This window comes from Sorex araneus, chromosome 1 (genome assembly GCF_027595985.1).
Source record: "Sorex araneus isolate mSorAra2 chromosome 1, mSorAra2.pri, whole genome shotgun sequence".
NCBI classification, from domain to species: Eukaryota; Metazoa; Chordata; class Mammalia; order Eulipotyphla; family Soricidae; genus Sorex; species Sorex araneus.
This window is the reverse complement of record NC_073302.1, coordinates 3,410,466-3,478,796: the sequence shown is the minus strand read 5'-3', so window position 1 is coordinate 3,478,796 and position 68,331 is coordinate 3,410,466. Positions and strand designations below refer to the sequence as shown.

General features: G+C 62.1%; 2 protein-coding genes across 14 annotated transcripts in view; one reads left to right on the top strand and one right to left on the bottom strand.

Moving 5' to 3' along the window:
- Positions 1-23,840, bottom strand: part of FNBP1 (formin binding protein 1) — a 127,028-nt gene extending 103,188 nt beyond the window's left edge. For 12 of the 13 annotated variants that reach the window (XM_055130491.1, XM_055130514.1, XM_055130533.1 and 9 more), the window contains exon 1: positions 23,566-23,734. In XM_055130491.1, coding sequence (XP_054986466.1) covers positions 23,566-23,589 — 24 coding nt within the window. In that variant the 5' untranslated portion in view covers positions 23,590-23,734. Of the gene's footprint in view, positions 1-23,565 lie in introns of all 13 variants that reach the window. The other variant, XM_055130578.1, reaches the window with a different exon arrangement.
- A 14,905-nt stretch (positions 23,841-38,745) lies between these two features.
- On the top strand, positions 38,746-63,788 carry GPR107 (G protein-coupled receptor 107). The gene is made up of 18 exons (XM_055145348.1): positions 38,746-39,070; positions 43,763-43,888; positions 44,418-44,468; positions 44,548-44,621; positions 46,103-46,224; positions 49,863-49,900; positions 50,437-50,487; positions 53,658-53,768; positions 53,902-54,035; positions 54,410-54,485; positions 55,657-55,730; positions 55,817-55,934; positions 56,631-56,761; positions 56,988-57,031; positions 60,645-60,694; positions 61,699-61,782; positions 62,002-62,123; positions 62,562-63,788. The coding sequence occupies exons 1-18, from the start codon at positions 38,930-38,932 to the stop codon at positions 62,656-62,658; spliced, it is 1,644 nt and encodes a 547-aa protein (XP_055001323.1). The 5' UTR covers positions 38,746-38,929; the 3' UTR covers positions 62,659-63,788.
- The last annotated feature ends 4,543 nt before the right edge of the window (positions 63,789-68,331 follow it).

The window sequence follows — 68,331 nt, the reverse complement described above, 5'->3', positions numbered from 1 at the left end:
ACCTGTGGACCCGCTGGCTCTGGGCATTCTGTGGGACCCCCCCCAACACGTGGCTCTGGCTGTCACGTGGCCTCACGCTCGCTCGTGGTGGAGCCCGGGCAGGGGACGGGACTTTGCTCCCGGTGTCCTGACCCCCCCCACCCCCCCCACCGCCTCGCAGAGGACCGGGCCCGCCCCCATTCCCGCTGTACTGTCACTCGGACCCTCATTCTCCTTATTGCGAAGGAGGAAACGGCGGGACCACACGGCAACTCTTCCCGGTTTGGTTTCTGCATTATTGTTTGGGGCCACACCCCGCCGTGCTCTGGGGCCACTCGCGGCGTGCTGGGCACTGGACCCGGAGTGCCGGCCGGCCGGGCCCGAGCTCTGCCCTCTGAGCCGCGTCCTGCTCTCGCGTTGACCGTTTCGGGGGAACTGCTCCCCGCGCAGCTCTCCAGAGCGGCTGAATCATTTTCCCCTTTTTTTTTTCTTTTCTGAGGGGGGACATTCCCGGCGACGCTCAGGGCTCACTCCTGGCTCTGTGCTCAGGGGTTGCTCCCGGAGGGGCTCAGGGGGCCCCATGGGTGCCGGGGATCAAACCGGGGTCGGCCGCGTGCAAGGCAAGCACCGTCCCCGCCGTGCTGTCTCGCTGAGTCCTTAGGCTGAAATGCACTGGGGGGCCGGAGAGGCAGGTCAGCAGGGAGGGTGCCTGCCTGGCACGCAGCTGACCCAGTTTAGTCCCCACCACCCTGCAGGATCCCCAAGCCCCCCCGGACTTAGTCCTGACACAGAGGCAGGAGTAAGCCCTGAGCACTGCCAGGTGCAGCCAAAAACAGAGACAAAAATACAATTTTATTTTGGTTTCCGGGGCGCCCTGAGAGGGGCTGGGGGCCAGCTCCGGGTTACTGCTCAGGGCGGCTCTCCACAGTGCTCCAGGGACCGCGTGGTGCCAGGGGCTGAACCCGGGCCCCCCCCCCCACCCGCCTGCCAGGCACGGGGCCCTTGTGGCAAATTTTTTTTTTTTTTTTTTTTTTTTGCTTTTTGGGTCACACCCGGCGATGCACAGGGGTTACTCCTGGCTCTGCACTCAGGAATTACCCCTGGCGGTGCTCAGGGGACCATATGGGATGCCGGGGATCGAACCCGGGTCGGCCGCGTGCAAGGCAAATGCCCTACCCGCTGTGCTATCGCTCCAGCCCCAGCCTTGTGGCAAATATTAATTTCCACGGGCCGGACCTGGTACTGCCCTGCGGGACGGCGGCCTGGCGCTGCCCCGGGGCCACACTCCCGAGGTGCCCGGCTCCCGCACCGGGACAAGCTCATTCCTAGCAACGCGCCGGCTCTTGGGCCACGTTATCCGGAGCCGGGCCGGGCAGGAGGGGCTGCCCAGAGGGAGAGGCCACACGCAGCGCGGGCCGGGCACTGCAGTCTCGGCCGGCTGCGCTGCCAAACTCGGTGTTCTGGAGAGGCGAGAAGCGACTCCTCCTTCCCCGGGCCGCCAGGGGCACCCCCTTCCCGAGAGGAAGTCGCCGCGCCACTGGGCACCCCAACGGCTGGCCGCAGGCAGGCCCTGTGGCGCCCGCGGATGGTGAATGAGGATTGGGTCGGGCTGGGTCTGCAGAGCCGGGATGGAACCCGGGGCCCAAGCCCGCGGCTCTGTATTTGGGGGCATCCCGTGCTCGGTGCTCACACCTGGGGGTGCTGGGCGGCCATACGTGATGCCAAGAACTGAACTGGGGTCAGCGGGATGCCAGGCCAGCACCTCACCCCTAAACCGTGTCTCTAGCCTCGACGTGCTTTTATTGGGGGGAGGGTTAGACCGGGGTTGGCCCTGTGGGAGCCAGAGCCCTGCTGAGGGTCCTACACTGCTCTGGGCCCTGTTCTTGCTGTGTTTCTTGGGGTGCCCTTGGCCGCGCAAAGGCTTCCTCCTGGCCCTGCCCTCAGGGGTCACTCCTGGCGGGTGAGGGGTGACCCTATGAGGCGCTGGGGATTGAACCCGGGGCCGCCTCTAGCTAAGGTCGCCAGCAAGCCCTGCCCACTGTACTCACCCTCCGGCTCGATACACTATTCTTAGCAGGAAAATACGAGGAAAACCATCTCCCCGACTAAAAATGCATTCATTTCTTTTAGTCATTTCTAAATGGGGTCCCTCTCTGGGTGGTGCTCGGGCCACTGTCCGCAGTGCTCAGGGGACGTACCAGGAAGAGCGGGGACGGGAACCCGGAGTTCCTGCATGCAAGGCTGCGCCCCGGGCCCTTGGCGCCATCGCTCGGGCCCCCACACAAGCCTGGATCCACCTGGCCCTGGATTTTACGCCGTTACTCCGGAAGCATCTGTGGTCAGGTTAAGGCGGAGGCAGGTGGGGCTGGAGGCATAGCACAGCGGGGAGGGCGTTTGCCCTGCACACGGCCGACCCGGGTTCGATTCCCAGCATCCCATAGGGTCCCCCCCGAGCACCGCCAGGGGTGATTCCTGAGTGCAGAGCCAGGAGTGACCCCTGAGCATCTCCGGGTGTGACCCAAAAAGCAAAAATTAAATAAATAAATAATTTAAAAAGACGGAGGCAGGTAAGAAAAGAAGCAACACCCAAGATGTTGTACGTGACGAAACCGCGCACAGCCAAGGCTGGACCTGTCACATTAGCACTGTGGTTACAGGTGACAGCGCAGGCTCTCTGCAAGAATGCAAGGGGCGCAGCTGACAGCGGCGGCCCCGGGGTGAGGACAGAGTGGGGAGAACGAGCCGTGCAAACAAGGAGTGCGGATGTACAGAAACAAACCAGAAATAAATCGTGTGGGATTTTTTTTTTGAGGGGGGGGTGGCAGGAGGGTACCTGGGGACTCTGGTGGTGGGAAACGTTCACTGGTGGAGGGACAGTGCTGGGACACCGTGTGACTGAAACCCAGCCTGAGCGACTCTCTAGCTGCGTATCGCACGGGGATTCAATTCAAAAATAAATATATGACTTTTGTTTCCCTCTTTGGGTCATAGCCAGTGATGCTCAGGGGTCACTCCTGGCTCTGCACTCAGGAATTACTCCTGGTGGGGCTGGGGGGGGGACCCTATGGGATGCTGGGAATCGAACCCGGGTCAGCCGTGTGCAAGGCAAACGCCCTCCCCGCTGTTCTATCGCTCCGGCCCCAAATCTCTGAATTTTTAAAACATAAACCAATTGTGTCTGGAAGTCCTGACGCTGCCCCGTGCTTCTTTCACAGCGGCCAACACCCCCCCACCCTGGCCCGGAGTTCACCATCCAAGGGCACAACCCCAAAACAAAGTCCAGACAGGAAGGGACAGGAAGGGGAAAGAGGCAGGACGGAGCCGGGCCAGGCCATTCCCGGCCGAGGGCAAGGCCGGGCCAGCACGCGGCTGCGCTGGACGCGGGGGGCGGCTGCGCTGGGCGCGGGGGCGGGCTGCACTGGACGCGGGGGGGGGGGGGGCTGCACTGGACGCGGGGGGGGGGGCGGCTGCGCTGGACGCGGGAGCGGGCTGTCACCGTCAGTCTCAGCCACGCTGAGCCGCCCCCCTCGTGTTCAGGGCCAGCTGCAGCCCCCGGGAAGGCCCTTCAGCCTGGGTATCACGCACTTCCCGCCCCCCCTCCGTCAGCAAACCCCCAGGTCCCCGCAGTCCCCGAGGCCCTGGTGGACAGGGCCTGGTGGCCACGACAAGGCCGCCCCGGTTAACAGGGCGGCGCCCTGCACTAAGGTGATACCCTGGTGCCCCGGGTGAGTCGGGGCAGAGGGGAAGCGGGGGGGGGGGGGGAGGGAGGGGACGGGGGGGAGGGGGCTCCTGCCCCTCCACCAAGTATCTCGACACTCTCATGGCTTCTTCTGCAGACTCCTGCACGCCGATGCGTAAGGGAGCCGGGGAGACGGGGGAACAGGTGGAGGGGGACGACTCCGTGCCACATGAGGTCCCCACCCGCCGTCCCAGCCCCGTTAGTCAAAAAGGGTTTTGCGGGGCTGGAGCGATAGCACAGCGGGGAGGGCGTTTGCCTTGCACGCAGCCGATGTGTGTTCGATTCCCGGCATCCCATTGGTCCCCCGAGCACCGCCAGGAGTAATTCCTGAGTGCAGAGCCAGGAGTAACCCCTGAGCATTGCCCCCCCCAAAAAAAAAACAGGGCCGGAAGAATAGTACAGCGGGGAGGGCATTTGCCTTGCACACAGCCAATGTGGGTTCGATCCCCGGCATCCCATATGGTCCCCCAAGCACTGCCAGAAGCAATTCCTGAGTGCAAAGCCAGGAGTAACCCCTGAGCATCACTGGGTGTGACCAAAAAAGAAAAAAGAAAAAGGGTTTTGCGGGGCTGGAGCGATAGCACAGCGGGGAGGGCATTTGCTTTGCACGCGGCCAACCCGGGTCCGAATCCCAGTATCCCATATGGTCCCCTGAGCACCGCCAGGAGTGATTCCTGAGTGCAGAGCCAGGAGTAACCCCTATGCATTGCTGGTGTGACCCAAAAAGCAAAAAAAAAAAAAAAAAAAAAAGGAGTTTTGCTCCCTCTTGGGGGCCACACAAGGCCATGGCCAGGAGTAACCGGGCTCCTGCGTGCGAGGGCTGCCCCCGCCCTTGGCGCCATCTCCCTGGCCCCGGACAAGCATTTTTTCGGAGCAAAACAGTCCCCGATATTTCTGCCCATGGAGCCACACCCAAGGCACGGACATCGGCAAAGCCGCGTGACCCTGGGCCCGTGCCACCGTGTGGATGACCGGACCTTCTGCAAAGCCATCGACATCACTGGCATCTCTTGGTGTGCACCTGCGGGAACCAGACGCAAGATTTCAGCACCCAGGGGCCAGGGCGACGGTGCAGCAGGGAAGGTGTTTGCCTTGCACGAGGCGGACCCGGGTTTGATCCCCGGCATCCCATATGCTCCCCTGAGCACTGCCAGGAGTGATTCCTGAGCAGGAAATAACCCCTGAGCATGGCTGGGTGTGACCCCAACACACACACACACACACACACACACACACACACACTCAAGACACGGACACCTCCTAGGACAGCTCTGCCCGTGGGTCCTGGGGCTGGGGCTCCTTTAGAAGGACAGCGGCCGACTGACCCAGGTCACGGGCTCTCGGGGTTAACCCCTCGGTCCCCGATACAATCCCCCTGACCAGGAGGTGCAAGTTCAGTTTCTCTGGGACAGGGACGGAGTCGAGAGGAAAACGCGCTGCCCCTCTGGGGGCCTGGACCCAGGGCCCTCTACCTCCCCGCTGGCCAGCACCCCTGTCCCAAGCCTGCGACGCCGGCACGGTGGTCACCCCATTTTACAGAGAGGAACCCAGGTCAGATGACTTGCCCGAGCCTCAGCTCTGGCTGCAGATGCGACTGTAGCCCGGGTCACGCGGACCACCCCAGAGCCAGGCAGGAAGGCAGGAGGAGACACTTCAGCGGGGGGGCAGCTCTGAGACGCGGAGGGAAGGGCGTGGGGCGGGGGGGCTGGACACCAGCTCCCGAGGCCTCCCCCCGAGCTGCAGCTCCCCACAAAGGCACAGGGCGTCTCTCCTCACTACTCACCACTACTCCAGCAACGTTGGGCTCAGGTGGGTTTCAGAGCGAGAACCGGCCAGGCATCGTGGGCAAGAGGGACAGAGAGACAGTACAGTGGGCAGGGCACCTGCCTTGCACACAGCAGACCCAGGTTCGATTCCCGGCATCCTGAGCACTGCCAGCAGTGATTCTTGAGCACAGAGCCAGGAGAAACCCCCGAGCATCGCCGGGTGTGGACCAAAAGCTATTTTAAAAAGGGCCAGAGCGACAGCACAGCGGGGAGGGCGTTTGCCTTGCACGCGGCCGACCCGAGTTCAATCCCCAGCATCCCACAGGGTCCCCCGAGCACCGCCAGGAGTGATTCCTGAGCGCAGAGCCAGGAGGAAGCCCTGGGCACCGCCAAGGTGTGGCCCCAAAACCAAACCCAAACAACACAGACACACCCTCTTCAGAGCGAAACATCTTGTGCCAAGACGCCTTAGAGCAGGCTCAGTTTAAAGCAGCTTTTTCCTCTAATAAATCTGGAGGCCTGGGCTCCTGTTCCTCCGTTTCCTGTTCCGTCATCTTCGGAGGCAGCCGGTGAAGACCTTGAGCCGTTTCCCAACTCTCCTGCTTCCCATCCAAGGGGACGCTCAGAGCGACAGCCCCTTCTCTTCCTAGGGACATACATTTTCTGGTTGTCCTGTTTGCTTGGGGGCCACTCAGCAGTGTCCAAGGCTGACTCCCGGCTCTGCATTCAGGAATCGCTCCTGGTGGTGCTCAGAAGACACAACCCTCTGGGATGCCAGGAATCGAACCTGGGTCGGCCGCGTGCAAGGCAAACGCCCTCCCCGCTCTACCATCGTCCCGGGCCCTTGTTTTGTGCTTAAACTACGGCTAAAAGGATACCTGCCCAGTCCGTGGGTTAAACACAACATCAGGGCCCCACGGAGGGTCCCCGAGCCCAGGCCGGAGTAAGCCCCTTACTGCCCAGCCTGATGGCCCCTGCATTCCCCACGCAGCCTGGCTCCCCAACACCACGGACAAGCCCCCCACCGCCCAGCAAGCCCCCAAACACCAGAACAAAGGGACTGCAACCGTCAGGTGAGAGGCTGGACAGACCCTTCCTGATCACGACCCAAAGCCCAAAGCCCGTCACTGACTAAATATTTTTTTCCTCCCTTTATAAATAAGTTTGTATTCGTTTGGCTTAGAATATTCCAAACAGTCCATGCCTGTTACAGTGAAAACCAAGTTTCAGATAATCCTGCTTCCAGATAAGGTGGCCAGTCTAGGGACAACACACGACGACAGCAAGCGTGGGGGGGGGGCTGGGAGGGGGCCAGAGCCATAGGACAGCAGGTGGGGCGTTGGCCTTGCACTCGGCCGGCCCAGGATCAAGCCCCAGTGTCCTGCAGGGTCCCCTGACTACCACCAGGAGTGATTCCTGAGCACAGAGCCAGGAGTGACCCCTGAGCATCGTCGGGTGTGGCCCAAAAAGCCAAAAAGAAGAAAGGAAAGAAAGAGTTGGGTGGTGGGTGCAAAGTCAAGAGAGAGGGCGCGGGCGACAGCACGGCAGGAGTACCTGGCTGACCCAGGTTCGATCCCGGCATCCCACAGGGTCCCCCGAGCACCGCCAGGAGTAGTTCCTGAGCACAGAGCCAGGAGTCAGCCCTGAGCACTGTTGGCTGTGGCCCCCAAACCAAAACAAAATGACAAAATAAAAAGGTGGCATCCTCATCCGGACAAGTGGTATTGTGAGGGGCACAGTACAGGCCACTGCCGGCCCCTCGGCGGGCAGCCCCGGGGCTGTGCAGCACCTGGGACCGGCCCTGGGGCGCCCAGCAGGCCGGGCACCGCAGACTCACCCTGATTCACTGAGGGGGCGGGGGTCACGCCCGAGCGCTGGCAGCTCCCCGCCCGCTGTGGCAATAGATGGAGCACAATTCAAAACAGTAATTTCTTTTTGACTCTAGCTCACTGCCATTCCCCTCGGCCCCAAAGGACGTCAGGCCGTGAGCAGGCGGCCGGTGGGCCCTGGCCAGGCGGGGACGTGACTCAAGGGCCCTGCACGTCCTCCCCGGCCTGAGGCCCCGCTCCAACCCCAGGCGCGTCACACAGGGGCACGGCTCAGGGGTGGAGCACTCGCCCTGCAGGTGAGGCCCTGGGTGCGATTCTCCACACCACACACACACACACACACACACACACACACACACACACACGCACTTACGCACACATACATACACGTGCATGCACTCACACATGCACAAACACATACACCAAATACACACGCATACACACGTACACACATGCACATACGCACACGTGTATATACACATACACGCACACACACATGCACAATTATGTACATTGGCTGAATGCATGAAATCCGCCTGAAGAACAGGTTAAAAGTTAGAGGGGCTGGAGCGACAGCACAGCGGGGAGGGCGTTTGCCTTGCACGCGGCCAACCCGGGTTCGATTCCCAGCATCCCATATAGTCCCCTGAGCACTGCCAGGAGTCATTCCTGAGTGCAGAGCCAGGAGTAACCCCTGTGCATCACGGGGTCGAAGTCAAAACAAACAAACAAACTCAGAGTGACAGGACAGCACGCTGGGGTCTTGCTTGCACGTGGCTGACCCAGATCCGATCCCAAGGGCTCCCTGAACCCTCCAAGAGCACAGACCCATGAGTCAGCCTCAGCACTGCCGGGTGTGGCCCAAACACCAAATAAATAAAAACAAGTGACCTCTGAAAGCTGGAGCGGTCAGGGGTAAGTCTGGAGGCACGTCCGCACGCGGCCGACACCAGCTCGACTCCCGGCACCCCGAGAACAGAGCCGGGAACAAGCCCCGCACAGCCCGGAGGGTGGCCCAAGCCCCCCAAAGGAAGATGCCACGGCGGAGGCCTCTCTGCCACCCTCCCCCGCCCTCGCTACAGACCGACGCCCCTGGCAGAGGCACACGGTGCCGCCTCCCGGCCCCTCCGGCCGGGGCGTCCGCGGCAAGCCTGGTTTCACGCTCTCTAAGAAACCTCGCCCAGCTCAGCCTTGCGCGGGGATCAGCCTCCGGGGGCGAGTGTCAGCCCTGGGGGCTGAGGGTCCGGCTCCACTTCCCACAGTGGCTCCTGCTCCCCAGCCCCCTCCGGCCCCAGGGACCCCCGACACCACCCCCCGCCCCCCGGTCTAGCCCCTCTCGCACCAGCTCGGGCTGGCGGCAGCTTTGCTGGGAGTTGGCGGAAAGTCCTAGAAGCTGTCAGACCGTTTCTCCCAGGAGTCAGAGCAGGCCCCGCCCCCGGGGGCTGGCCCACCGGCCCGGATGCCTTAGCCGCACGTTCCCGCTGCCCTGGCAATTCAGGGCACCCTGGCTCCACTACGCACCCCTGCACCCCTCCCCGCACCCCCTCCCCGGGCTCCTTCCCGACCTTCTCACGACCCCGCGGTCAAGCCTGAGCGGAGACCAGCTCGGGGCCACCCCAGGCATCCTGGACTGCTCAAGGTCAGCCCGCGACCTTGGCCAGGGCCGGCTCAGAGCAGGCGTCTCCAGCCCGGCACGAATCGGGAAACGTCCACAGAGCCCCGGGCACGGTAGAAAAAACATGCACCAAGGTAGCCACCTCCCCTGCCCGGACCAAGTAATTCAGGAAACTCATTTCAAACCAAAGCTGGGTGCTCCGGAGAGCCGGAGAGCCGGTACCGGGAGGTCCGAAAGCACTTCTCGCCTTTCACATAAAAAAAAAAAAAAGATTCAATCCCTGACACCCCACAGGGTCCCCGGCACCGCCGGGAGTGATTTCTGAATGCAGAGTCAGGAGTGAGCCCTGAGCACCGCTGGGTGTGCCCCACCCCTGCAAAAAAAAAAAAATCAAATTAAGCCAGTAGGTATAGCCAGGTTTTAGAGGAAATAATGTGATTTCAATAAAAAATTTTACAATGGTAATAGCCAGAGAAAACTATTTCCTCCCCAGGGATAAGAGTAGAATTATACCAAGGCAACGGCTAGGACGGCAGGCGCGAGGCTGGCCCGGTACGGCCAACCCGGGTTTGAGCCTTGCCAGCAGAGATCGGAATGCAGAGCCAGGAGGTGCCCTGAGCACCCCCGGGGGGGCCCTCCCAACACTTGGGTGGGGGGGAGTGTGATTAGTACTCCAGAGCGCAGTTTATATTTAAAAGCAGGGTGGTGGAGAGACAGTCCAGCCTGCCCTGTGCGTAGCTGGCCTGGGTGCGAGCCACGGCACCCCAGATGGTTGCCTGAGCCCCACTGGGAGTGGTTATTGAGCACTGAGCCAGGAGGGAGCCCTGAGCACCACTGGGTGTGGCCCAAAAACAAAATAAAGTGAGGGGGAGATTTACAGCAGTGAGGGCATGTGCTTCCGTGAGGCCCTGGGTTCAAGTGTCGCTGGGTGAGTCCAGGAGGCTACAGGACCCCAACACTGCTCGGTGCTCCCAGCACTGTATCCTGCAGCCCTTGCAGTGGTCGGCCGAGAAGAGCTTGGCGGGGGGCCCCCCCGCCTCCTGAGGACCCCTCGAGGGACTCCCCCCAGAAAAGAATAGATGAGGAGAGACGGCCCACCCGGGCTGAACACCGGCTCTGCAGTGCAGAAGAACCTGGCTTGATCCCCGGCCCTGCGTGGACCCCCAAAACCCACCCAGGGGTGATCCCCAAGCAACCCGCCAGGAGTAGCCCCAGAGCACCCCTGGGTGTGACCCCCAGTAGCCCCGCAGTCCGGATTCCCCTTCGCAGCATTCCCCTCCTGTCATTTATCCTCTCGTCCATGGAAACAGCTGAAGGCGAAGGGTGGGACTCCCCGCAGGGAGAAGCAGGAAGGACAGAAGGACAGACGCCCCCGGACAGAGCGTGGTCCTCTCCGGGTGCCTCAGAGGCCCCTGGGAGCGGACGGCTCGTCCCGTCCTGCCACCACGCAGCCCTGGGAGAGTGGCCGGGTGACACCCGATGTTCTAGAAAGCAAACCCGAACCCGTGTCTGGGGAAGGGCGGGGAGCGGCGGGGGGCGGGGGGCGGGGAGCAGTGTGTGTGGGGGGGGCTCGCGGGCTGCCAGGAGAGAACTGCAGGCACTTGTGTCAGGGAAACGCTCGCCCGAGTCCTCCCTACCTGGGGCTTCCTGAGAATCAACCCTAAAAGGGTCCCGCTGGGCCAGAGACAGAGTGTAGGTCGGCCCCGGGTTCGATCCCTGAGCACAGAGCTAGGAGTAAGGTGAGAATCCCTGAGCACTTCTGGGTGTGGCCCTGAAACTAAAAAAAAAAAAAAAAAGGCTGTGGGGTGAGTGGGGTGAAAGCAGAGCAGACACGGCTGGGATCCCCCCCCACCCGCTCCCCGAAGCCCACCAGGAGTGACTCCCTGAGCTGAGTCAGGAGTAAGCCCTGAGCACTGCTGGGTGTGGCCCCCCAAAGCAAAATAAACGATGAAGTGTTTGCTGGGGACAGAGGGCCCCGCTGCCACTCCCAGCTCTGCCCAGCGGGGCGCAGGGGCCCTGTGGGGCGGGGGTCAGCCCCAGGCCCCCCCGTGCAGCTCCGGAATCTCAGCCTCCAGGAAGCGGAGATCAAGACCCAACTTCCGGGGTGCTGGTCAGCTTATTAAATTAGGCATTTAAATCCCCGGCTAATGGGGGCCGGAGCCATAGCACAGCAGGTAGGGCATTTGCCTTGCACGTGGCCGACCCGGGTTCGATCCCCGGCATCCCATATGGTCCCCCAAGCACTGCCAGGAGTAATTCCTGAGTGAGAGTAACCCCTGAGCATCTCTGGGTGTGACCCAAAAAGCAAAAAAAAAAAAAATCCCCGGCTAAGGGGCCAGAGACACGGCATCGCGGGTGCAGCCTCACGTCCTGAGACCCGGGTTCAAGTCCCAGGCCCTCCTTAAGGCCCTCTGAGACGGTTCAGCTCCCTCTGAGGGGCCGGCTGGGGGAGCAGGCCTGGGCAGAGCCAGGAATAGCCCTGAGCACCACCGGGTGTGGCTCCAAACAAAATCCCTTAATAATAATGATGCATCAGGGCCTAACACGTCGGTTCTCTTTTATTCGCTTTTTTTTTTTTGGTCTTGTTTTGGGGCCACACCTGGTGGTGCTCAGGGCTGACTCCTGGCTCTGCATCAGGAATGACTCCTGACGGTGCTCAGGGGACCACAAGGGATGCCGGGGATCGAACCCGGGTCACCTGGGTGCCAGGCCAGCACCCTCCCCGCTGGACTATCCTCCTGGCCTGCTGCAGGTTTCTTAAGGGGGGGGGGGGTAGTTCCATGCATGTTTCCTTAGGAGAACACAAGGCCCTGGAGAAACAGCAAGAGCAGACTGGGCTGGAGACACACGGGTAAGGGCCGACCACCAGCACCCCCGAGCACTGCCAGGGGTGAGCCCTGAGCACAGAGCCAGACTACAGCCTATGGCCCCCAAATTCCCTCTCTCCCCCGTCCCTCCCCCACCCTGTCTCCCTCCCCCTCCCCCTCCCTCCTTCTGTCTCCATCCCTGCCCCCTCTCTCTCCCTTTCTCTCTCCTCTCTCCACCCCCTCCCTCTCTGTCACTCCTGTCCGTGCTCAGGGCTCACCCCTGGGCAGTGCTGGGAGGGGGGGGACGCTCTGCAGAGCCAGGGTTCGAACCCAGGTGAGGTGGTGTGACGCCAGGCAAGCACCTTGCGGTCTGGCCCCGGTGTGACTCTACGGAAATCTTCCTCCCCAGGGGCTGGAGGGACACCAATGGGCTGGGAGCCTCAGCACCACGTGACCGAGCACCCCCAGGGGAGCCCCAGCCTGGCACAGCCCAAGCACTGTGTGTGCCCAAACGCAAACAGAAAACTCTCCCCGCCGACTAGAATGGGTGTCCCACTTTTTTTAATTTGTTTGTTTTGGGAACCACACCCTGCGGTGCTACTCCCGGCGGCCTCAGGGGACCAGATGGGACGCCGGGGATCTAACCAGGGCTGGGCACGGCGAGGCCAGCGGCCCCCACTGAACTCACCCGGCCCCCCAACTCTCCGTGAAAGCACACTGTCACTAACCCGATGCCACAGCTCGGATAGGACCAGGTTATCATTTTCACGAGTTTCATCTTTTTTTTTTTTTTAATTCTGGTTAGAGTAATAAACTTGGTGCCACATCCGGCGGTGCTCAGGGCTTTCCTGATCGCGCCTGACAGTGCTCAGGGTGCCAGGGATCAAACTCGGGCGGGCCTCGGGCCAGGCTAGCTCACCACCCTGTCACCCAGCCCCCGAGTCGCATCTCTCCTGGGTGGGAGAGCGTCAAATCTATTTCCGGCATTTGAACAACTGAGACTGTTGACCTTCAGAGGAGTCTAACAGGGCATTTCACACACAGGAGACGGGCGTGGGGTCAGAGGCTGGAGGTCTGGCGCACTGGGGGGACGCGGCTGGCACACAGCAGGCCCGGCCAGTCCTGGTACCACACACGTTCTCCTGAGCACAGAGCCAGGAGCCAGCCTGGGAACCACCAGCTCTGGCCCCCCCAAACAAACAAACAAATAAAAAGAATGATGTGCGGGGCTGGAGCCATAGCACAGCGGGGAGGGCGTTTGCCTAGAACGCCACTGACCTGGGTTCGATTCCCAGCATCCCATAGGGTCCCCTGAGCACCGCCAGGAGTAACTCCTGAGTGCAGAGCCAGGAGTAACCCCTGTGCATTGCCGGGTGTGACCCCCCCCCCAAAAAAAAAGAATGATGTGAACCGGGCCTCACTGGAAGACGGTCATCAGCCAATTTAGAAATTCCCTTCCTCCCATCTGCTCCTCGAATATGACAGTCGCTAGGGGCCCTTGGTGTCTGCTCTTTTGTTTTTGCTCTTTTTTTGGGGTCACACCCAGAGATGCTCAGGGGTTCCTCCTGGCTCTGCACTCAGGAATCACTCCTGGTGGTGCTCAGGGGACCCTATGGGGTGCCGGGGATCGAACCCAGGTCGACCGCGTGCAAGGCAGGCGCCCTCCCCGCTGTGCTATGGCTCCAGCCCCATCTGACACATCGTTAGGCATCAGCACGACTGTCTCTCGGGCACCGGAGACAGGCCCCTCCTTAGGAGCACTCCTTTCAGGGGGGGGGGCTGCCCACCAACATTCTAAAATCTAATTAGATTAATTTCCCGGGACACTCGCAATGTCCTCCTGGTGGCTTGCAATTTTTCAGTGTCAAAATGCAGCCTTCTCCCTGCGCGTGGGCGGGGTTGGCCAAACAGGCATGAGTAATCCCTGCAGGAAACACAATATTAGTTCTAGCGAGGAAGTGGCTGGGGCTCGAACCACGCTTCAAAGAGGCCCTTTCCAGATGCCACCGGGCCGGGGAGCGAGGCCGCGGTCACCCGCAGAACCAGGCCCTTTGGAAAACCCCTGCGTCAGGGTGTGAAATCGGCGTTGCCTGCCCAACAGCTGGCTGGGCCCCCGTCAAGCTTCTGGCTCTGGGGCTGGAGTCGCAGGGCGCAGGGGAAGGCACTTCTCTTACCTAAGGCCAAGCCGAGCTGAGCCCCCAGTAGCATCGAGCACAGAGCCAGGAGTCTGCCCCGATGAGCACAGTGCCAGGAGTGAGCCCTGAGCACCACCGGATGTGGCCAAAGACACGAAAGGCTAGATAGCCGAGGTATCAGGTAAAGCAACAAACGGATGCGTCTGAGTATCTACCACGAAATCTCCTGGGCGCCCCTGTCTGTACCAGGAAAAACGGGGCTGGAGAGATAGTGCCATGGGCGGGGCGCTTGCCCTGGGGCCAGCCCTGCCCAGCTACCACCTCTGGGCAGCCCCCAGGAACCCACCCCCACCCCAGTCCCGCCAGGGCTGACTTCTGCGTGCAGGGCCGGGAGTAAGCCCTGAGCACCGCTGTTGTGGATGAAAAAAGCAAAATAAAATAAATATCAAGAAAAGTGTAAACACGTTTGAGGGGTTCAGTTCCACGCACAGAGAAGTGTTCTAAAACACGGATGCCCAGCCGGCAGGGGCCACGTGAACTTACACGCCAAGAAAGGAAGGTGCAAAGCCAACTTTAAAGGCGAAAACGGGGGGCGGGGAGGGGGACAGAGGAAGGGGGCTGGAGCAATAGCACAGCGGGGAGGGCGTTTGCCTTGCACGTGGCCAACCTGGGTTCGATTCCCAACATCCCATAGGGTCCCCTGAGCACCGCCAGGGGTTATTCCTGAGTGCATGAGCCAGGAGTGACCCCTGTGCATCGCCGGGTGTGACCCAAAGAGAGAAAAAAAAAGGCGAAAATGGGGGCTGAAGAGAAAGCAGGAGTGAAGGCGCCTGGCTTGCACGGGGCTGGCCCAGGTTCCACCCCTGTTACTTCATAAAGTCCCCCAGGCCCTACGCGGGCCCCTGGAGAGGCATCAGCACGGCGCCCCTCCCCCACCCCAACACTGACTGAAACTGCAAGAATCCCTGAGCACTGCTGAGGGGAGCAGAGAACAAAAACTATTTTAAAAGAGGGGGGGCCGGGGCCAGACCGTCCAGCGGGGAGGCGCCTGCCTTGCGCTGGAGAACCCTGGTTCAATGCCACGATCAAGCAAAGGCGAGGGGAAGGCTCTACCTTCTCGGTCTGGTGTGGAATTAAAACACCCTAAGACGGAGCATCTTAAATGGTGAGTCACGCTCCAGAGCTGAATGAATGCGGGGATTCTGGGTGGTTTCTAAACGTTTCAGGGACAGAGAGACAGCTCAAAAGTCTGAGCACGAAGTCAGAAAGATAGCACAGCGGGTAGGGCGTTTGCCTTGCACGCGGTAGACCTGGGTTCGATTCCCAGCATCCCATATGGTCCCCTGAGCACCGCCAGGAGTAATTCCTGAGTGCAGAGCCAGGAGTAACCCCTGTGCAACGCCGGGTGTGACCCAAAAAGAAAAAAAAGAAAAAAAAAAAGTCTGAGCACAGGGCCAGGGCGAAAGCACAGCGGGGAGGGCGTTTGCCATGTACGCGGCCGACCCGGGTTCAATTCCCAGCATCCCATAGGGTCTCCCGAGCACCACCAGGAGTGATTCCTGAGTGCAGAGCCAGGAGTAACCCCTAAGCATCGCCAGGTGTGACCCAAAAAGAAAAAAAAAAGTTTGAGCTCATGCTTTGTGTGCAGGGAGCCCAAGTTTGACCCCAACACCACACCACTGATCCCCTGAGCACCACCTAGAGCAGTCTCTGAGCACTGGCCTAGGAGCAGCTGCCAAGCACAAGGTGTGGCCCCCAAATCAAATAAATGTATGCATTTGAATCAAAAAAGTTTCTATTGTATACCTATTTGGGGGAGGAACAGAGGCCAAACCTGGGAGTGTACAGGCGCTGCTCCTGGTTCAGTGCTCCTAACAGTGCTCAGGAGTCCTGCAGTGCCAGGGATAGAACCCAGGCCTCCCATATGCAAAGAATGTGTGCTCCCGCCCCGCTCTCTCTCTGGCCCTGTGTACCTATTCTATATGACTATATAGCTGGGGTCATAGGAAAATGTCTTGGGCACCGGGTGGAGACATAGTGCAGCGAGGTTGTGCCTTGCATGCAGCTGAGCAGGACTTAATCCCGGGCACTGCAAGTGGTCCCCAAGCACTGCCAGGAGAGACCCCTGGGCACAGAGCCAGATGCTAAACGTGATGCTAAACCCTGAGCCTCACTGGGTTGGTCCAAAATCAAAATAAAGGAAAAGAAGAAGGAAAGAAAATGTTCTGAGGTAGAGTCACGAGTGGTCGTGGTGGGCAGGACACTACGAATGGGTCAGTGCTGGCCCGCCGTGCCTGAAACTGTCAGAAACAGCTCAGAGACCGTCTGACTCACAGCGATTCAATTAAAATACATGCATATTTTTTAATTTATATATATATTTATGTATATATATGGTTTTTTTTTTTCAAAGAATTGTTAGTGGGGAAGTTTAGGAAGTCCTGCTGTAAGGAACAGTCTGGAGGCTGGAGAGACAGTCCAGTGGGGAGGGCGTCGGCCTTGCACACAGACCCGGGTTCGATCCCCGGCACCCCGTGTGGTTCTCCGAGCCCTCCAGGAGTGAGCTCCGAACACTGCCAGGTGTGGCCTAAAAACCAAAGAAAAGAAAAGAAATACTTTGCAGGGGGCAGCGAGAGAGCACGGTGGGCACAGCCTTCTCGCACGTGGCCAACCTGGGTTTGGCTGCCAGCACCCCACAGGGGCCCAAGCCCCGGCAGGACTGATCCCTGAGCACACACCCAGGAGCCAAGCTGCTTGAGCACTGTTGGGTGTGCACCCCCCAAAGAAAAGTAAAAAAAAAAAACCAGAAAAACCACAGGCAGTTCCCACCGCCGGCTTCTGCAGATGTTAGGTGAGGAGCGTTACTTAGGGGTCTCTGCACGCTGGCATTTGGGGGCCCCTGCATCTCCTGGCACCAGGTAAAGAAAGAGAGCGAGCTCGGAGACAAAAGGAGCCTGGCTCTGAGTCATCTTTAACTACAAAGAGAAGGACAATTACGAGCACGGTTAATCTTTCCAATGGGCTTATTTACTCTCCCCTGGCCAGCCAGCTAATAAAAAGTTGAAGGGACAGTTTGACTTGTCCCTTCCTCCCGATAAATAGGTAAGGAAAACAGTCAAATGTAAGCAATTTTTTTTTTTAATTTTTGGTTCACACCCAGCAGTGTGCAGGAACTAGTCCCGGATCGACGCTCCTGGCAGTTCTCGGGGGACCATATGGGGCGCTGGGGATCCGGCCCAAGTATCCTGCAGGGCAAGTGTCCTCCCTGCTGTCCCATCCCTCTGCCCCCCCAATGTAAGCGATTCTTGCCTTGTCATCCCCCCAAAGGCCAGTTACCATTTCGCCCAGTCCACGCAACTTTTGTTTGTTTGTTCAACTTTGGGCGCTCAGTAGCGATCAGGAATTACTCCCAGCTCTGAGCTGAGGGGTCACGCTGGGGACCAGGAGGTGCCAAACCGCCGCCTACATGCCAAACGGCACTCAGCCCGCCACGCTATCTCCCTGGCCCAGGCTTCCTTTTTTCTTTTTCTTTCGTTTTCTGTTTTTTTGGGTTTTTTTTTTTTTTTTTTTTTTTTTTTTTTTGCTTTTGGCTTTTGGCAGGAGCAACCCCAGGGATGCTCAGGGATTACTCCTGCCTCTGCATTCAGGAACTACTCCTAGTGGTGCTGGGGGGTTGGGGGAGGACCATATGGGATATGGGACGCCAGGGATCGAACCCGGGTGGGTTGCATGCAAAGCAACGCCCTCCCCGCTGTCCTGTCGCTCTAGTCTCAGACTTTTCTTTTTCTTTTTTTTTTTTTTAAGTATTGAGTAAATGCATTTGGAATCCTCTGACAAAGAAACTTAAATCTCGGGACCTGAGAGAAAGGACAGCAGGAAGACGCTCGCCTTGTGCAAGGCCGACCCAGGTTGGATCTCCAGGACCCCATACGGCTCCCGAGTCCCACCAGGACCAAAGACTCCCTGAGTGCAGAGCCAGGAGTCAGCCTGAGCATCCCTGACGGTGAACAAAAAAGATAAAGGGGGAAAAAAGGAAAGAAACATAATCTTTCTGCTTTGGGGCACACGCAGCAGTAAACTCAGGGCCTACTCCTGACTGCTCAGGAACCAGCCCGGGGGGTGCTCAGGGGACCGTGTGGATGCCGGGGATCGGACTGGGGTGGCCTGTACCAGGCGTGCCCCGAGCCCTGGCTGTTTCTCCAGCCCCATAAATCTCCCTCCTGACCGCTGTCGGTCATGAGCCTGATCCCCTTCTCCTGAAACGAGGAAACGTTCCTCAGGAGACAAGGTGCCTTCTCACAGACACAGGTTGGTCTCTTGTGTTCAACCAATCTTTGAAGTTGGGGGGTCGGAGGACTGTGAGGCCCCTGGGACAAGGGTGGAGGAGTGGGGCGGAAAGCCCAATGCTCGGAACCCATCACTGACAGTACTGTAGGTCACTGTAAGTCACAGAACCTGCTTTTAAGTTTTAAAGTTGATAAAGATTTTTGGAGCACAAAGCAACGGCACGGGGGTGGGGGGAGGGGGTTTGCCTTGCAAATGCTCAGGCCCATCGCTGGCGCCCAGAGGGTCCCCTGAGTGTACCAGGAGTGATCCCTGAGCACAGAGCTGGGAGTCAGCCCTGAGCACCGCTGGGTGTGGCACAAGAATAAAAGAAAATAAAGATACGAAGAGCTGCGTGGAGACGTTTTATTTTCGTTTGGGGGCCACAGCGGGTGGTACTCGGGCTTGCTCCTGGCTCTGAGCCCAGGGCTTCCTCTGGGCAGGGCACGGACGGGAGACGGTGCCGGGAATTGAACCCGGGTCAACTGTGCACAAGGCGAGCACCTGATCTGCTGTTACCTGATCTGCTCAGCCCTGGAAACATTGTATTAAATCAAGTAACTTTTTAAAAATCCTTTAAGGGCTGGAGAGACAGGACAGCGGGCCGGGCTGGGGATCTCGTCCCTGTAGCCCTGAGCCCGGCCGCCCAGGAGCAATTCCTGAGGCAGGACTAGGAGGAAGCCCAGAGCACAGCAGAGTGTGAACCCCCCCCAAACAAAACAAAAATAAACAAATAAAATAATTCTCGAGGAAGCCAGAAGGACAGTACAGGGGCTAGGACATTTGCCTTGCTCACAACGGAGCCAGGTTTAATCCCAGACTCCCCATACAGGGCCCCACCAGGAAGGACCCCTGAGCACAGAGCCGGGAGTAAGCCCTGAGCATCACTGAGTACATGGGACCCAACAGCCAGAAACACCAACCAACAAGCAAAGCCAGTCCTTTAGGGCCCCTGATTGGCGCTCGGTGCCCGGGGAGGTGCCGAGCGCCCGGCCCCAGCCCGAGCACCAAGAGCAAATCCCGACCAAATCAGAGCCAAGGCAGGCGGTGATACGTGGCTGTGAGCTTCGGACATGAAAATAGAAGGCTCTGATTCAAATATAAACAAGTTCCGTAGCAATACTACAAGTATGCGACAGTTGTGCTGAGTCCATTTTGATATAACTTCCTTGATGCTTCCTGATTGCTAAGAGATCTTAGAATATGAACACTTACCCCTGCAGAGGTGCTGGGGGCGAGGGGGCAGAGGAGGGAGGGGGAACGGGGGAGAGAGAAAGAGAGAGAGAGGAGGGGGGTTGGGGGAGGGATTTCACGCCTCTCACAACAGGATGTGGTTTCAGAGGTCTTTCATATAAACTGCAGGTTAGAAAGCTAGAGGGTTTTTTTTTTAATTTTTTTCTTTAATTTTTTGGGGTCACATCCAGCGATGCTCAGGGGTGACTCCTGCCTCTGCACTCAGGAATCACTCCTGGCGGTGCTGGGGGACCCTATGGGATGCCGGGGATCAAACCCGGGACGGCCGCGTGCAAGGCAAACGCTCTACCCGCTGTGCTATCGCTCTGCCCGAGTTTTTTCTTTTTTTAATGGGGGTGTGGGGGTGTGGTGCTTGGGGGACTAAATGTGGTGCTGGGATCAAATTCAGGGTTCCTGCCTGTACCCCAGGATTTTGAAGCCATAAAATCTATAGGTTTTTTTTAAAAAAAAAGAAACATTTTCTTTATTTTTTTATGTTTTTTTCTTTTTGGGCCACACCTGGCGATGCACAGGGGTTACTCCTGGCTTTGCACTCAAGAATTACCCCTGGCCGTGCTCAGGGGACCATATGGGACGCTGGGATTTGAACCCGGGTCGGCCGCATGCAAGGCAAACGCCCTACCCGCTGTGCTATCTCTCCAGCCCCTATAGGTTTTTTTTTTCCTTTTTGGGTCACATCCAGCAATGCTCAGGGGTTACTCCTGGCTCTGCACTCAGAAATTACTCCTGGCAGTGCTCAGGGGACCCTATGGGATGCCGGGGATTGAACCCGGGTCGACCGCGTGCAAGGCAAACGCCCTACCCGCTGTGCTATCCATTGGCCCCTAAAATCTATAGTTTTAATTTTATTTTGTTTGGAGTCATACCCAGGGGTGCACTCAGGAATGACTTACTGGTGGTCCTCAGGGGACCCTATGGGATGCCGGGGATCGAATGTGGGTTGCCAGGCAAGAGCCCTCCCCGCCAAAAACTGTAGTTTTCAACTTTCTGGATTGGACCTAAGTCCAAAAAACACCGTGTCCGTCTCGGTGGTGTCCGGGAGTGCCTAGGAGAGCCGAGAGGGCCCCCCTAACAGACACGGCGCGGCTCCCAAACCAGAGCACGGCTCTGCCAAGCCGGGCTGGAGCACCCCGTCATTACCTCATTACCCCCGTGCACGGCCCCAAACCCATTGCGAGAGCAAACCCTCCATCAGCAGCCCAGCCGCTGCCACCACACACCCAGCCCACCGCAGCCCCGGGGCCACCGCGAGCACGTGGCACAGGGGCACGACCCTCTGCTCCTCTGCTTAAGGAAATGCACGAGGGGCTGGAGCGATGGCACAGCAGGGAGGGCATCTGCCTTGCCCGCGGCCGACCCGGGTCTGATTCCCAGCAACCCATAGGGTCCCCCGAGCACTGCCACGAGTAATTCCCGACTGCAGTAGCCAGGAGTCACCCCTGTGCATCACCGGGTGTGACCCCAAAAGCAAAACAAAAAAGAAAAGAAAATGCACACGGGAGAATTGTCTGCCATAGAGGCAGGGGAGGGGTGGGAAGGGGGAGATACTGGGGACATGGGTGGTGGAAGATGCTCACGGGTGGGGGAATGGGCTCGATCCCTGTGTGGCTGAAACTCCAACATGAAAGCTTCGTGACTGTATCTCACAGTGATTCAATAAAAAAAAAAGAAAAAAAGAAAAAAGAAAAGGGGCTGAAGTGATAGCACAGCGGGGAGGGCGTTTGCCTTGCATGCAGCCGACCCGGGTTCGATTCCCAGCATCCCATAGGGTCCCCTGAGCACCGCCAGGGGTAATTCCTGAGTGCAGAGCCAGGAGTAACCCCTGAGCATCGCTGGGTGTGACCCAAAAAGAAAAAAAAAAAAAAAAAGAAGGAAAGAAAAGAAAGAAAACGCCCGCAGGAGAGGCAGTACAGAGGGGAAGGAACACAGCCGAGCAGGTTCGATCCCAGCACTCGGCCAGAGACATGGGCAGAGCAGGGCCAGCCCTGAGCACCGCCAGCTGTGGCCCCCAAACAAACCCCCCCAACAGGAAGAGTTGCGGGTCCGGAGCTGGCTCAGGGGCACAGCCTACGCCCTCTGGGTGTGAGGTCCCGGCTCCCACCCGCACCACCATCAAGGGAAAGAAAAATCACGTACCGGGAGTCGGAGCATAGTGCAGCAGGGAGGGCGCTTGCTTCGCTCGGCCTGACCCGGGTTCGATTCCCGCCAGCTCCTACAGTTCCCCTCAAGCCCGCCAGGACTGATTCCTGAGCACAGAGTCAGGAGGAACCCCTGAGCACTGCTGGGCGTGGCCTGAAAACCACGCCCCCCTGGGAATCGTCCCTCTGAGGAGAAGCCACCGACAGGCAAAGGTCGGGCTGCGGTGACCTGCTCAATGCTTTTAGTTTTCGGGTGTTTTTTTTTGGGGGGGGAACGATTCACACTCCACAGTGCTCAGGGGTTACTCCCCGCCTGCACTAGGTTCACTCCAGGCGGGGCTCGGGGGACCATACGGGATGCGGGGATGGAACCTGGGTGGGCCGCGAGCAAGCCAGCGCCACCCCCCCCCTCCCCGGCACCACTCACTCCTGCTCGCATCCTAAGAGGCAAACAATGCCCGGGAGTCTCTGCGCCCCTCCCTGGGAGATCCACTCCCACAGCTGCAGTCCAGGGCGCTGCCCACAAGGCCCGTAGCCGGGCACCGCCCGCCCCTGCCATACCCGACACCCCCGCCCCAACCATCCCGAGTCCCACAGCACTTTGCAGCCTCCAGTTCCAGTTCTGGGGGGGCGGGCTACTCCCCCTCTCTGCTTCCCTCCTCCTGACACCCCCCCATGCACAGAACACGGGCAGTGGGAATTATTTTCGGGGCTCCCTTTGGATAAGCACCGTCCACTGCCTCTTAATGTCACTGTTTCGCTTGAGCAACCCAGCGTGTTTGACCTCAAAGGGGTGGGGGGGGTGGGGGGCAGGGAGCCCAAATTTCTATCCTCTTGGTCAAAACGAACTTCCAGTTTGCGACCCCATCCCGGATACGCCCACCAGCCTGGGGAGAAAACCAAGAGGACTCACCCTAGCGAGAGGGCAAGAGCTCTGCAGAATTAGATGTGTGCAAATATTGTTTTAAACCCATCTGGTGGCTGTTTTGCTTCTAATGCACGGGAGTGAGCAGGAGCCAGAGGAACTGGGAAGTCCCATTTCGGAGTATTCATACGATTATCTTCATTGAAGGGAGCGGGCACTCAGCGCCCGGGCAATGGTTATGTAAAAAAACAATTAACGCCAAAAAAGCAAATGAAGGCAAGGCTGGCGGTGCCTCCACAGCGGCTGTAACCTTGTTTTCTTTTGACCTGAGACTTGTGGGCCTCGGCTCAGAGGGCAATACCCCCCCAGCCCCCAACACCGCCACAAAATCGCTTCCCTCTACACCCTTTAGCAGGCGCAATTCCAATTCCCAACCGCGGTTCCAGTTCACGGCCAGCTGCCCTCGGGGATCGGGCGCGATGACCCGGGCTCGGCCCACTCCCCGCCTCGGGACACTGCACTGTCCATGGAGGGCCCGGGAGTCCGGCGCCCCCCGCAGTCCCCGCCTCTGCTCCCAGGCAAGCGCGGTTCGCCCCGGAGCTCCGAGACCACCCGGTCCCCTTGGCGCTGGCGGGCGCGTGTGCGCCCCGGGGCTAGGTGGGACCCCGGCCTTGCCCGTGCCCAGGGGCTCCCTCGGCGCGGGGGAGAGGATCCTGGGCCCGCGGAGGCCTCTCCCCGGGGGGCTCGGGGGAGGGGGTCCCCGCGCTGGTCCCCGCCAGGCCCCACGCCGCAGTCCCCGGCCCCATCCCGGAGCCGAGCCGCACCGCGACCGACGTCCAGCGCGCGCCCCTGGCCGCCCCGGCGCAGTCCCCGCCGCTAGGGGGAAGACACCACTTCTCGCCCCTGCACCCCAAAACTCAGGCCGGGGCCGCGGCCCCCCGAGGCCGCCCCGCCCCCGGGATGAGCCGGGCGGCAGCTCCGCGGGGACCGCCGCGCTCGGGCGCCCCGGGAGCAGCGCGGCCCCGGAAACGCGGGCGCCCGCGACCTCGCCGGCCCCGGCCCCCACGCGCGGCCCCGAGGGCGGAGGCTGGCGCCGGGCCCGGCCCCCCACTCACCCAGAGCTCCGTGCCCCAGCTCATGGTGCAGGGGGCGGGAGCGGGGCGCGCCGCGCGCCGGGCGCGGCTCTCCGCTCCCCTCGCCGGCGAGCCCCCGGCGCCTCGAGCTCCCCGCGATCGAGGAAAGCCGCCTCCTCCGGCTCGCCGCCCGGCGCCCGGGGTCTCGGGGCTCCCCCGCGATCCTCCTCCGGGTCGCAGCTCCGCAAAATGGCCCGAGGAAGCAGCAGCCGCGGCCGCCGCAGCGCCGCCCGCCCCACACCCGGGAGCCAGGGGCGGGGCCGGGGGCGGGCCTGGGGCGGAGCCTGACGGGGGCGGGACCGGGCGGGGCCTGGCGGGGCGGGGCGGGGGCTGCTGGGGGTGGGGCCGGGGCGGAGCCTATCGGGGCTGGGCGGGATTGCGGGGCGGGGCTTCCTGGGGGCGGGGTCTGCCTGACAGTTCGCGCATGCGCACGAGCAGGCCCCGCCCCCAGGCCCACCCTCCCTCTGGCCTCGCTCGGCCGGGTCCGCCTGGAGCGGGTTTCGGGTCAGACCGTGGCGTGGAGGCTGGAGCTCGCGGGGTCCCGGCGCTGGGGTCTCCGTGCCTGCCCGATCTTTCCCCCCTGATGAGCAAACATCCCTCCAGCCCCGCGGGTCCCTGGCGGCCGTTCCCGGTGCGGTTTCCCCCGGAGCCCCGCCGCCCGGTCCCGCACAGGTCGGGGGGACCTCGAGCCACCGCGACAAGAGCGGGAGGAATCCTGGGCGTCTCGCGGCTTTTCCTTTCAGCTGCCTTTATTTATTTATTGGTTTGGGGCCACCCACGGCGATGCTCAGGGATCACTCCTGGAGGGGCTCAGGGAGCCTGGGGGATGCCAGGGATCGAACTCGGGTCGGCCGCGTGCAAGGCAAGAACTAGCGTCTGAGCTCAGCAATCACGTAGCATCTGATGTGGGGGAAATCGAGCCTCTGGGTCACCGGGAAGGCGTCGGGTAGGCAGGGTCGCCTCCACTCGGAATGCCCGGGAAAAGTGTCCCCTGTCCCTGTCCCTTGGCCTCTCAGCCCCCACTTGCCACTTGGACCCACCCACCGCTTGGCCCGGAGCACTGCGAGCCTGGCCCGGGAAGGATAAACCGAGAGCCCCATTTCCCGCGATCCAGATCGTGAGTTCCTAAGGTCTACGTGATGGAGAGTTGTGTTGGGTTCTAATTTTCCTCTCAACCTTGCGGCCCTTTCTCCCCAACTTCTCTTTCTCCCCAGCTGCGGCCTCTCCCCGCCGTTTCGGGGTCACTGGACTCTGCAGCCAGGTCCCACTGTATTTGCTTGGTTTTTGGGGCCACAACCAGCTATGCTCAGGACTCACTCCCCGCAGACACAGGGGACCATATGTAGTACTGGGGATGGAACCTGGGTCGTCAGCCTTGTGCTGGGGGTGCTATCTCTCCAGCTCCCAGGCCCCCTTTACAAACAGTCTGTGAGGATGCATCTTCTTCCTGCTGCTGTAGACCTTGAGCTTCTCCTGCTCACCATGAAAGGGTGCAACTGGACTAATGCACAAACGCTTTGCTGGCCGACGGACCTGCCCATCCCCGGCCAGTGTCTCCTACCACCCTGTTCACCCTCACACAACAGGACCCACCTGGGGGCTCCCCAGCTATGCAAAGAGCAGCCCCTGAGGACCCCCAGTATGTGGCTAAAACTCCCCACTACCACCATCACACAGAAGAAATTTTTCTTTTTGGGTCACACCCAGCGATGCTCAGGGGTTACTCCTGGCTTTGCACTCAGGAATTACTCCTGGCGGTGCTTGGGGGACCCTATTGGATGCCGGGGATCGAACCCGGGTCAGCCAAGTACAAGGCAAACGCCTTACCCGCTGTGCTATCACTCCGGCCCCCCAGAAGAAATTAAAAAAAAAAATAGGCAAGGGCTATAAAGACGGCACAGTGGACAAGCCATACACACAGGCCCGGGTTCCATCCCTGGCACCACATACGGTTTCCCAAATCCCTCCCAGAATGGTCCCTGAGCACAGAGCAAGGAGTAAACCCTGAGCACTGCTTGGTATGCCCCCCTCCAAAACAATAAATAAACGCAGTCAGATCGATCTACATCAGGTAGGGCGCTTGCCTTGCACACAGCCAACGGGTGTTGGATCCCCAGCACCTCATATGGTCCCCTGAGCATGTCCAGGAATGATTCCGGAGCACAGAGCCCTGAACAGTGCTGGTGTGGCAATAATAATAATAATAATAATAATAATAATGAAGAAAGCCTTGGGGCCTGAGCAATAGTACAGAACTGAGCACTTGCCTTGCCTGGTTCTGATTCAGGGTCCCCCAAGCCCACTCAAGAGTTACCCTGAGCACAGAATGGAGCCCCTGAGCACCTCCAGGGTGTGGCTAAAAGGAAAACAAACACCCCACAGCTTGGTAAATAAGTCTCCAAGCCTACTTCCTTTCTGGACAGATAGTTACACTACATTTAAACTGTCCAAACTGGCTCTGGGTCACCCATTCCCCTGCCCCGTCCTTGACCTTAATGTTTGAGTGCTTTACTCAAACTCGGGCCTGGGAGGACCAGAGAGGTCCTCCTGAGACCGGCCAGTCCTGCCCCCAGGCAGCCTCGGCCCACGGGGGCCGTGGGCAGGGTTCCCAGTTAAAGCAGCTCCACTGCCTCCTTTATTATTTGTATGAAGTCAGGGAGGGAGATGCAGGATTTGTTTTGTTTTGTTTTGCTTTGAAAGTTTTGGGCTCACACCCCAGACTCAGGGCTGACTCCTGCACTTAGGAATTACTCCTGGCGATGCTTAGGAGACCCTAAGGGGCCCTTGGGGTTGAACCCAGGTCTACCATAGCCAAGGAAAATACCCGATCCTCTATACTATCTCTCCAGCCCCCAAAAATGCAGGCTGTTGAATACCTCGTGTCTGTTTCCAGTCCTGCCTCAGCTTGAACGTTTTCTGTTTTGTTTTGTTTTGTTTTTTTTCTCAGTTGAATACAGGGATCTAAGTTTAGCACTGTAGCACTGTTGTTCATCGATTTGCTCAAGCGGGCACCAGTAATGTCTCCATGGTGAGACTTGTTGTTACTGTTTTTGGCATATCGAATACGCCACGGGGAGCTTGCCAGGCTCTGCTGTGCGGGCGAGATACTCTGGGTAGCTTGCTGGGCTCTCCTAGAGGGGTGGAGGAATCAAACCCGGGTCGGCTGTGTGCAAGGCAAATGCCCTACCCGCTGTGCCATAAGCTTAGGGAATCAAAAACAGTGACCACTTGTGAAAATGTGTTCATCAGGGAGAAAAGGATCTGGTGCTCTAAGGAACCATTAAAGGAAAAAAGACTCCAAGATTTGAGGGATTTGGCGGGGGGGATGCTCAGGGGTTACTCCTGGCTCTGCACTTAGGAATGACTCCTGGCAGTGCTCGAAGAACCATCTGGGATGCAGGGATCAAACCCAGGTCGGCCAAGTGCAAGGCAAACACCCTTCCCTCTGTGCTATGCTCTGCCCCCACCTTTGTTTCCTTTTTACCACAGTTTCAGGGTGAAAGGCAGTTCCCCTGCTTTGGAGTGTCTTATTGTTTATGTTGTGTTTGTGTTTAGACCCTGCTGGGCTGTGCTCAGTACTTATTCCTGGCGCTTTGCTCAGTACTGACTCCTGGCTCTGTGCTCAGGCCACTGCTGATGGGCCCGGGAGATCACGGACGGTGCCGGGGAGCTCAGTGCCAGAGCCTCCCTCCTGTCTCCCTCCTGTCCCTCTGGCCCTGGCACCTGCTTTTCAGAGTGAGGAGCCAGGAGTTGGAGTGATAGTTCAGCGGGTAAGGCATTTGCCGTGCACGTGGCTGACCTGGGTTCGATTCCCAATATCCCATATGGTCCCCCAAGCACCCCCAGGAGTAATTTCTGAGTGCAAAGTCAGAATAACTCCTGTGCATCGCCGGGTGTGACCCAAAAAGCTAAAAAAATAAAATAAAAAATAAAGTGAAGAGCCATTTTTGAGAATCTCTGATTTGATTTGATCTATTATATATATATCATAAAATTTTATATATGTATATATATATATGTTTTGGGTCACACTCGGCAATGCTCAGGGGTGACTCCTGGCTCTGCACTCAGGAATTACTCCTGGCAGCCCTTGGGGGCCCTATGGGATGCCGGGGATTGAACTCAGGTTGGCTGCGAGCAAGGCAAGAGCCCTCCCCGCTGTCCTATCACTCTGGCCCTCGAAGGCATTTTTTTGGTTTTGGCTTTTCTTTTGTTTGGGGGCTACACCCAACAATGCTCAGGGGCTACTCCTGGCTCTGTGCTCAGAGATCACTCCTGGTGGTTCTGGGGGACCATACAGGATGTGGGGGTAAGGCAGGTGCCCGACCCTCTCCAGCCCCTCGAGGGCTTTTTGGCTTGTTGGGTTTTGGTTTTTGGGTCACACACCAAAGGCTCTTGAAGGTCGCTTCTGAATGCAGTACTGGGGATCAAACTTGGGTCTACAGGGGCTGGAGAGTTGGTGTTTGCCTTGCATGCCTTTAACCCGGGTTCGATCCCATATGGTCCCCTGCGAGCTGCGCAGAGTAATTTCTGAGTGCAGAGCCGGGAGTAACCCCTGAGCATCGCAGGGTGTGGGCCCTCGAAACAATGAGAACCAAAAAAACAAACCTTGGGTCTCCTTCATGCAAAGCATACGTGCCACCAGGCCTTGGCTCTGACTCTCTCCTCCAGGGGAGCCCCAGGTTGGATCCGTGGTACCTCATGGTCCCCCAGCACCACCCAAAGTCCAAAAACTGAAAGAGGAAAAAAATATAAAGAAATGAAAGAAGAGAGAAGGAAGGAACAGCAGAAAAAAACAGAAACCACATCAAGCTTAAACCTTTCAGATGAGTAAGCAGGAAACAGTTACAGGAACCCATTCAAAGCCACAGCAGCAGAACTATCCGGAACCAGCTTAACTACATCACCCTACAAATACTTTTAACTTCGTGAAGTTTGAGTGGTATTGGAGAAGATTTGACAGTGTAAAAATCTCTAAAAAAGAAAGAGAGGGGCTGAAGTGATAGCATAGCGGGTGGGGCGTTTGCCTTGCACGCGGCCGACCCGGGTTCAAATCCCAGCATCCCATATGGTCCCCTGAGCACCGCCAGGAGTAATTCCTGAGTGCAGAGCCAGGAGTAACCCCTGTGCATCGCCAGGTGTGACCCAAAAACCAAAAAAAAAAAAAAAAAAAAGAAAAAGAAAAAGCAAAGAAGCCGGAGAGAGTACGGCAGGTAGGGTGTTTATCTCGAATGTGGCCACCCCGGATTTGAGCACTGCCAGGAGTGATTCCGGAGCCAGAGCTGCCTCTGAGCATTGCTAGGTGTGATCCCAAAACAAACAAAAGCCAAAATACTTCTGACATTTCTGCAAGGGGGAAAGCCAAGACTACCGTAGGTGAAGCGTCATTGGCTTCTTGGTCTTTAAACTTCCATTGCTGGGAGCTGGAGCAATAGCACAGCGGATAAGGCGTTTGCCTTGCACACGGCCGACCCGGGTTCAATTCCCAGCATCCCATAGGGTCCCCTGAGCACCTCCAGGAGTGATTCCTGAGTACAGAGCCAGGAGTGACCCCAGTATCGCCTGGTGTGACCCAAATAGGAAAAAAAAAAAAAAAAAAAAACACCTTTCATTGTTGCCAGCGTTGTTTCATTGTTGCCCCTTTCCCTAGCACTAAGGGCCTCAGGGAAGCCAAGGCAGGGCCAAGAGGAAGGGCAGCGCTGGAGTGGAGTGAAGGAAGGAACGAGGCCCCGTCTGAAAACTGCGGCCAGTTCTTGCACCCGACGGTGGAATGCCCCTGGAGAGCTCTGAAGAAATGTGCAAAATCCAGAAAAACTGGCTGTCCCGGGCTGAGCAATCACACCGCAGTACCAGCCCGAGTGGGAGAAAAATTCGTCTGGAGTCCCGGCTGCCCGCAGTGGCAGGAGGGCCACCCCACCGCCAGAGGCACCCGGACTCCCGCCCACGGCTAAAAAAATACCGGGAATGACTTCAGACTCCAAAAGGGCCCGAGGTGGCCTCCGGGCCGGAAATACCAACTTTGATAAGAAAAGCAAAAGGCGGCTGGCGGGATAGTGGGTGGGTGGAGGAGGGCTTACAGGTGACCAACCCAGGTTCTAGTCCCTCCAGGTGTGGCGCCTCAACCCCTCCGCCCTCACCAAAAGAAAAAGAAAAAAAACAAATGTCAATCAGGTCCAACTGAAACTGGAAAATAGTCCGGACTTGAAAACATTTCTTTTTTTTTTTGGCTTTTTTGGGTCACACCTGGCAATGCACAGGAGCCACTCCTGGCTCTGCACTCAGGAATTACCCCTGGCGGTGCTCAGCGGACCACATGGGATGCTGGGAATCGAACCTGGGTCGGCTGCGTGCAAGGCAAATGCCCTCTCTGCTGTGCTATCGCTCCAAGCCCCGGGACTTGAAAACATTTCTGGGTCTGAAGTGCTAGATAGTACGGCAGGGAGGTGTTCGCCTTGCACTCGGTCAACCAGAGTTTGATCCCCAGCATCCCATAGGGTGCCCTGAGCACTGTCTGGAGTAATTCCTGAGCACAGAGCCAGGAGGAGCCTCTAAGCATCGCTGGGTGTGACCCCCACCAAAAAAAAAAATATTCTGGACGGACTAAGAGATCATTTAGGGGGTCAAACACTTGCCCTGCACTCATCCGACTCTGATGTGATCCCCTGAGCCCTACCTTGAGTGATTCTTTGAGCACAGAGCCAGGAATTACTCCTGGCGGTGCTTGGGAGACCATACGGGATGCCGGGGACTGAACCTGGGTCAGCCGTGTGCAAGGCAAACGCCTACCCGCTGTGCTATCACTCCGGCCAGGAATATATTTTGAACAAAGAGAGGAAACAGTACAGCAGGGAGGGCGTTTGCCATGCACGTGGCCTGCCCAGGTTCCATCCCTGGTATGCCATATGGTCCCCCAAGCACTGCCAGGAGTCATTCCTGACCGAGTGCAGAACCAGGAGTAAGCCCTGAGCGAGGCTGGGGCTATAGTTTAAGTCCAGCACCTGCTTCCATGTGTGACGCGTGGGTTTGACCCCCAACCCTGAAAATTTGGGGGTGACAGAGATAGCACAGAGGTTAAGACACTTGCCCTGCATGTGGCAGGACCAGTTCGGTCCCAGCACTGCATGTGGCCCCCTGAGCCCTCCTGGATAGATCCCTGAGCACGGAGGCAGAAGTCAGCCCCGAGCACGGCCAAACTAACAAGGGAAAATTGGGGGCTTGGGTGATGGGCCAGGGAGAGAGCCCCACAGGCTGGGTGCAGAATCTGCATGTGGGAGGCCCAAGTTCAGGCCCCAGCCATACACGCTCAAGAAGTCTCTAGGAATTACCTCTGAGCACTGTTTTGGGAGTAGCTCCTGAGCACCGCTGGGTGTGGCTCCCCAAAACAAAAATGGAAATCTACTGCACTTGACTTCGAGAGTGAGGCTAAAGCTCGGGCAGAGAGTTTCAGCCCCTCCAGGCCACTGGGTGAATCCTCCTTCCTCTGTCATGCCCCTTCGAAACAGTTGCCAGGAAGAAGCAGGCCAGACCCGTTGGTGGGGTTGCACAAGAGGCCTGTGCCCAGTTAGGAGCCCGTGATTATGCAAACCATCTTTCCTTGAAACTCTGAGCTCATCCGTCTCACCAGGAGCAGTTAGCACAGAATTTTGAACTGTCCGAGGAACATTGCGTGTTCTGTTTTTTTTTTTTTAATTTTTTATTGAGTCACCATGTGGAAAGTTACAAAGTTTTCAGGTTTAAATCTCAGTTATACAATGCTCGAATACCCATCCCTTCACCAGTGCTCATATTCCACCACCAAGAATCCCAGTATAGCTCCACCCCGCCCCCTCACACCCCTAACCCCCCCACGCCCCTAGTTGTTCTGTTTTTGTAAGGAGGCTGTTGCTCCCTTCCCCGCTACTGGAAACTGAGGCCGGGCCAAATCCAGATCTCAAATACCCAAAGGAACAGCTTCCTCGAAGACCCAGAGAAGGTCACTTAGTTTTTCCCGAGTGGGAAGAATCCAGGAAGAAGACAGCAACAGGAGGGCCTCATAAAATGGTTCCCTAGCCACTCGGAGAGAAAAGAAAACACAAACTGTTTACTCTCTGTTCCGCTATTAAATGAAATTAAGGCTCCTCCTTATAATTGCCTGTTCGGAGAAGTTTGTCCCAGTTGAAAATCAGAGATTCGGGGCCAGAGCGATAGTTCAGCGGGGAGGGCGTTGGCCTTGCACACAGCCCACCCGACTTCGATCCTCAGCATCCCATATGGTCCCCCGAGCACTGCCAGGAATAATTTCTGAATGCAGAGCCAGGAGGAACCCCTGAGCATTGCCAGATGCAACCCCCCAAAAATATATATATATATAAAATCTTATTATATATACCCATGTATATATATACACACACACACACACACACACTCACACACATACACGGATTGGAGTGATAGCACGGCAGGTGGGCGTCTGCCTTGCATGTGGCTGAACCGAGTTCAATTCCTCCGCCCCTCTCGGAGAGCCCGGCAAGCTACCGAGAGTATCCCACCCGCACCGCAGAGCCTGGCAAGCTCCCTGTGGTGTATTCGATATGCCAAAAACAGTAACAACAAGTCTCACAATGGAGTCGGTACTGGTGCCCGCTCGAGCAAATAAATGAACAACAGGATGACAGTGCTACCAGACTGTGCATATATACACATATATATATATATATATATATATTTTGCTTTTTGGGTCACACCTGGCGATGCACAGTGGTTACTCCTGGCTCTGCACTCAGGAATTACCCCTGGCCGTGCTCAGGGGACCATATGGGATGCTGGGATTTGAACCCGGGTCAGCCGCGTGCAAGGCAAACGCCCTACCCGCTGTGCTATCTCTCCAGCCCCTATACACATATATTTATCATACATCAAATGAAATCAAATCAGAGATTCTCAGAGATGGCTCCTCACTTTGAAAAGCAGGTGCCAGGGTCAGAGGGACAGGAGGGAGGCAGGAGGGAGGCTCTGGCACTGAGCTCCCCGGCACCACCCATGATCTCCCGAGCCCACCAGCAGCGGCCTGAGCACAGAGCCAGGAGTCAGTACTGAGCAAAGCGCCAGGAATAAGTACTGAGCACAGCCCAGCAGGGTCTAAACACAAACACAACATAAACAATAAGACACTCCAAAGCAGGGGAACTGCCTTTCACCCTGAAATTGTGGTAAAGAGGAAACAAAGGTGGGGGCAGAGCATAGCACAGAGGGAAGGGTGTCTGCCTTGCACTTGGCCGACCTGGGTTTGATCCCTGCATCCCAGATGGTTCTTTGAGCACTGCCAGGAGTCATTCCTAAGTGCAGAGCCAGGAGTAACCCCCGAGCATGCCTGAGCGTTGCTGAGTGTGACCCAAAAAGCTGATAGGGGGAAGAAAAAAAGAACTGCAGTCAAATATCACCTTGCCCTCCAACAGTTTCATAGCTAGCGGGTCATTCTCCTGGGCATCTCCTCTTTAACCCTCAACCCCAATGGGGCCAGAGGGATCGTATAGCAGATAGGCAGATAAGGCGCTTGCCTCGCACACAGCTGACCCGGGTTCGATCCCCAGCACCACATAATGTCCCCTGAGCCCACCAGGAATGATCCCTGAGTGCAGAGCCAGGAATAAACCCTGAGCATCACTGGCAATTGGGCCAGAGAGCAAGTACAGTGGGTAAGGTGCTTGCCGGGCCAACCCAAGGTCAATCCCGGTCACGGCACTTGGTCCCCTGAGCACCACCAGGAGTGACCCTGAGCACAGAGTCAACAGTAAGCCCTGGGCAGTGCTGGGCGTGGTCCAGAAGCAAACAGCCTCAGAAACTAGACTTTTTTTTTTTTTTTTTGCTTTTTGGGTCACACCCAGCAATGCTCATGGGTCACTCCTGGCTCTGCACTCAGGAATCACCCCTGGCGGTGCTCAGGGGACCCTATGGGATGCTGGGAATCGAACCCGGGTCGGCCTCGTGCAAGGCAAATGCCCTCCCCGCTGTGCTATCACTCCAGCCCCGAAACTAGACTTCTTTGTTCCTTTGGATTTGCAGGGGCCATATCCCACAGCAGTGCTCAGGAGTTTGTGCTCAGGAGCGCTAGGGGTCAAACAGGCCAGCTGGACGCACGCCAAGAATCTGACCTCACACTGTTCCTTCAGCCCACTTTTAATTTTCTTGAAAGATTAAAAAAGAAAAATGCATAGATGGGTTAAACAGATAAAAAGAGGTCAATTTTGGGACCAGAGTGATAGCACAGCGGGGAGGGCGTTTGCCTTGCACGCGGCCGACCCGGGTTCGATTCCCAGCATCCCATAGGGTCCCCTGAGCACTGCCAGGAGTGATTCCTGAGTGCATGAGCCAGGAGGAACCCCTGTGCATCACTGAGTGTGACCCAAAAAGCAAAAAAAAAAAAAAAAGAAGAAGAAGAAAATAAATATTTGGGGCTGGAGAGATCGTATCTGGGCTGCCTTGCCCATGAACCCCAGCCTGCTACCCAGCACCACAGAGGGTCCCCCAAGCTTTGCCAGGGTCACTCCTTAGCAAAGAGCCAGGAGCGGTTCCTGAGCACTGCTGGGTGTGGCTCCACCCAACCCCCACAAAATTAAACCAAAAATTGTCCCTGGGGCCAAAGGAAACAGTGACAAGGGCATCTGTCTTGCAGGCGTCCAACCCTGGCTCAATCCACAGCATCCCATATGGTCCCTCAAGCGCCCACTCAGGAATGATCCCTGAGCACAGAGCCAGGAGTAAGTCCTGAGCACCACGTGGTGGCCCCCAAACCAAAGAAAATAAAAGATGCCCAGGTCTGGTTTGAAGGGGAAACCAGGTTCTATTCTTTGTTTTCTGTTTTCGTTTTTCTTTGGCTTTTCGGTCACACTCAGCGATGCTCAGGGGTTACTCCTGGCCACTCAGGAATTACTCCTGGCGGTGCTCGGGGGACCCTGTGGGATGCTGGGAATCGAACCCAGGTAGGCCACGTGCAAGGCAAACGCCCTACCCGCTGTGCTATTGCTCCAGCCCCATGTTTTTTTTCTTAATTTAATTTTATTTTTACAAAGTTGCTCACAATAATTCATTCCATTTAATATTCAAACACCAACCCCACCACCATTGCATCCTCCCACCACATACTTTGAATGTTTCCACCCCAAATTTCAAACCATGCCCCTCCCAAAGCAGAACTGAAACAATTCATTGTGCATTGCTTGATATGAATAATTCGCCAAAAATGGTCCAATAAAGTTTCCTCAGAAGAAAGTGTGTGAAGGCAGTTGCATTTCATCCCAGAGTCATTAGGCCCTTGTATGAGACTACAGACATGTTTGTTAAACCCCATCGAATATTGTGTGCTACCCTTGGTACATCAGTGGTGTATGGCCGAACACTCCAGGAATTCTAAAATTTAGAATAGGATTATACGGGCTGATGGTCTTTGAATAGACGAATGTCCCCAAGACCCAGCTGTGAGTAAAGGAATAAAGATATGTACCTCATCAGGTTTCTGTGGCATTAGCTAACATCACGTATACATAAAGTACTTTGCAAAGTGTGTGAGATACATTTAGCACTTAGCAAATTGAACTATTCAATAAAAACATCTGGTACAGCTTGAAGCCACACCTAGCAGTGCTCAGGGGTTACTCCTAGTTCTGTGCTCAGGGCTCACTCCTGAGTGGTACCTGGGGAAATCACATGGGGTGTCAGAAATTGAACTAGGGTCAGCTATGCACAAGGTAAGCATCTTTGGGTCACACCCAGCGATGCTCAGGGGTTACTCCTGGCTCTGCACTCAGGAATTACACCAGGCAGTGCTTGGGGGACCCTATGGGATGCCAGGAATTGAACTTGGGTTGGCCACATGTAAGGCAAATGTCCTACCTGCTGTCCTACCGCTCAGGTCCCAAGGTAAGCATCTAACCTCTGCACTGCACCTCGGACCCTTCAAGAAATACTTTCAAGTATTATCTCCTTTGTGGATTTGCAAAAAAAAAAAAAAGTTGTTGTTGTTTGATTTCAGGCCACACCCGGTGGTGCTCAGTGTTCCTCCTGGTCCCGCACTCAGCCATCACTCCTGGCGGGGCTCAGGGGACCAGGTGGATGCCGGGGATTGAACCCAGGTCAGTCACGTCAAGGCCAGCGTGCTCCACGCTGTGCTGTCTCTTCAGCCCTAGACTGGTTGCTCTGGTGCACAAAAAACCCAAAATCGATGGGGCCGGAGCGATAGCACAGCGGGGAGGGCGTTTGCCTTGCATGCGGCCGACCTGGGTTCGATCCCCGGCATCCCATAGGGTCCCCCAAGCACTGCCAGGAGTAATTCCTGAGTGCAGAGCCAGGAGTAACCCCTGAGCAACCCCTGAGCATCGCTGGGTGTGACCCAAAAAGCCAAAAAAAAAACAAACAAACCCAAAATCGAGTTGAATTTCTGGGCAGAAAGAGATTAGCCCCAGGGCAGTGTCTGACTGTGATGCCTGTCATGTCACGCGGTCTCCCTCCTCAAAATACCGCATCGTACAGAGAGAGTGGCGCACGCTTGACCACAGGTCCTGGGACTCCGGAAAGTGAAATGACCCGTGGAGCGAGGACAACAGAAGGCCACACGTGGCAGCCACCCGGAGGCCGGAGGAGCGAGAAGCACCGTGTGGCGGTGCCTCGCACGTGGTCACGGGTTGGATGCCGACGCCACCGTTGGTCCCCTGAGCACAGAGCCAGGAAAAGCGCCTGAGGGCTCGGGGACGATCCCGGCTCCACCCCCCAGGAAGCAGGGCTCTGCTTCGGGAGGGACCCGCAGTGCTCTCTTATCTGCCCGACTCCACCTCATGCCCTACTTTGTTCTTGCAGTGACATAACTTGGGTGAGTTTCTGATGTGGGGAAGAGTCCATAAACTCAGTCTGAGGACTGGAAAAGATCCAGCGGGGCCAGGAGAGACCCGGAGGTAGACCCCAGGAATTTCCTAATTTCCTGCCTCCACTGCACCCGTCTGGCCCCGGTGTCTCCCAGTGCAGCTTTGCAGAGAGTGGCCTGGGGCCCAAGCCCGGGAGGGGTGGCATAAAAGAAATAAAAGATCTAGGACTCTCCCTCCCCCCCCCACCACCCTTGTTCCCCTATTTTGTATTCCCCACCACCTTTTAAAAACCAAACCAAACCAGAGTTCAGCTCTATTAATATCTATCATGCTGCTGTTGCTTTCAGTTCCTTATTCTCATTAAAAATTTAGAAGTGGGGATTAGGGTGGGAATCCCCTGGCCCCGGAGTCGGGGCCGGGTACCCTGGTGCCATAGATGGTTCCCCCGGCACCACAGGCCTAGGGGTAAGCCCCCAGCACAGCTGGGTGTGGCACAAATGAGAGAGAGAGAGAGGGAGGGAGGGAGGGAGGGAGGGAGGGAGGAGAGCATGAGTGTGGGAAGGAGATTCAGAGATGGTGGCAACCCCAAGTAGCCCCTGACACCAACCAAGCAACCAACCAACCACACGTCAAGATTAGGCTTCTGCCCTGCCTCACTCAGCACTGATACTCAGATTAGGATTCCTGTTTTTCTTTCTCTGTCACACCCCATGCTGCCTAGGGTACACTCCTAGCTCTCAGCTCAGGGGCTCACTCCTGGAGGGACTTGGGGGGACCATCTGGAGTGCGGGAGCTTGAACCCGGGTCCACCAAGCACAAGGCAAGCGCCCTGTGGGCTGTACTCTCTCTCCAGCCCGATTCCTGGTTTGTTTTGGTTTGGGGTCACACCCGGTAATGCTCTGGGGTTACTCTGCATCATGAACCACTCCTGGTGGTACTCAGGGGACCCTGTGGGATGTCAGGGATTGAGTCAGGGTGGGCTGCATGCAAGGCTAACTAATGCCTTACCCAGATGTACTATTGCTTGGGCCCCTCCTGGTGGTTTCTCTCTTTTTTTTTTCTTTTTTTTTTTGGGTCACACCTGGCGATGCACAGGGGTACTCCTGGCTCTGCACTCAGGAATTACTCCTGGTGGTACTCGGGGATGCTATGGGATGCTGGGAATTGAACCAGGTTGACTGTGTGCAAGGCAACTGTCCTACCCACTGTGCTATTGCTCCAGCCCCTCTTTCTTTCTCTTTCATTTTTTATTTTTGGTTTTTGGGTCACACCCGGCGATGCACAGGGGTTCCTCCTGGCTCTGCACTCAGGAGTCACCCCTGGCGCTGCTCGGGGGACCATATGGGATGCTGGGAATTGAACCCGGGTCAGCCGCGTGCAAGGCAAACGCCCTACCCGCTGTGCTATTGCTCCAGCCCCTCTTTCTTTCTCTTTCCTGAAACAATTGCACATAAAAGAGCACACGTGCCGTGGGTGGCAAGTCAAGAAACAAAAAAGAAAGACCCACCTAAATAAACCCTGTCTACTTAAAGAGCGTTAAGTTTGCCGGTTGGAACCAGCCAAGTCCTTCCCGCAAAGGTCTCGCTCCACATTCCAAAGATCAGAAAGAAGAAAGTCTCTGAGGCCGAGAATTAGTCCCGGGGAAGGGTGCGAGCCTTTCCCGCCGCCCGCCGGCCCGGGTTCCAGCACCAACGCTACGTGGGTGGCCCGAGCCCCGCCGGGCGCAGCGCGCAGAGCCCGGGGTAAACCCTGCGCCCGCTGCTGTGTGGCCCCCACACCAGGAAGAGAAAAGAAAGGAATTTCTAACCCAAAATCCGGGGAAAGCTGAGCCCCTAGAAATACCGGGACATAGGATAGAGCCTAAACGCTTCCCGGGGTCCCAGGAACAAAAGCCTCCGTCGCTCAGCGCCCGCTGCCCGGACGGGCAGGGACGGGCAGGGACGGGCACGACCAGCCGCAGCTCCCCGGGCCGCGGGCAGAGACGCGCACGGCCGCTCCGCCCGTCTGGGATGCGAGCACGGAGGGTCCCGCGGGGGCGGCCCACGGGGACAGGCAGCCCTCGCCGGTGGGGGGGGCACCTCTGGGCTCCCGCGACTTCCAGGACCTTCAGCCGCGACACTGCCTAGGGGGGGTCATCGCGGGAGCGACAGGGCTCGGGGTCCCCGCGATCGGGGCCCTTCCAAGCCCGGGGCGGCCCGGGCAGTCGGGGCCCGGCGACAAGCAGCGGCGACGAGCGCTCGGGAGCCGGAGACGCAGTGCGCGCGCGCGTGTGCGTGTGTGTGCGCGTGTGCGTGTGTGCGCGTGTGCGTGTGCGTGTCGCGCGCCAGCCCCGGCTGCAGGCAGGGCCCCGGTCGGGGTGACCCGCCGGGGCTGCGCGGCCACTCCCGGCCCGCCGGCTCCGGGCCCCGGGTCGCGCGCGTCCGCGCCGCCGAGCCCCGCGGCTCCTTCCGGCGCGCCGCCCTTTGACCCCGGAAGTGGCCCTGGAGGAAGCGGCTGGTGATGCTGGAACAAACATGGCGGCCTGGGCGCCCGTCGGGCCCTCGGGCTCCCGCCGCTGCCGGCCGGCCGCCGGCCCCCCGCTGCTCCCGCTGCTGGCGCTGCTGCAGCTCCTGGCCGAGCCGGGCCTGGGCCGCGTCCACCACCTGGTGCTGCAGGTGAGGCGCGCGGGGGGCGGGCCCTCCCGGCTGGCCAGCTGGGGCCCCCCGGCGGGGCAGCGCCGCGGGGACAGGTGCTCTCGGGGGCCCGGGGCCGCCTCCTGCTCGGGCTGGGGGGCTCCCCTGGGCCTGGCCTCGGCGGCAGGGCGGGGGGCGCGCGCGGGCAGGGAAGCAGCCCCCCGCGCCCGGCGTCGTGGAGGGGCGTGTGCTCCCGGGTGGCACCAGGGAGAGTCGCCCGGGCCGGAATGCGGGACTCCCCGCTCCGAGTCCCGGGGTCCCGGGGGGAGCACCGTAAGTGGAGTAGCAGCCCCCGGTGACAGTGCTCATGCCCCCGCCCCCGCCTCCCCCCAGCCCCGGCCGGGGCGCCCGCGGGTGCCGGGCACGGAGCTCGGCCCGGAGGGGTCGGGGAGCCCCGGCCTCCGTGGAGAGGCGCCAGCCCGGCTTCCTGGGGCCGCAGCTGTGGCCTGGCCCGTGCCCCGAGGCCGGTGGGGCCGAGGTGGGGACTGGACCGTCCACCCCAGTCCCCGCCCAGGGGCGCTGGGAGATGCGGAAGCCCCGCGTCTTGGGGGGCGTGTAGGGAGGCCACGTGCCTTGCACTCGCCGGGGACATACAAACCCGTGGTAAAGGCGCGGGGGTCCCGGGGGTCCCCGCTCTGCGCGGCCACTCCCGCTGCGTTTCTCGAGGGCGTGGCAGGCGTCGGGGTTCCCGAGCTAGAGTCGGGGCTGGAGTCCACCGGGACTCCCGTGCGTGTCTTCTCTGTCGTCGGAAGTGAATGTTAACTTTGTAACCTGTGTCCTAAGCCCGCGAGTCACCAAGTGTTGCCTTCTTCCCTAGCCCACACTGCGACTGTTTCCTTTCCTCTAAACGGGGCAGGGCTGGAGGGATAGTCCAGTGGGTAGGGCCTTGCCTTGCACACGCCGACCCGGGTTCGATCCCGGTATTCCAAAGGGCCCCCCCTGAGTACCGCCAGGGGTAATTCATGAGTGCAGAGCCAGAAGGAACCCCTGAGCATTGCCGGGTGCGACCCCCAAATCAACCCATAAAGTAAACTAGCCAGCTTCTTCCCGAATAGACTGAAAGGCCCTGGAGAGACCCCAGCGGTCCCAGCAGCGGGCGGTGCTTGGCGCTTCTCCGCTCAGTGCTGCAGGACCAGCTTGGGGCGCCCGTGTGCAGAGCGTGTCTCGGCTCCTGGTTGGAGGGCTTGTCTCAAGGGTTCCAGTACTCTCTGGACACGTGGTGTGGAGGCAGTTGAGCTTTTCCTAGATGACGGGTCCTTGCGTTCCCTTATTCCCCAGGGGCTGGCCTGGAGCCCCGGGTTCAGTTCCTGGCACCGCAAACAACAGACGCAGTGCCGGTAATCGGCCAGTGGGCTAGGTGCTTCTTGCACAGAGCTGACCTGGGTTTGATCCCCAGCACCCCATAGTGCTCCCTGAGCCCTGCCGGGGTGATCCCTGAGCACTGCGCGATGGAGCAGTTATTCATGGGACAGTGTCTGTCTCGAAGCCGTTGGTAATATTGAAGTGTTCCTTAACGCTTTCCCGGTTGCCTCTGTTTTGGTATCGCGCCTGGCTCTGTGCTTGGGGACTGCTCCTGGCTGTCTGGGGGGCCCGTGCGGTGCGGTGGGGGGCGGGGGTGAAGGCAGAGCCCATTCGTGTCATAGTAAGGGCTATTTTCAGACGAGTGCTAACGGCAGAAACCCATTCCAGGCCGAAGGCGCACCCAGTCATTCTCGGATGCTGTGGGCGCTGCTTCCAACTCTGGGCTTGCGGGGGAGGGGAGGGATAATTCTAGTTTCCGGGGGCACCGCGGATGGCAGACGGGGCAGCTGCCAGGAAAATGTCTCCGTCGCTTAGAGTGGACGTTTCCCGGGCCGAACTGTGACTCCTCCAGCTCCTCACAGACTCTCGCTCAGACAGCCTGAACTCCGGGCCAGCGACAACGCCGGGGTGGGGGCTTCAGGGTACGGAGCTCAGGGGGACCCCGGGCTTGTGGGCAGCTGGGGTGGGAACGTGCTGTTTCTTTTTTGTTTTGGGGCCACACCCGGCGATGTTCGGGGGTTACTCCTGGCTCTGCTCAGGGATCACTCCTGGCGGTGTTGGGGGACCGTATCGGGTGCCAGGGATCGAACCCGGGTCGGCAAGGCCAGTGCTCTCCCTGCTGTACTGTTGCTCCAGCCTGTGAGAAGGAGTTTAAAGCTGGCTTCACTGTCTTCTTTCTTTCAGTGGAGCAAAATAGTTTTGTTAAGAAACTTGCTTGGAGTAGTATGAGGAGCAGGGAGGCAGGTGGCGGGGAGAGGGGGAGAGAGAGAGAGAGACAGAGAGAGAGAGACAGAGACAGAGAAGCTGGGGCCACTTGCACCTGCTGCCGTCTCCCCCCCTCAGCCGTCCCCGTCTGTATTTCGCTGGCGGCCCGTAGCTTGGGCGAGCTCTAAGTGGGCCACTAGGGCCAGGGTCAGACGCTTGCCTTACTCGCGGCCACCCCCGGCACCGCCCAGGGTCCCCTGAGCCCGCCAGGAGTGACTCCTGAGTATCGCCACCCAGAAGAAAGAAGTAAAGTGACGTCTCACTTGCCCCGGCCGCCCCTTCCTGGTCCCCGACGGCTGCCCAGGGGTCTTGCCGGGCGGGCACTGTTTAGAACACGGGCTGCGGGAGGGGCAGGGTGGGGCCACTCTGAGTCACATGTCACTCCCCAGTGGGACCTGCTGATCAGGAGCTGTCCCTGTGACGTGTTCCCGACAGGCCTGGGCATCCGAGATTGTACCGCTGGGCGCTGCCCTTGAGAGAGAGAGAGAGAGAGAGAGAGAGAGAGTGTGTGTGTGTGTGTGTGTCCCGTGGCTGCTCAGGGTCACTCGTGGGGGCATGTGCAGGCCCTGGGGCTCTTTCTCCCCGCGCATGCCCTTAGCCTTTGGGGCTGTCTCTTGCATTCTCCCCTTTTTCCCTTTTTAAAACATTATTTTAGGAAAATCATCCTTGTTTTCCTCTCTGGCTTTTCGGTTTGCTTTGGGTTTCGGGTTGTGGGTGGTTGGTGTTTTTGGCCATACCCCGCGTTCCAGCCCTGGGAACGGCTCTTCTGTCCTGTTTATTTTTTTAGCTCTTGTTGCGATCAGGGTATTGGAGCATAGTCCTGCTACTGGCTTCCTGAGCATCTGTGCCGAGCGGGGCCCAGTATCTGGTGTCTTGCATTCATTTATGCCTCGTGGCAGGCGCCAGAGTAAGCAGCTCCCCGCCTCATGAACCGGGGGTGCTGGGGTGTGGGGGGCAGGACGGAGGAGGCAGTGCGGGTGTCTGGGGGCAGCGTTCCGCCCTCGCACCCGGTCGCCAGCTTTTCTGGTGTTTGGCTTTTGGGGCCACACCTGACAGTGCTCAGGGGTCACTCCTGGCTCTGCACTTGGGCTCCTGGTGGTGCTCGGGGGCTGGCCCTGGGCTGGCCGCGTGCTGGGACGGCAGGCGCCCTCCCCGGGGTACTGCGGCTCCAGCCCTTCCCCCTCTCCTTTGCGTTTTCTTCCTTCCTGACTGCCGCAGCGGTGCTCAGCCTTGCTCCTGGCTCTGTGCTCGGGATCCCGCCGGGCAGGGCTCGGGGACCGAGTGCCGCACCTCGGGCCGGGCAAGGCCGCGTCTCCCCGCTGGCTTCCTCCCGCCGTTCTCTTGCTCTCCTGACGGGCTTCACTGCCCCACGGTGCGCGGGTGGGACGGCCCCTCTGGGAGCTGCTGGCGCCCGCGTCAGGTCAGTGAGGGCCGAGCCAGTGCTGGCCGCTGCTCCTCCTCGCGGCTGCAGTGCTCCAGGCCGGCCCCTGGCTGCTCCGGGGTCACCACTGGCGGGGCTCGGGGGACCCGCTCCGGTGTCGGGGATCAGATCCAGGTCCCGTCCCTGCGTGCTGCGGTGTGCCCGCCTCACACATTTCTGGGACCCTCGCTGTCCCCCCGCCCGCCCTGTCCTTGTCATCCCCCACCTGCCCTGTCCTCGCCGTCCCCCCGCCCGCCCTGTGTTCGTGCTCCCTCACTGGCTGTGTCGGGGGCAATGGGCCCGCACTGAGGGCTTGGCTCAGGTCGCCGGGCTCGGAGCGGGCCGCCGTTTCCTGTCCCATCTTCATCTGTGCCCCGGCCACGTGCACGGAGGGGGGCTAAGTCACGGGACGGCCCAACGCGTAACCCAGGTTGGAGTCTGTGCTGAAAACTCGGACTAGCAGTGCTCTGACTGTGATCTAAGTGTATGTGTGTGTGGGGGTCACTCCCAACAGTGCTTGGGGGCTACTCCCAGCGCTCCCCAGGCCCTTGGGGCTTGTGGCACCACGTGGTACGGGGGCTTGAGTTGAGACATGTGCCTTTGAGGGGTATCTCTCAGGCCCCTAGTTCACAAATACTCAGAACTACTTGAAAGTTGAGTGAGGCCAGACTGGGCAGCGTCCTTGGCTGTGGGCCCGCTGCATGGCGGGAGGGGGGTGGGAGGCCGAAGCGTTGTTCCTCCTTCCCCCATGTGCCCTGCCAGATCTGCCCCAGGACCCTTTCACGTGCTTCTGAGTGAATCGGATCTCTTGGTGGCTTCCTTGCGGCCGCGTGATGAGGCACCTGGGAATGTTTGGGGTGTGTGGTTGGTTTGGGCTGGGGAGGAGGGGCGGGCTGCGCGGGCTCAGGGGTCACTCCTGGCGGGGCCGGCGACCCTCAGACTCCTGTCTCCCTGCCGCATCTCTTCAGGACGACGTGAGGCACAAGGTGCATCTGAACACCTTCGGCTTCTTCAAGGAGGGCAGCATGGTGGTCAACGTCAGCAGCATCAGGGTGAGCGGCCCCGGAGCCACAGCCACGTCGGACTCTGAGGAGGTGAGTGCCCGCCGCGGGCTGTCGCTCGGGACAGTGCACAGCTGGCCGCGGGCCGGGCCGAGCTCTCGCGATTCTTGAACAGCTTTAGTTCTTGGCGGTTGTGTTGTTTGAACACAGCTTTATTCCAAGGACTGACACTCGGCGATTAGTGACTTGGGGGATCTGAGGGGAGCCAGACTCGAGAATCCCCGTGGGGGCTGGGGCGACAGCACAGCGGGGAGGGCGTTTGCCTTGCACGCTGCCGACCCGGGTTCAGTTCCCAGCATCCCACAGGGTCCCCTGAGCACCGCCAGGGGTAATTAATTCCTGAGTGCAGAGCCAGGAGTGACCCCTGTGCATCGCCAGGTGTGACCCAAAAAGAAAAAAAATCGCCGTGCCTGGGCGGGAGAGACGGTGGCGAGGGGCCGGTGCTGGCCCCCGGGGTCCCCTGAGCATTGCAGCCCCCACCAGGAATCTCCGTCCCGTGCTTTGTGCTGCGCTAGCTTCGGGCCCAGAGCCCCGTGGACACGTCCCCCCTCTCCCCGCCTAGGTGGGATTCAGCCTGGACCGCACGAAGAACGACGGCTTCTCCTCGTACCTGGTGAGCGCCCGCGCCCCGCCCTGGCCTCGCCCCCGGGCCGGCCCGGCCCCCGCCCACCCACCGTGCGCTTCCTTCCCAGGATGAAGACATCTGCCCCCTGCGGAAGGCGATGATCTCGGACACCCGCCTGATCCTGGACTTCCCCAGAAGCGTGTAAGGACCGTGTGGTGGCCGTGTGGTGGCCGGGGGTGGGTGGGGGGTGGGTGTGGGGGCAGCCACAGGTGCTGCCGGGTGCCGAGGGTGGGAGGCGCCGTCCACTCCCTGCGCCCCACACTGTGAGCACCGCCGGGAGTGACCCCCAGGTTCCGAATACCCAGAAACCCCCCATGGGGAGCACGTGGACCCGAGTTCACGGAGCCTCTGGGTGAGCGTGGCCGGCAAGCAGCCACCACGGGTCCCGCACGGGGACGCCACGGACCTCACGTGGCAATGTCGGGTTCTGCATGGCGGTGCCACGGAGCCCACACGGCGACGCCCTGGATCCCGTGCGGTGATGCCATGGAGCCCACATGGTCATGCCACGAATCCCACACCGTAGTGCCACGAGCCCACACGGGGCTGCCACAGAGTCTGCACAGTGGGGCCACGGATCCTGCACAGTGGGGCCACAGAGTCTGCAGGTCCCTCATCGCGATGCCACACGGCGGGGCCATGCAGTGCTGCAACACAGCAGTGCCACGGGTCTCGCCCGTGCCCCGCGGGAGTGTGGCAGGGCTGCAGAGGAAGGCCCAGCGGGGTCGCCCCTGCAGAGCAAGCAGGGCGGAGCCTTTCTGGGCCCGGAGCTCCCCACCCGACAGGGCCGTGTGAAGTGACGTGCGCCCCGCGGTGGACGGCGTGCATGGCTGTCCCAGGCCCTGGGGCCCGAGGCACTAGTGCGCCGCCGCAGCCCGAGCCCCCGGCCCCCCTTGGGCCCGAGCTCCGCACCGCCCCCTCCCTCCCCCTCCCGTCCCCAGCCCTGAGGCCACCCTGAGTACGCGCTGCTCAGCCCTGGGCACCTACCACCCACCGAGCCCTGCGCCGTCTGGGCCCCCAGTGACGGTCTGTCTTGGGGGGTCTGGGTGACTCGGGCCCACACGGAGCCTGTCCTGCGCCGCTGCGGGTCCCAGCCCCCCCATCTGTTCTCTCTCCCGCTGGCCTGCGTGGACGGTGCCGGGGCCTGAGAACGTCCAGGCCTAGCTGGCCGTGGCGAGCGGGCTGAGAGTGACCACAGTGACCGTCGCCTGCCTGACGTCCACAGTCTGGCCTGGGCCCTGCCCCCCCCCCAACGGCTGCTGTGGTGGCTGCCCCCTGCTGGGGTCCCTCAGGGCGTTCCGGGGTCTGCGTCACGGGAGCTCGGGCCAGCACATGGCAGGAGTGTGGGGCCTCGGGACCCCGGAGAGGCGCGGGCAGGGTGGGCCGTCGGAGGGAGAGCGGCCCAGGGTCTTCCCTTCCCTGCCCTTGGACATGCTAAGGGCCCAGGGGTGCCGGGGGAGAATGTCCTGTCACGTGACCACGTTCTCTCCCGGCCCCTCCCACCTGGGTCTCAGCATTCGGGGGCCTCGGGCTCCCCATGGCCAGCAAGGACCCCCGAGCTGCCGGTGAGGGGCCCTGAGCGCCCCTGAGAACTTCTTTCCTTCCTTCTGGTTTGTACGTAGAGTGACGGTGAAATCCCCAAGAGCCGAGAACCTGTTGCCCAAGGTCGTCGTGAGTAGGGACGCGAGGGTGCTGGGCCGGAGCCAGGGGCCCGCCGCGGGCAACCAGACCGACGGGGTGCCAGGTAAACGGGCGGCGCTGCCGGGCCGGCTCTCGCCGTAGGACGGCGTGGGGGTGGGGGTGCTTGCTTGCATACCCCCTTGCATACCTTGCGTGACCCAGGTCTGATCCCCGCCACCCGATAGGGTCCCCCGAGCCCTGCCAGGAGTGAGCCTTGCGCACAGAGCCAAGAGTGAGTTCTGAGCACAGAGCCAGGAGTCAGCCCTAAGCACAGAGCTGGGAGTCAGCCCTAAGCACAGAGCCAGGGTAAGTCCCGAGCACAGAGCCAGGAGTCAGCCCTAAGCACAGAGCCAGGGTAAGTCCCGAGCACAGAGCCAGGAGTCAGCCCTAAGCACAGAGCCAGGATAAGCCCTAAGCACAGAGCCAGGAGTGAGTCCTGAGCACAGAGCCAAGAGTGAGCCCTGAGCACAGAGCCAGGAGTGAGCCCCGAGCACCAAGCCAGGAGTCAGCACTGAGCCAGGGGTGAGCCCTGAGCACAGAGCCAGGAGTGAGCCCCGAGCACAGAGCCAGGAGTGAGCCCCGAGCACAGAGCCAGGAGTGAGCCCCGAGCACCAAGCCAGGAGTCAGCCCTAAGCACAGAGCTGGGAGTGAGCCCTGAGCACAGAGCCAAGAGTGAGCCCTGAGCACAGAGCCAGGGGTGAGCCCTGAGTACCGCCGAGCGTCGCCCAGGACCGGAGTGGAGCCCGCCGGCCTGCTCTCTGCGCTGTGTGGCGAGGCTGTGTGGATGCTCCGACTCTTCCTCTGGGACGAGTGCGGGTGGTGGGGACGCGGGTCACGCTTCCCACTGCCAGGCCCGCACCCCGACCTGCTGGATTCAGGGTTGTGCTCTTGCTGACTCGGGGGCGCTCCCTGCCCGTCACACGGCCCAGGAGAGCTGGGCCGCCGCCCGCCTTGCCGGGGAGAGCCACTGTCTCGGCTCTTTGTCCGCTGGCCTGGTTTTGTGTCTCGAACTTTCCTTCGTCGGAGTCCCAGCCCTCACTGCCCGGGTCAGAGTGATGCTTGAGATGGAGGCGCTCTTCGGTTCTGTACTGAACCAGTTTTGTTACTTTGTGCTTCCCTTGAAAATGTATACAAAGTGTCCATAGTGCCCAGGGTCCTCAGGACCTCGGTACTATTACTCGGAACCAGACAGCAGTGATGCAGATTAAAAAAGGTGTGTGTGTGTGCCCGTGTACTTTTTTTAGAAAAAAACTGTTCTTTTCTTTATCTTTTTTTTTCTTTTTGGGTCACACCCAGCAATGCTCAGGGGTCCCTCCTGGCCCTGCACTCAGGAATCACTCCTGGCAGTACTCAGGGGACCCTATGGGATGCTGGGAATCGAACCTGGGTTGGCCCCGTGCAAGGCAAACGCCCTCCCCGCTGTACTATCGCTCCGGCACAGGCAACTGACTTTTTCTCTCTAGCAGGGGTGAGGGCTGGGGAAGGTGTGGGGGGCTGTTTGCCTTGCAGGCGGCCAGCCCAGGGTTGGGCTCTGGTGTCCCATGTGGCCATGCGCGTCCCCTCTGAGCATCGATAGGAGTGACCCCCAAATGCAGAGCCAGGAGAGACCCCTGAGCCAGGTGTGCCCCCCCCCAAGAAATAGGAAGACAAGGAGGAAAAAAATGAAATAAAGCAGAAAAAATGAAGCAGGGGCCTGAGTGGTAGTAAGGTGGGTCGGTCCCTCCCTTGAGTGCGGCAGGGAGGGGACTCAGGAGCCGGGCCGGGGGCGCATCCTAAGTCGGAGGGCGCAGTGTGCTGGCGGGCACGAGCGAGCGCGGGACACGTCCCTTCCGTCTTTCGCTTTGCCTGAGTTCAGTTCCTTTGTGGTTCCCAGGAGGGACCCCCGAACACGGAGCCCAGGGGAAGCCCCAGGCGGGCGGGCCAGGAGAGCACAGCACTTCGCTCCTGGCACCCTGCGGGCCCCCAGCACCTCCAGCCGGGGTGTCCCGGGCCTTCCTGGGGCCGCAGGGCGCAAGCAGCCCGCACCCTCGGTCTTGCGCTGGCTGACACTGCTGGTGGGGTCCCCGGGCCTCCTGAAGACCACTGGGGAGACTCCCCAGACAGACGTACGCTAGGGCGGGAGTCGGAGAGGGGTTTGCGGTCACACGTCCTCCCAGCCCGCCCGCCAGCCCCCAGGCTGGGCTGACGGCCCCCCGTAGGGGTGACCCCCTGGTGTATCGCGTGTGTAGATTCTCCTTCATATGTTTTTTCTCTGTCGGAGTTGACAGGGCGGCAGCGTGAACGCCCAGAGCCCGGAGACGCGTTTCTGGTGTGGCGTCGGGTTCCTTGTTTGCTCGAGCCTTGCCCGGCCGGGCTCGGGGCTGTCTGTGTTGCTGGGGATCGAACTCACGTGGCCACATGCAAGCAGGCTCCTCACCTGCTGTAGTGTCTGCGACCCAGTGTAGGCTGTGGGGGGGGGGGCAGGGGGGATGGGCGTACCTGCTAGGCTCAGGGTCTGCTCTGGGTTCTGTGCTCGGGGGGTTACTCCTGGGGTGCTTGGGGACCGTGAGTGGCAGGGATGGTTGCTCCTTTGGCCCTGACCACTCAGTGCTGGCGGGTGACGGCCTGCCCGGGCACCTCGGCTCACACTAAGTGGCCCGCAGCCAGGAAGAGCCATTTCCTTGCTGCTGCTCCCCGTCCTCTGGGCCGGGCAGGTGGTGCCCAGGGCTCTACCTGGTTCTCTGCCGGGGGCTGAGAGTCCAAACCAGGCCTCCTGGATGATGCCCAGGACTCCGGGGACCATATGGGGTGCCTGGGATGGAACCCGGGGTCGCCACATCCAAGGCATGTGCCCTCCCTGCCATCCTGTCACTCCAGGACCCTCTTTTTTTTTTTTTTTTTTTTTTTTGTCCACACCTGCCGATGCTCAGGGGTTCCTTCTGGCTCTGCACTCAGGAATCACCCCTGGCAGTGCTCGGGGGCAGTGCTCTGGGATGCTGGGAATCGAACCCGGGTCGGCCACGTGCCAGGCGAACACACGCCCCGCTGTGCTGTCGCTCTGGCCCTGGGCTCCTCTTTCCCTTTGGATTCTGACACTCCTTCCCTTCCTGCAGCACAGCTGTGCGCCCCCCCGCCCCCCCCAGACTGTCCGAGTCAGCCCAGGTGCCCCCATGAGCCGGGGCACCGCCCCGAGCTACTTTAGCCTCCTTGCCGTGGGAAGACAAGTTCACTTTCTGCTGCTGCTCGCTGCCGGCTTTCCCGGCCGTGTCGGTCCCATGTGTCTGCCTCAGTGAGCCTCTCCAGAGAGGGGTGCGGCCGGCCCGGGTTCTAGTTCCCAGCCATCCAGATGGTCCCCGAGCACCACCACAGTGAGCCTGAGGGGTGTGTCCCCCCAAACAAGCAAGCAGACCCGAGCTGATTGGCTTTCCAGGGCCGTGACCTAGGGTGGCGAGGCCCGGCCCGCCGTGTGGCGTGTCTGATTCCAGGGGGCGCGCGTCCCTGCGGCTGCCGACAAGCCACGTGTGTCTGCTCATGAGCTTGACGTGACATATGTCCGATCCGTGCTCTGCGGCTCCCTGTGGGTTGTGGGTCGGGTGAGTGACCCCAGGGTGGCTCAGCTTTTTGGGTGGTGACTGGACGCTGGACAAGCTGGCGCCGTGACGGGTGTGAGTGCGTTGGCAGCTGTGTCGCACAGTAACGCCCGTCCTGTGTCTCTGCTTCTAGGCAGTAAGGAGTCGAAACGAAGCACGGAGGACACGGAGGTAAGGGCCGGCCGCCACGTGGCTCCGCTTCCCGGTCACGCGCGCGTGTCGCCGAACGTGTGCGCGCGTCCGTCTGCAGCCCGCACGCCCGTGTTCCCTCGTGCAGCAGCTCCGGTGCCCACTGGGCGGTGGGGCCCATGGCATCGACAGGGCGACGGTTGCAGAGTGGTGTGAGGGGGGAGCAGGTACACGGAGGGGCGGCCCAGGAGTGAGCCCGGAGCCCTGCCGGTGGGGCCCCAAGCTCACCAGAAGGGAAGGCTGGCGGGTCTCCTTCGCCCGAGCTGCCGAGGATCGGTTGGGATTTAGGTTTAAGACTCCGGGGCTCGGGGCAGAGAGGAGGCGTGTGCCCGGCACTGGCCCGCGCCCATCCCGGCACCCCAGAGGGCCCACGGAGCCTGCCAGGAGGGATTCCTGAGTGCAGGGCTGGGAGTAGCCGCGAGCATCGCCGGGTGTGACCCCCGAAACAACGTGGGGTTTGGGGTAGGGAGGAGGTCTGTGTCCGCCGTGGCTCCTGACGCAGTGCTCCTGTCTTTCAGGCCGTGGACGAGTTTCCTGTCTTCAGCAGTGCCGGGGCGCTGTCGTTCCAGGTGTGTCTCGCAGACGGGCTCCCGCGAGCCACAGGGTCGGGGGTGGGTCTCTGGGCAGGCGGTTTGTCGGGCCCTTGGGGACAGCGGCTGTCGCCCCCACAGCCTGCTGAGACGGGCCCGTGCTCCACCGTCAGGTCAGGAGGTTCTGACATAGGTGATGGGGCCGGAGCCAGGGCCCTGGAGCTGAGCCTGAGCACTGAGCCCAGAGTCGCCCGCGGGTCAGGAGTGGCACCGCAGTTGCGACCCTGGTTCATTCCCGTAGAGAGTACTCGGAGCACTGGCCGGGTTGCAGAGAGCCAGGAGCGGCCTCTGAGCACTGCTGGGTGTGACCCCGCCCCACAAAACACACAACAGACCGAGAACAAACAAGGAACGACCCGGATCTGGTTGGGGTTTTCTTTGAGGGGAGGGGGCACGCCTGGTGCCAGGGTTAAGCGTGGGGCGGCCACATGCAAGGCTCCGGCCCCTCCCGCCCGCCTCTTCCCGGGTCCCCCCCGTGGCCCCCGACCCCCTTGAGGCCTAGGATGCAGGAGCAGAGCCCCTGGGCGAGGCGCCAGTGGTCGTCTTGATCGTGCCGTCTGCCTCGCTGTGGTTAATCACGGCTCATTCTCGCGGAGAGTCGCCGGTGGTGCTCAGGGCGACCCCAGGACCATGTCCCTCCCGGTGCCCCGCCCCGTCCCGCTCCCTCCCGTGTGCGCAGTCCCGGGGGCACTGAGGCTGTTGGCTGTGTCCTCGGCGCCGTCCCTCCCTGGGCGGCCTCTGCAGACGGGCCGGAGCTCGTCCCCCGGAAGCCGCCTGCCGCGTCCTGGCGCAGGTGTCCCCTTCCCCACGGGGCCTCCTCCCTGCCCTTGCCCCCGGCTCGGCCCCGAGACTCGGTCCCCTGTGCCCGCGCTTCCGCCGGAGGGGCAGGCTTTGATCGGTTGGGTTTCCCGTGTGTGAGGTCCCCAGTGAGGGAGGGAGCCAGGTGTGGGCCAGGGCCAGGGACTGGGCTGCTGCCCCCCAGCTCCGGCTGCCGACTGGTCCCACCCCTTCCGTCGGGGGTGTCGGTGGGCGCTGCCTTATTACCATTGCCGACTTTGGGCCACTCTTTTTTTTTTTTTTTTTGCTTTTTGGTCACACCCGGCAATGCACAGGGGTTACTCCTGGCTCTGCACTCAGGAATTACTTCTGGCGGTGCTCAGGGGACCATATGGGATGCTGGGATTCGAACCCGGGTCGGCCGCGTGCAAGGCAAACGCCCTACCCGCTGTGCTATCACTCCAGCCCCGATTTTGGGCCACTCTTGACGGGGCTCAGGGTGGTATGTGGTGCCAAGTGCCTTCTGTATGTGCCAGCTCTCCGGCCGCTAGGCCCCTTTCAGACAGTCACTCAGGGACACCGTGTTTCAGCCCCCAGTTGGGCAGTCTTTTTATTGGGGGGGGGCGTTGTGACCGCACCCAGTGTGCTCAGGGTTCACTCCTGGCTCTGTGCTCAGGGATCTTTCCTGGCGTGCTCGGGGACCACTGGGCTGCCAGAGATCACACCCGGGTGTGCCGTGACGCTTGACCCACTGTGCCCTGGCCCCAGCCCCTTTGTCCTTTCGAATTGTGTATTTCCGTTTTGTCCAGGTTTCCTTTCCCGCCTTTTTCATTGTGTCCATGCAGGAGGGGCTGCAGTCCTGTTGAGTGCAGATGATTGGGAATAAACGCCTTGGTCACCCCCTCCCCCCCCGGGCTGCCACCCAGAAACCGCGGCAGCCTCGCGCCCTCCTGCACAGGAGCCGCTCCTGGGGCGTGTTGGCGGCTCGCTCCCGCCCCGCTCTCGGAGGAGGTGACCTTCCCGGGCCGAGCGTTACCCAAGCAGGTCCCTTGCAGAACTTCTCTAGAGTTGACCAGAGGCCAGTCTGGAGTCTGATCCACGCACGTTATAAACACATAGAACACGTGTTTGTGTTTCCCTTTGTGTTGAGCTTCATGTGAATCCTGGGGACGGGAATGTGGCCCAGCGTTGCAGACGTCCTTACGGGCACCTGTTAGCGTTCCTGGGGGCGCGGGGCTGGAAGCCGGCCTCAGAGCCTACAGCCGCCCCCCCCCCCCAGGCCCTTGGCCTCTTCAGTAGCCCGTGAACCTCCCCTCATCTTCGGGAGCACACAGGAGTTGCCATTAGGACTAGGTAACTCCGTCCGGGTCTGTACAGAGCCTCCAGATGGGGCAGCAGGCCCGTCAGCTACGGGGTCTGTACATGTGGGGGCCCTGTACACGTGGGGGCCCTGAGCTGTGGGGTCTGCACACACAGGGAGGCCTATCAGCTGTGGAGTCTCTACACGTGGGGGGCCTGTCAGCTGCGGTGTGTACATGGGGGGGCCGTCAGCTGCAGTGTGTACACACGGACGAGCTGTCAGCTGCAGTGTGTACACATGGGGGCCCATCAGCTGCAGTGTGTACACACGGACGAGCTGTCAGCTGCAGTGTGTACACATGGGGGGTGTCAGCTGCAGTGTGTACATGGGGGGGCCATCAGCTGCAGTGTGTACACACGGGGGCCTATCAGCCGCAGTGTGTACACACGGGGGCCCCGTCAGCTGCAGTGTGTACACACGGGGGCCTATCAGCTGCAGTGTGTACACACAGGGCCCCGTCAGCTGTAGTATGTACACACGGGGGCCCGTCAGCTAGTGTCTGTTCACATAAGACCCTGTCAGCTGCAGTGTGTACAAATGGAGGAGCTATCAGCTGCAGTGTGTACACACGGAGTGTCATCAGCTGCCGTGTTATACGGCGGCGTGGGCAGCAGGCCTAGCAGTGCTCAGTGCAGAGTGTGGGGCGGGGGCCTAATGGTGTCGCAGCTGAATCAGCTCTTCTCTCGCTGAGAACTGCGCAGGTTTGGGGGACGCTGGAGTATTAGAGCGTCTGCTGAGAGCCACTTGCCCGGCGCAGTGGCACATCAGGGAAGGTGTTTGCTTAGCTCGCGGCCGTAGGGGGGTCGGTCCCCTGGACCTCTCGGGGCCTCCCAGGCCCACCAGGAGTGACCCACGGGTGTGGCCCTGAAACAAGGAGCCAAAGCGAAGGACCCACTGGGGCGGATTTGGCCCATAGTCCGGCGTCTTCCGACCTGGTTTCTTCTGGAGGTTGCAAAACCGAGCAGAGGGGAGGGTCTGCGGGCCCTTGGATTTTGTTCTTTTTCACTTTCAGTTTTACTTCAACGTCACCGACGACGCCCAGGAAGGCCTGTACAGCCTTTATTTCCACAACTGCATCGGGAGCGCGAAGCCGGGCGGCAGGAAGCTCTCCTTCAGTCTGGACGTGAGTGCCGGGCGGGGCGGGCGGCGCGTGGGCCGGGGACGTGTCCGGGACGCTCCTCCCTGCCCCGCAGCCGGCTCCAGGGAAGGGCCCGGGGCCCCGGCTAACGGGGGCAGGAATTTCGTGTCGGTTTCAGATCAACATCAGAGAGAAGAACCCTGACAGCTTCCTGTCCGCCGGCGAGATCCCGCTCCCGAAGCTGTACGTCTCCATGGCCCTCTTCTTCCTCCTCTCCGGGGCCGTCTGGGTCCACATCCTCCGCAAGCGGCGGTAAGGCCTTGCTCCGAGCACCCTCCGAGCGGGCCCGGGCCCCGGGTGCTCTCCTGGTCTGTCGGGGGCGTCTCGGGGCGGGCCGGGCCACCTGTTTGTGTCCGTCACGTCTCTGCTTTCGGAAGCAAGCAGACTGTCTCCAGCCCCGGCGAGCACTCTCGGGGGAGCACTGCTGTGGGCTCCCCGGCCCTCTCTCACGGGCCCTGCCTGCTCTGGCCCCGGCCCGGGCCCCTCCCGCTGGTCCCGGTGTCTCCTCCCACCAGGCCTCGCGTCTCGTTCCTGTGGTCAGCGCCCACGAGGCCCCTCGCCCCGGGTGGAGCCGGGACTCGAGCCCGCTCGGCCCCCGGCCCTGACGCAGCCCTCTGCTTCCGCAGGAACGAGGTGTTCAAGATCCACTGGCTGATGGCGGCCCTGCCCTTCACCAAGTCTCTCTCCCTGGTGTTCCACGCGGTACGTGGCGGCACCAGCCCGCGAGGGGGCGGGAAGGGCAGCTGCACCCTCGCCTCCCCACCGCACTCAGACCCCAGCTTCTCTGGACCCTTTTCCAAGCCCTTGGGCTCCTTCTCTCTTTTCTTCCTGACTTGGGGTCACACCCCGCGATGCTCGGGACTTCCTCCGGCTCTGCACCCTGGAGTCGCTCCCGGAGAGCCCAGGGCCTTCTGGGACGAGGAGAACTGAACCTGGGCCGGCCGCGTGCAAGGCAGACCCCTCCCCGCCGGGCTGTCTCCCCCGCCCCCTCCTCTCGCTGGCTGAGCTCAGGGCAGGGCCTGCTCGATCGTCCCCTCGACCTCCCTCCCCGCGTCCCCGGGGGCCAGTGTTCTCGCCGGCGTGAGGGTCGCTGAGAACTTCTCTCGTGAGGGAAACTGCTCCGACGGCTCGGGAGCAGCCCAGCCGCGCTGCCGTGGGCTCGGGCCCCCGAGAGTCACAGGGGGCTGTGCGCTCGCCTGCGTGTCAGCCGGGGCCACACGGCAGAAACTTCCCCTGCCTGCCTGCCTGCCTGCCTGCCTCGGGGGTGCCAAGGTGCCTGTCACAGTTTTCCGAAGAGTGTCGTGGGGTCGCTGTGGGTCTGGTCCATCCGCAGGGCCTGTGGCCGAGTGTCCGTGGGACACAGTGCTCCCTCCTTGGCCTCTGTTGGGCCCCGCCCAGCGGGGGGCGTGGTGGTGGGGGCAGTTCTCAGCCTCCTCCCCCCCACCCCCTCCTGGCCCCTGTGTGGGGGCTTCCCGAGAGTGGACAGTGAGGCGTGCGGGGCAGGGCAGCCCCGTGCCGGCCCCTTCACGGGGGCTGTTCTGGGCCTCTCCTTGTTTGGTGTTTTTTTTTTTTTTTCTTTTTGGGTCGCACCCGATGATGCGCAGGGGTTACTCCTGGCTCATGCACTCAGGAATTACTCCTGGCAGTGCTCGGGGGACCATATGGATATGGTAATCGAACCCGGGTTGGCCGCGTGCAAGGCAGATGCCCTCCCCCCTGTGCTGTGTCTCCAGCCCTGGGCCTCTCCTTGGCCACCCTTTTGGTTTGAGAGTTTCAGGGCCCCCCTTGGCGGAGCCGGGGCTCTGCGCAGGCGCCGTCCCGCCTGGGCTTGCGGGCCCTGCCCGCCCGCTGACCGGCCGCTGTTTGCTCGCAGATCGACTACCACTACATCTCCTGCCAGGGCTTCCCCATCGAGGGCTGGGCCGTCGTCTACTACATCACGCACCTGTGAGTACCTGGGCAGGAGCCCCGGGCTGGGGGGTGGGGCGCGGGGTGCGGGTGGGAGACAGCGGGCCCTGTGTTGTCTCCTCCAGCCTCAAGGGGGCGCTGCTCTTCATCACCATCGCGCTCATCGGCACGGGCTGGGCCTTCATCAAGCACATCCTCTCCGACAAGGACAAGAAGATCTTCATGATCGTCATCCCGCTGCAGGTGAGGGCCCTGGGGCGGTGCCAGGCGCCCGTCTGCCCCCGGCTGAGCACTGCCACACCTGCCTCTGCCGTTGGCCGCGCTGAGGACACGGTCCCCGGCTGTCTGCGGAGCCCGAGGCTTCGGTGGCTGCTAAGCCCCGGCCTGAGGTTCCCCAGAAACGGCCTCGGGACCCCCAGCCAGCCCCTCCCCTCTCGCCCTTCCTGGGGCTCGGACTTGGGAGAGGGACTCGGGGTCTCGGCTGTCTGGCGGGCTGGGCTGACGGCACCGCGAGCCCGTCCTGGGCCCGTCTCCTGGGCGGGCCGGCTGGACTCTGGCCTCGGGCCGGCCGGTGTCGGGGAGGCTCCTGTGGCCCGCGTGGCCGTGGCGAGGGACCGGAGCCCCCGGGACCGTGCGGTTTGCTCTGCTGCTGTTTGGTCTGGTCGGGGCCATCCAGGGCCGTGCTCTGGGGCTGCACCTGGCTCAGTGCTCTGGACCAGCCCCGGGACCAGGGTCGCGCCCAGGCCTCCTGCCTGCGGAGCCTGTGTCCGGCCCTGTGAGCGTCTCTGTTCTCTGGCCTGACGCTGCTGGTCAGTAGGAGAGGAGAAAGTTCTGGAAGAGCAGATGGGACTGGAAACAGAGCGATGGCTGTGGGTCGGGGCCTGTGGCCCCTGGGCTCCCCCCGGGCTCCCCCCGAGCTCCCGGCCGCTGTGTGCGCAGGTGCTGGCCAACGTGGCCTACATCATCATCGAGTCCACGGAGGAGGGCACGACGGAGTACGGGCTGTGGAAGGACTCGCTCTTCCTGGTGGACCTGCTGTGCTGCGGGGCCATCCTCTTCCCGGTGGTCTGGTGAGAGCCCCGGCCCCGGCCCCTTCCTGCCCAGTCCTGGGCAACAGGAGGCGGCACGTGACCCTCCCATGTGCCCCGTGGCCCCGTCCCAGGACCTGGGGGCTGTCCGCCCCTCCCCCGCCTCTGCAGGGCCGCCGCGGGAAGGGCTGTGGGGGGAGCCACCCCCTCCCCCCTGCCTTGGGCCCGACCCGGCGGCTGAGCCCCGCCCTCCCCTGATTGTTTCCAGGTCCATCAGACACTTACAAGAAGCGTCAGCCACCGACGGGAAAGGCAAGTCCCCCCCTTCCGAGCCCTCCTCGCACCCGCCACGGAGGGGGGTTTGCTGGAGATTCCGGCACAGGGGGTGGAGGTGGGGGGCTGGCCGCGGCTCAGGCGATGCCTGTTGGTTCCGTTGGTGGGTGTGGGGGTCACTTCAGGAGCTGAGGCTGGAGGGCAGAGCTGGAGAGTGGGGCGGTGTGCAGAGCTGGAGAGAGGGGCCGTGTGCAGAGCTGGAGAGAGGGGCCGTGGGCAGAGCTGGAGAGAGAGGCGTGTGCAGACCTGAGAGAGGACTGTGTGCAGAGCTGAGAGAGAGGCCGTGTGCAGAGCTGGAGAGTGGGGCGGTGTGCAGAGCTGAGAGAGGGCCGTGGGCAGAGCTGGAGAGAGAGGCGTGTGCAGAGCTGAGAGAGGGGCCGTGGGCAGAGCTGGAGAGAGAGGCGTGTGCAGACCTGAGAGAGGGCTATGTGCAGAGCTGAGAGAGAGGCCGTGTGCAGAGCTGAGAGAGGGGCCGTGTGCAGAGCTGGAGAGTGGGGCGGTGTGCAGACCTGGAGAGAGAGGGGCCGTGGGCAGAACTGGAGAGAGAGGGGCCGTGTGCAGAGCTGAGAGAGGGGCCGTGTGCAGAGCTGAGAGAGGGGCCGTGTGCAGAGCTGGAGAGAGAGGGGCCGTGGGCAGAGCTGGAGAGAGAGGGGCCGTGTGCAGAGCTGAGAGAGGGGCCGTGTGCAGAGCTGAGAGAGGGGCCGTGTGCAGAGCTGGAGAGAGAGGGGCCGTGGGCAGAGCTGGAGAGAGGGGCCGTGTGCAGAGCTGAGAGAGGGGCCGTGTGCAGAGCTGAGAGAGGGGCCGTGTGCAGAGCTGGAGAGAGAGGGGCCGTGGGCAGAGCTGGAGAGAGAGGGGCCGTGTGCAGAGCTGAGAGAGGGGCCGTGTGCAGAGCTGAGAGAGGGGCCGTGGGCAGAGCTGGAGAGAGAGGCGTGTGCAGACCTGAGAGAGGACTGTGTGCAGAGCTGAGAGAGAGGCCGTGTGCAGAGCTGGAGAGTGGGGCGGTGTGCAGAGCTGAGAGAGGGCCGTGGGCAGAGCTGGAGAGAGAGGCGTGTGCAGAGCTGAGAGAGGGGCCGTGGGCAGAGCTGGAGAGAGAGGCGTGTGCAGACCTGAGAGAGGGCTATGTGCAGAGCTGAGAGAGAGGGCTATGTGCAGAGCTGAGAGAGAGGCCGTGTGCAGAGCTGAGAGAGGGGCCGTGTGCAGAGCTGGAGAGTGGGGCGGTGTGCAGACCTGGAGAGAGAGGGGCCGTGGGCAGAACTGGAGAGAGAGGGGCCGTGTGCAGAGCTGAGAGAGGGGCCGTGTGCAGAGCTGAGAGAGGGGCCGTGTGCAGAGCTGGAGAGAGAGGGGCCGTGGGCAGAGCTGGAGAGAGAGGGGCCGTGTGCAGAGCTGAGAGAGGGGCCGTGTGCAGAGCTGAGAGAGGGGCCGTGTGCAGAGCTGGAGAGAGAGGGGCCGTGGGCAGAGCTGGAGAGAGGGGCCGTGTGCAGAGCTGAGAGAGGGGCCGTGTGCAGAGCTGAGAGAGGGGCCGTGTGCAGAGCTGGAGAGAGAGGGGCCGTGGGCAGAGCTGGAGAGAGAGGGGCCGTGTGCAGAGCTGAGAGAGGGGCCGTGTGCAGACTGCTTTCTGGCTGACTGACGCTGTCCAAAATAGCCCTGGCCTGGCTGGTCAGAACCAGTGTGCGAAGCACCGGGCCAGCCTCTCCCAGGGCTGCAGCGGTGCCCATCCTCAGGTGGCGGCGGGTGCGGTGGGCACAGGCTGCCCTGGCCAAGGGTGCCCGGCCCTGGGCCCTCACCCCACCCCCTGCGCTGCCTGGGAGGCAGGTGGGTACTGGCCTCCCGCTGCCCTCCTGGCGCCCCTCCCGGAGGCCTGGCCCTGGGCACCCCAGATCCTCCTTCCCGGGACCTGCCCGCTGGGACCCTCTTCTCTGCCTCACCCCGAGTGGGGGATGGCTCGCGGCTTGGCGCCACGCCCGCCGTCTGGGCGGGGAGCGGAGCCCGCGGGAGGGAGGGTCCAGCCGTGGGCATGGCCGCCGGGGCGGTGGGGGCTGGGCCCCTTCACGCCTGCCCAGGGGACCGCCTCGGGCTGGGCTTCTGTCTGGGGAGCACTGTGTGCCAGAGTACTGGGGTCGCCCGTAACTCCCTGCGCCCTGTGTGGCGAGGACAGACCCCCGCGTGGCGCGCGCTCCTGCGTGTCCACCAGGTGGCGGCAGCGGCCCTTCCACGGAGAGGAGGCTGGTGGCAGGAAGTGGCCCGGCCGGGGCCTGTCTCCGCGGGGAGGAAGGGCCGCTGCCCGCGTACTGCAGGGCCCTTGTGTGCCGGGGCCGAGCCGTGGCCGCGGTGTCCAGGGCAGGGATGCGGGCACCCCCCAGCTGGGCTCGGGCTCGCTGGGCTCCTCCGGCAGCCCGCGGCTGACCTGCCCCTGCGTGCCGCTGGCCCCGGTGTCCCGTGTCCTGCGCCCCACTGCTTCCCTGCACGCTGGCGGCCCTGTGGCCGCTGGCCCTCGAGGGTCTGGGGACCCGCAGGCGCGACCTGGCGGCCCTTGATGGGCGGTGGGCACCGCTTTGCCGAGGGCCCGGCCCTGGCTCTCGGGAGGGGCCTGGGCGCGTTCTCCGCCTCTCGCTCTTCCTGAGCCGTGTGGCCGCCGCCCTGCACACGCCTGCCACACGCGTGACACCCGGCTTCCCGGGGCCTGTCACAGGTGCGCGCCCACACGGCCGTGCTCGGGGAGGAGAAGGCCGCGGGCTGCCGGGTCAGCGAGCCTCTCGGCCGTCAGGCCCGTTGCACACGGTGCCGGGTGGGGTTTGAGGTGCAGGTCGGGGCCGCCAGGCCTGGACGCGGGGAGGGTTTCCTGGCCTCCCGCTCACCCTCGTGCCCGGCACGGAGCAGAGCCTCGAGGAGGCCCAGGACCTCCCTGGGGGTCTGGCCTGACTCAGTCGTCCTGCCCTTTCCTGGGAGACGGCAGTGCGGTGGCAGGAACCCCCCCCCCACACACACAACACACACACACACAACACACACACACAACACACACACACAACACACACACACAACACACACACACAACACACACTTGCACGGCGCAGGGGGCGAGGCACCGCGTGCTCGTGCCAGCCACGCCTCCGTGGCTCACGGGCACCGCCACGGGCATGCCAGGACACTGCCAGCTGCCACGGAGACGCCGACAAACAGCCCGAGGCTGCTTCCAGAATCCACCCGCCACGACACACATCATTTCCTGCCACCCACGAGACGCGCGTTTCCAGGGCCGAGGCGGGGAGGGGGGGAGGGGGCCTGGCAGAGCCCGCGGAGCCGCCGCCACTCACGACCCCGGGGTTGTGCCGTGTGGGGGTCACGCTGCTGCCTGCTGGCGCCTTGTGGGACAGGGCCAGGCGCCGGCCGGCCAGGGGCCCCGCGCACCCCCTTGGACAGCTGCGTCCGCTCGCCGGGCCCCGGGGCAGCCCTGCCAGTGTCGAGGGAGACTGAGGCGTGGGGGGCCCTTCCCGATCCTGGGTCCCCGGTGGGCAGCGCCCTGCTGGGGCCCGGCCTCTGCTCCCGGCCCGCGGGCAGCCCCGCTGAGCGGCTCTCCCGTGTCCCCCCCCAGCTGCCATCAACCTCGCCAAGCTGAAGCTCTTCCGGCATTACTACGTCCTGGTGAGTGGGGACAGGCCAGAACCTGCCGGTGCCGGGCGGGGGGGCGGGAGGGCAGGGGCCCGGTGGCCACTCAGCCCGGCCGAGGGGTGGGGCCGGGAGGGCCCCACTCCTGGCCTTCAGGGTGGCCGTGGGTGCCTGGGGAACCAGCCCAGCCTGGGGGGGCGGGGTGCTCAGGAGTTGCTCCTGCCTCTGTGCTCAGGGCCCCTCCCGGGGGCCGTGTTCAGGGCAAGCACCGTCCCTGCTGGCCTGTCTCCAGCGCCAGGCAGTGTTAAGTGCAGAAATCACGGAAACGGCCAAACCAGCTGACCTGCCCCTCCCCGGCCCGCCTGTCCCGTGTCCCCTGGGAAGTGTCCCCTCTAGCACTCCTTCCTGTCCCCTCTCCGCTGTCCCTGTGACTCACAGGCCGTCACACCTGGGTCAGTCCGTGTTCTGGCACCAGAGGCTGGCCTTGCCTTTAGCCGTTAGAATAGAAGGTTCTGGAATATTCGCAGTCTGGGTGCTCCTGAGCCTCACCCAGACACCCCAGGGAGGGGGCTGGAGCAATAGCACAGCGGGGAGGGCATTCGCCTTGCACGCGGCCGACCCGGGTTCGATCCCCAGCATCCCATATGGTCCCCCAAGCACTGCCAGGAGTAATTCCTGAGTGCAGAGCCAGGAGTAACCCCTGTGCATCGCTGGGTGTGACCCAAAAAGCAAAAAAAAAAAAAACAGACACCCCAGGGAGGCAGAGGGAGGTCGAGGGGCTGGGCGGGGCCTTGGCCCTGGAGGGCGAGGTGGGCGCCGCTGGCCTGTGCTGTCGGAGAGACGCAGAGGCCTGGCCCGAGGCCCCCGGCCCCTCCGTCAGGGCCCCGCGTCACTGCACCGGGCGGCTCCTGGCCGGGCACTTCCTGTGAGGGTGGTGCTGGGCGCAGCCCTGGGGACGGGGGTGCCAGGTGGCTGCTGTGGGGGGCGGGGCCGGCCCTCCGGGTCCACACTGACCCCTCGCCCCCCCCCCCCCCTCGCAGATCGTGTGCTACATCTACTTCACCAGGATCATCGCCTTCCTGCTGCGGCTGGCCGTGCCCTTCCAGTGGAAATGGCTCTACCAGGTCTGCCGGGCGCCGGGCGGGTCCCTCTCGGCACCCGGGGGCCGGGCCAGGCACTGACCAGGGCCTGGGCCGCAGTGAGCACTGCACGGGCCACCTCCTGGGGCCCTCGGCGCCCTGGGGAGATGTGGGGTGGGGGGTCTGCCGAGGCTGTGTCACTCGTGGGGATGCGGGTCCCGGGCCCCCCGCGCCGGCCCATCCCCTTCCTCGGGGTCTCCGCAGCTCCTGGACGAGACGGCCACGCTGGTGTTCTTCGTCCTGACGGGGTACAAGTTCCGGCCCGCTTCCGACAACCCCTACCTCCAGCTCTCTCAGGAAGACGATGACCTGGAGATGGACTCGGTGTAAGGGGCCCTCCCCTCTGCTGCCCGCCGCCCGCCAGCGCCCGGCGGGGCTGGCCAGGACTGACTGCGCTTGGGGCCGGGGGCACTGGCTGGAGGAGCAGGCGCTGCCCGGCGGCCCCACCCCCGCCCCCCGGGCAGTAGCTGTCCACTCCTGGCGGTCCCGGTCACCACCGCCTCCCTCCCGCGACCCCGCCATGCCCAGCCCTCAGCCCACGGCCAGGCTCTGGCTGCCCTGGTCAGCCCGAGTGTCCCGGGAGCGGCCGGAGAGATGCGCAGGGACCAGGCTCTGGTCTTGGTCAGGGCCGACCTGGCGTCGTGGGCGGAGAGCAAACCAGCCCACCCAGGGAGCCCGTGGCTGCCCGTGAGGACACGTGTCCGTGGTCCAGGGGCTTTGCCGGGTCACCCGGCCCGCAGTGCTGAGCCGCTGTCTCCGTGCAGGGTGACGACGTCGGGCGTGATGGAGAGCATGAAGAAGGTGCGGAAGGTGACCAACGGTGCCCTGGAGCCTCAGGGAGACTGGGAGGGCTCGGCGTGAGCCCGCTGGACTCGCCCGCCAGTGCTCCCGCCTGCCAGCCCCAGGCCCTGCCACGGACCTTTGCGGAGACGAGGCTGGACTCGGCAGGGTGCGGGCGCGGGGCGGATAAAGGAAGGCTTTGTCTGTAACTTATACTCCTCGTACTTTCCTTGGGGACCCTCAGGCTGCCGCTGCGGCCCGTCCCCGAGCCTGGAGTGGAGGGGGGGGCGGAGGGCGGTTGGCGCTGACGCTGGGGACAGGCCAGTTTGGGGCCTGGTGCCGCCCGCTCAGGGGGGCTGCCTCGAAGGAGCTTTGGGTCTTTCAGCAAGAAAATCGCCCCCTGGCCCGGCCCCGAGCCCAGAGCTGCCGGGGGCTTGGACGGTGCCCCCAGCCGGGCTGTCTGGGGGCCGCTGTGGGGGAGAAGGGTCCTAGGGAGCAGCTGCTTCAGCCCCGCAGGGCAGGCGTTGGCGCCAGGGCGGGGCGCCCCGAGACGCCGGGTTGTAGCGGTGCCTCCCGTGTGGCGCTGGCCTCGGGGCGCGGGGACTCTCCCGTGTCCGTGCGGGCTGGGGGCCGCGGCCAGCTGTGAGAGCCCCTGCACTGGCAGTGGGGGCCTGGGGGCAGGGCCTGGACAGGCCTGTCGGGAGCCGGAGCCTGGGGGTCCGCGGAGCTGTTGAAGTGCTTTGGTTTAGGCTCCCTCGGGCTCTGCCCGGGCACCCCCTGGCATTGCGGACTCGGCCTACAGGGACCCGCTGGCCCCGTGGGGTGTCTGGGCCTGTCCCCTGGAGCCCCAATCCCGGGGGCCCTCCCGGCCCCTCTGGCTCACCCCACGCCGAGTGGCCCTAGCAGGGCCCTCTGTGGTCAGGCAGCCGGCGGGCTCCAGTCACTCCCGGCCCCTCGCCCCTCCCCCCTCCCTTCCTCACCCAGCCCATGCGGGGGCCCTGGGTCCCCGTGCCCTGGTTCCCTGTGTCCTGGGTCCCTGTGCTCTGGGTCCCTGTGCGCTGCCCGTCGGGGCCTGCCCGTGTCGGGAGCGGAGGCGCCGGGTGGGGCCCTGCGTGTTGGTGCCACCCACGGCGACCCGCTTCCCTTGGGGAACGGTAGGCCAGGGGCCAGGGTCTGTTTGTCTGTAATAAACTGTGTATTTTGCCAGAAAATCACTTGTCGAACAAGAACAGTCTCTGCTCTCTTCATCTGGGCCTGGTCGGAACCCTGCCCCATGGACGGGCAGCGAGTGGCCCGGGCTGGTGGCAGGGTCGGGGCTGGAGTCGGGTCTGGACCAGACACCGTGGCCTGGGCCAGCCTCCCCTGCCTCGGGCAGCCTGGGTGTGAAGGTTGGGGGGCGTCCTGAGCGGCAGTAACCCCCCTTCGGCACGTGAGCCTCTGCTCCCATGGGCTTCTCCAGCCTCGTCCTGCCAAGCCGACAGCCCCTCCCCGCCCCTGCAGGGTGGGCCGCCTTGCCCCTCACGCCACTGGCCTGGCCTGTGCTGTGGGCGCCGCTGGGCTGCTGCCCCCCTCCCGTCCTAGCGGTGGGCTGACCCAGGCCGCCAGTGTCCAGAAGAGGTGGCCGGCCTGGGGCCTCAGGGTGCAGAGGAGCCGCTCTCTCCCGCTCCCGGGCCCAGCAGGGAAATGCAGAAGGGAAGGGTGGGGGCAGGGGGGGCCTGTGGGGCCTCCAGCGGCCGCGGCTGGGGAGGGGACTGGGGCAGCCCTTGGGAGGCTATGGGGTGCCCCGCCCGGCGCAGAAGCATGAGCACCAGGGATGAGACCCAGGCGGCCCGTGGGAGTGCACACGTCGGTGACACGCCCTGTCCAGCGCTGTGACACGGACAGACAGCAAGGACTTCCGGCAGGAACAGCATCTCAGGCGGGCGGCCCTGCCTCACTCCGCCCCGCCCGCGGGCACCCACTGCGTTTCCGCTCCTAGGAGAAGCCGCGGCCTCCACTGACCGCAGGGACATATGGACACATGCGCACGCACGCACATGGCACACACGCGTGGACACGCACATGCACATATATGCACACACACATGGGCTCAGCCTCCAGAGCCTGGGGCCCAGGCTGTGGGTGCTCAGCAGCCGGTAACCCCAGACCCCTCGCTTCCACCGCCCCCCACCACACGCTTCCTGGGAGCACCTTCCAGCCCGCACGCTTCCTGGGAGCACCTTCCAGCCTGCACGCTTCCTGGGAGCACCTTCCAGCCTGCACGCTTCCTGGGAGCACCTTCCAGCCCGCACGCTTCCTGGGAGCACCTTCCAGCCCGCACGCTTCCTGGGAGCACCTTTCAGCCCGCACGCTTCCTGGGAGCACCTTTCAGCCCGCACGCTTCCTGGGAGCACCTTCCAGCCTGCACGCTTCCTGGGAGCACCTTCCAGCCTGCACGCTTCCTGGGAGCACCTCCTTTCAGTCTGCAGGCCTTGAAGCAGCCCTTGGGCTGTTGCTTCTGTTGTTTTGGTTTTGGGTCACACCCGGCAATGCACAGGGGTTACTCCTGGCTCTGCACTCAGGAATTACTCCTGGTGGTGCTCAGGGGACCCTATGGGATGCTGGGGATCGAACCCGGGCCGGCCGCGTGCAAGGCAAGTGCCCTTCCCGCTGGCTGTGACTCCAGCCCCCTCCTGGTCTGTCTCCTGGAGCAGCAGCTGGGGACACTGCGGCCACGTGTTCTGGCCCTGACAGGCGCGGGCCTCGGCAGAGCACTGTGCTTCGGGGAGCTGGACTGTGGACTATGTGACCTCGCCCTCCACCCCAAGATGAGTGGCCGTAGGGGCCCCCTTAGCGGTGTCCCCCGCCCTGTCCTTGCAGCCGCCACGGCCCTGCCGGTCCTGAGCACGTGCACGGGGCGATGTCTCTCCTCTGGCTCCCGGGGCTCCCGCGGCCAGAGCCGGGTTGGGGGCTGGGGACGGGGGCTTGGGGTCAGTCAGGGCGCAGGTGCCGCCAGAGAGCCCCTCCCTCGCGGGGGCCGGGCCCAGGGGTCTGTGGAAAGCAGTGGAGGGCGAGACGCGCCCTCCCGACAGGCCTGGAGCGGGGGGAAGCTTGGCCTCAGCCTGGGAGGGCTGGGAGGGCCCCCGGCCCCGTGGCTCACGCCGGCCACCGCCGGGCCCTGGACACTCGGCTCAGCAGGCTCCCGGGGCCTCTGCTGCCCGGTGCCCAGCAGTGAGGCCCGACCTTGCAGCTGGTGTGGGGCGCGGGGCGCTGGGCCCCCCGCAACCCCAGGAGTCAGACCCGCCCTCTGAGACCCCCGCAGCCAGCCGGCCTTGGCCGCTGCCCCCGCCCATCTCACACTGGTCACTGGCGGGAGTGACCATTCTGGTTTGGGGCCACACCTGGCAGTGCTCGGGGTTGACTCCTGGCCCAGTGCTTGGGGGTCACCCCCAGCTGGTCTGGGGGGGCAGGCCGGGGACCCATCCTGGCTAGGCCGTGTGCCAGGCCCGCGCCCTCCCCGCGGGGCCATCTCTGCACCCCCTGAGCGTGGCCAGGCGTGGCGCAAACCGCCTTCCTCACGTCCTCTCCTCGTTGGTCCGTGTGCACGCGGCCACGTTGCCCTCGAGGTGGACACTCGGCCCGGCCCAGATTCTCGGGCCCCTGATCGCGGCCAAACCCCTACCCTGGGGCGGCCTTTCTGTGTCGACGCCTGGCGGAAGGTCAGGTCTGTGCCCTACCCTTGAACCCAGGGTCGCTGCCGACTCCACCGTGAACAGAGGGGGCAAAGGAAGGGCTCCCGGGCGGAGAAGGGGCTCCCCCCGCCAGACCCTGCCCGGCACCCACGGGTGTCCTGGGCTTGTCAGCCTCGAAGGGCCGCGAGCCTGTGGGGCGCTGGGAGGGAGACGCCCCCGCTCTTTCTGACTCCTTCTGCCCCCCCAAACACGGGGGCGGGGGCTCCCTGCCTTGCAAGTGCGCCTGGCCCCCCCAAGAGGGAGCTGGGCGGTGGCAGTGGGTGTGGCCTCGTCTCTCTCCAGAGGCCACCAGGGGGCAGACTCGGATAACGGGCCCTGCCCGCCTCTCCCCTACAGGGGCTGGGCGCGAGGGTGTGTGTGTGTGTGTGTGTGTGTGTGTGTGTGCTGGGGGGGTCTCAGCCGTTGGTGTGACGGCCGTTTCTGCCCTTTCTCTGCGTGGGCCCCTTGCCAGTCCTGGAGTAGCGCCCTCCCCTAGGGCCAGCTGGAAGCGGTCAGAACTGGCCACTCCAGCGTGCTTGCTGCGGTTTGCTTTGGGGGCCTCACCCACTGGTGCTCAGGGGCCACTCCCGGTGGGCTGGGGACGCTGTGGGGTGCCGGGGGTCAAACCTGGGGTGGCTGCGTGCAAAGCAAGTGCCCTCCAGCTCTCTGCCCCCCGCCGCTGGCCTGTGTGGGCCCCCAGCTCCCAGCCCCCAGCCTCCAGCCCCTCCCCCCACGGTAGGCCCAGAACAGTCGGGCTCTTGCTCACCTGCAGCTCAGGCTGTGTGACGCTGCCAGCGGCCCCGCAGGCCCGTTTCAGCCCGTTTCTGCCCTGCTCCCCCGGCCCTCTCCTCATGGCCTTTCTTCCTTCCTTCCTTCCTTCCTTCCTTCCTTCCTTCCTTTCTTTCTTTCTTTCTTTCTTTCTTTCTTTCTTTCTTTCTTTCTTTCTTTCTTTCTTTCTTTCTTTCTTTCTTTTTTTGCTTTTTGGGTCACACCCGGCGATGCACAGGGGTTACTCCTGGCTCTGCACTCAGGAACCACCCCTGGCGGTGCTCAGGGGACCATATGGGATGCTGGGAATTGAACCCTGGTCGGCCGCGTGCAAGGCCAAACGCCCTCCCCGCTGTGTATCGCTCCAGCCCCTCATGGCCTTTGTCATCAGGGTGCTTTGGGGCTGTGAGGCAGCCGACTTGGGATGCCTGTGAGTCCCCCGGGGGAAACGGACCTTTATGGCTAGGCTCAGTGTGGGGGGCTGTGCCCCGCAGGCCCCAGAGACCTCACGGCCTGGCCCACCCAGCTGGAGGCGCCCCCTGCTGGCCCCCCTCCATTGGGACTCGGCTCCTGCTCCGGCTCTGGGCTCTGGGCCCCCCAGTGAGTGAGCCCCCTACTGGGCCTGGGCCTGGGGCCAGCGCGGCCTTCAGAGCCGGTTGCCATGGGGTGTGCTGGGGGGGTCTTAGGCCGCAGCGTTTGTTGGTCTCTGTCCCAAGCCCCGGCGCCAGGGCCTGAGTCGAGTGGCTGCCCCGGGAGGGGAACCCAGCCCCGCCCACCCCTCTCAGCTGGGCGCCGACCCCCGTGCCCCCTCCGTGTGCACCCCGAGAGAGACAGCCTGCCTGGGGGTCCCGCAGACAGGCTGCATCTGGGCTCGCTGGAGAGGAACACGGGGGCTAGGGGCCCTGGCGGGCCTGGGTGCCACCAGGAGGCCATGCCAGGCTGCCCGCAGGGACCTGGAGGCCCGGCAGCTCCGGGACGGGACCGGGCAGCGAGCAAAGAGGCCTGGGTGGCAGTGGCTGGTGGCCTGCAGTGCTCGGAGTGTGGACGGGGAAGGGCGGACCAGCCCGGGTCTCCATCTGGCCCCAGAGGGCCCTGCGCCCATCCACACCCAGCGAGTGAACCGCATCCCCCAGAGGCCCGCAGCCGTGTGTCTCTGTGTGTGTCTGTGTGTGAATGTGTCTTTGTGAGTGTGTCTGTGTGTGTCTGCAACGTGTGTTTCTGCATGTGTGTCTGCACATGTGTGTGTCTGAATGTGTGTGCACGTGTTTGCACTCCT

Coding starts and splice junctions, on each gene's coding strand:
- GPR107 (XM_055145348.1), top strand. CDS start 38,930: ATGGCGGCCTGGGCGCCCGTCGGGCCCTCGGGCTCCCGCCGCTGCCGG. Junction 44,469..44,547: donor ACGGCTTCTCCTCGTACCTG/GTGAGCGCCCGC, acceptor CTTCCTTCCCAG/GATGAAGACATCTGCCCCCT. Junction 46,225..49,862: donor CCAGACCGACGGGGTGCCAG/GTAAACGGGCGG, acceptor CTCTGCTTCTAG/GCAGTAAGGAGTCGAAACGA.